Raw genomic sequence first — 72,089 nt, 5'->3', positions numbered from 1 at the left:
AAAGATTGAGTTTGTAATATGCAGGCAAATCTGAGTCAGAGTTTGTCTACATGTGTTGATCTAAAGAATATATCTAAGAGACCTTTCAGTAGTATACACCATAGAATACTGATGATTCGTCTAATAAATTTGTAGAGCTGCAACTGCACAATCAGGATTTGAAATTGGAATCTTATGGAATGCAGATGTTCAAACAACTAATCCAAGGACTTCAGCAAATATCACATTAATCAAATGAGAAACCAGTCTGCTCTGGATAACTGGATAGTCTTTCTTGTTCCACATTTTATGGGCATGCCTTACTTTTAAAGAAAAATTTTCAGTACCTGTTGGGGACCTATAAGAAAGATGGAGATAATTTTTTTAGCAAGGCCTGTTGCAGCAGGACAAGGAATGATGGTTTTAATGGAAAAGATGATAGATTTAGACTAGACACAAGGAAGTTTTTTTTGTACAGTGAGGGTGGTGAAACACTGGCATAGGTTGCCCAGAGAAGTAGTGTAAGCCCCATTCCTGGAAACATTCACAATCAGGTAGATGGAGCTCTAAACAACCTGATCTAGTTTCAGATGTCCTGGCTTAATTTAGGGGAGCTGGAGTAGCCGCCCTTTAAAGGTCCCTTCCATCCTAAAGCACTCAGTGACTCTATGATTTTGAACGCTGTGCTAGTCCGGTGAACTTACATTCTTCAGGATATGTTTCCAGTTTTAGAGTATTCAGGCAAATAAAGGATGCTTGCCAAGTGTTTGCAAATTGAGTCAAACTTCTGTTGTGTATCTTTGCTATTGCTGTTAATGGAATCAACTTTTTCAGATACAAAGTTCTTGATTTCTAGATGCTACCCAAGTAATGGATTTGTTGCAAAGGGCAATAATAAAACATTCAAAGAATTTTATCAATTTGTGGAAAAAAAAATCCTAAACAAATCCTTGCAATTCAACAGTATCACCAAAACTGAAAAAATATAAATGCCTTAAAATTTTCAAAATCTCAGTTCATTAGAGACTACAATTTTAGTGGAAATCAGCTAACTTGGAACATACTGTGGCTGTCAACTTAAACAAAAACAATGTCATCATAAATTCCAAGCAGGCAAAGGAAAACATATGGTTCAGTAAATACAATAAACCTTCATTGCTGAAATCATACACATAAACCAGATCTCCGTCTGAAGTAGTAACGAAGATTATAAAGGCAGCCCTTGAATAAGCGTCCCCCACTTTAATGAAACAAGTTTCAGTTGAAAACTAAAAGATTAAAGAACCACAACAAAAAAGTTTCTCAAAGTCATATCATGTATAACTACAACCAGTTTCCAGATGCAAGAATGCTCAGCTGTTTCTACTATGAGCTTACAATTCAAACCATGTCTTTCAGTGATCTCCAGTCACTTTGACTTTTGCGTATAGTTCTGCCTGAGTTTTAGAAGTCCAGTTACCTTTACCTGCACTGGTCAATATACAGAAATTTACAGCATCAGGACCTTATCTTTTCAAATTTATGTCTTTCAAATCTGTTGTAATCTTTTTTTATTTAACAGGCATGAAGATTAACAAAATACAATAAAGAGTGTTATAAACCTCTCAGTTTTATGATAGCAGAAGTGCCATTTGATGCGCATTTGAAATTCTGCTAGGAAAAGCAAACAAGCAAACAAACATAAAGAAACAAACTGAAAAAGCACTAGCTGAACTGAGACCTTCATATTATTTGTTTTGAAATGAAAGGGAATATGATGTGGAGTCGGTTGTGTAGAGTAAATGGGTCATGTCTACTCAAACGCAAGTTCCCAAGTCGAAGAATAGCCTTGCTAAACATTCTGTTCTCTCATGATTTGAACTTTTGAACTTTGGAATATTAGATCGCTCACTGACTCAAATTCATAGGAGTCACTGAACAGCAGATGTGATAAGTAAGAACTTATGCTTCTTGGATTAGGAAATGCAAAGGAATGGGGTACAGGAGAAGGGAGTGAGAAGAAAAAACCAAGAAAAATAAGAAAACTCTTAAGTTACAGTTACAACTCTCCAAGAGTGTTGCTAGGCATGACTAAGATGTGGTCAAGTATAAATTTAGTTTGAAAATTACAGGAACCTCCAGAGCAGTAAGGTTCTAAAAGAACCTTTTAAAAAGAGTAGTAACATCCAAAATATCCAGAAAGATTTTACAATACGTTAACTGTAGTGATTAGGGACTGGACTTAAAGGTCCAAACAGACAGTTTAATCTTCTGTGCTGCTCTTTATAGTTTACAGCATAAGGAGAACCATTCTTCATGATCAGGCATATTGTAAGAAAATTCATAGTTTATTATGTTGTGTTGTTTCACATTACTAAATTTACAAGGTACAGCATAGGAAACAGGATCTAATGAAGGCTGAAGAATGAGTATTTAAGTTAAAATTATTAGTCTTTGCCACTTAATGATAGACAGCACTACTTAAAAAGTATATGGGCATGTGTGTCTAAGAATATCTATATGTGTTTCAGTATTGCACTAAATAGTTGCTGTTTACTTTGGTAAAGATGACTATCTGCTGACACAGTATTTGATTCCCATTTACTTCATTTCCGTGAGGCATGATCCAATAGATTATTGCTGGTCTCCAAAATGTTAGCATCTCTTCTAGGAATTTTACTGTCTCCTTGCCAAGATCCCAAAATAAAGAATAGAATTCATATACTAATTCAATAGTAATGTTAACTGAGTTTGACAAATCTTCATGTCAGCCTCAACTGTGACTGGCTAAAAGCCAAGGGTTTGTCAGATAGATTTTTGGCAGTGGATGAAAAACGGAATCTATTTCTGTTACTTTTTTTTTTTTTTAAAACATCAACCATACATTTTTCACTAGTTTTTGGCACAGATTTAAACTACTAAATGACATTTTGTGGAACTGCAGAATTGCATGAAAGAAATCTTGAAAATATTTTGGCAACCATAAAAAAAAAAAAGTAAAAATCTTGCTGAATTGAAACTCTTGACTTTGGTTTACTTGTTGGTTTCCCACTTAGTTTTTCACTTTGTTGTCATGTTAGTAAGTGGTCCTTTTTTTTTTTTTTTTTTTTATTTTAGGCATTTCCAAATGATTCTGCAGGTTTATAAAAATGTCTAGGTTTTAAAATTTTGCAGTATACCCTTTCTTACTTTGCTTTAAACTCTTTGATAGTTCAAAGAGGAAATATGCTGCCTAGTCATAGGAGGTTGTTTTTTACATCAATTCCATGTTTCAGATGATAGAGGAAATGTTTTATACAGTTTCACAAATACTTAATTTTACTACTTGACGACAGGGAAGGAAAAGGATTTTGACTGTCAGAAGTGTTACATGCTCTAAAGAAAATAGCCAACTGATAACTGCCTAAAAATTGGTCAATTAAAGTTGAATGACCAATGAACAGTTATGCTGAAATATATCTCATTTTAGGACAGAGTATAAACACACAGGAACTCTGTCAGTTGAGAGATTTATTTACTATTGTAGCTGAGATAACTGGAAATTAAATCTGTCAGTAAAGTTGCTAAGCCATACAATACAAAAGCTGTTCTCACCTAATAAATTGTACAAAATGGAACTAGAATGAAGTTTGAATCTCAAAAGGGTTATTTCCTTTAGCAAAATGGTATGATGCTTGTGCTATAACTGGTTGGCCAATATCCATTTAGAGTGTGAAGGCCAAGAACTACCAGTATTGAAAACTGTCATTACTTCTGCTATTTTCTGTTCAAGTCCATACTCTTAGCAAAGAAGCAAAGCATATGATTTTCCCTGGGCATTCTAAACTCTCATTGACTAAATTGTTTTGAACAGGACTAGAGATGTCATTTTTTTTTAATTGCAGAAAATATAAATGAAGATCTTTTACTGTCTTTGAGATTGTAGTATGACATTTTTAAGAAGTAATAATTGCTTTCCTAAGTGTGTGTAATTTCAATTGCTTTATGACATTATTAGTGCTAATGATAAAACAGAATTGCTTTCCCATGTCAAATATCAAGCAATGTGAAAAGCCATTCATTTTAGAGCTATTGGAGTTTATGCTGAAATTTTTGTCAGGTCAGTTCTATTCCACAAAAGTGGTTTGGATGTAACAAATTAAGTTTTTCTAATGGAGATATGTTTAGTTGTATATTTTCATTCCAGGTCTATGTTTGACTTCATGTGCAATGATTGATTCAGCAATTTAGCACAGAACAATCACCTTTAACTTTTCTAATCAATTTTCAGGTTTCAGGTTGGTTTTGGGTTTGGTGGGTTGTTTTTTTGTTTTGGTTTTAACTGGTCAAAGATCCATTGAAGTCAGTTGAGGATTTCTCCCATTTAGTTTATAATCTTATTCTTATTTTTACTTCATCAGTGGAAATTCTAACAGTGTGGTAGTTTAAAAAATGATGGTTGAAGGTGATGAAGATGTACCAGAAAATTAATGAGATAATTCTCTCTCAAAGTTTCTAAGCCATTTTTTAAAAAACAACTAGGATTTAGACATTCCCCTGACTTGTCAGGTTGGGTGACTAAACATCACTTTGGATATAACAGCATATTTGGAGTATTTGAAATCTATAGTGAATAAAAAGGAGCTTCTTTTATTTAAAGCATGTGAAATAAGCAGTACTTAAAATTTTTGCTTGAATGGAAAGTATTAATACAATAGCTTGAATCTCAGTTTCCCTTCTGTCCTGTGGTATCTGCAACCTGAACACTCACATTAATGCTGCATAAAGACGCCTGCTTATTCTCTGCCTGGATTTTTGGAGTGGTGGGTGTTCAGTGGAAGGAAACTAGATGAGAAAGCCCCTTGATGCTAAATTCAGTCTTAAAATACAAGCTTCTAATTCAGAGCACTAGGATTCCTTAGACCTGTCATTTAAAAAATGCTTTTATTTCTGCATTGTTTCTAGGTGGCTCTGGAGACAGAACCTCTCAAAGGCTCCTCATCAAAGTGGAAGCAGCCAAGCAAACAAATTTTGAAATGACAAGGCTGTCCAGAATGTCTGTGGTCTAATGAAATCTTATGTCAAGATACTCTGCTTCATCCAGTCTTCTCCAATAAAATACCCACAGATGAGCTTTCAGTTAATGTATGTGCCTCTCAGGGGAGCTCATAAATGGGAACATCAGCTAGATTCAGCAGTAGAATATAAACAGTAAACAAAGTGTAGCATTAAAATAGTACCTTTAACTAACCTCCTTTTAGGCAGGAGTTTTCAGAGGATTTTTTTTTAAATTAATTTAGGATGACAGTAAAAAAGCTGGCTTGCCAAATTGGATTTACTGACTCTCATAGCTCTAACCATTGCTATACCACAAATAATATTTAACATGCTGAAAGTACATCCTTGTGGCCAGTGGATATTTGTTCATGTCACACAGCTTGGCTCAGTTTGACATACTTGGCAGTCACGAGTCAAGAAAGGCCAAAACTGGAGTAGCAGAAGGGTTGCAGGTCAAGACTGTCACTCACTGGCAAAGTTGTGTGGGGAAGATCGTGCAGTGCTTGCCTGCATTATGCTTGGCTCTAAACAGTGTTGTCAGTCCTTTATTTTCATGAGCACGAAACTCATCCTAAATGTAAAATACATATTATGTATGAATGTCTATATTATGTTTGATGGACACTTCCATGTAGTGTGCCAGGTACTGAAATTCTTATATATTCTCTCTCTGGAGATCACTTGCAGTGCAAGGTGCCAGTTATTACAGCTGTATTTCATGGGATATTTTTTTGTTGATGTAGCTCAAGTAGCCCATATTGTCTTTTTCATTTCTATCTGGAGCTGTGGACATTTATACTAGAATTAAGTACAATGGAATACATAAGCACAACATAGATTTCTGGTTTGTAGATATCTGATGTACCTGAAAAAAATACTGGGTTTTACTGCTTAAAAAAAGAATGCATTGAAAAGATATTCAATAAAAGGATACATCTAAAATTAGTCCACTGGGGGGAAGGGGGAAGATTTTCTTCAAAACTAGTGATTTTTGCGAAGTAAATACTAGGGTGACTGACTATATATATGCCATCAGCTATGGTGGTATCTATAGCCTGATACAGTTACTGTACCATGAAGAAATAACTCTTTTTGCCAATGATACAAAAATAAGTAGTCAATGCACCACAAAAAAACCCTGATTGGTCCTTGTTGTTTTAAGTAATTATCCTATGCCTGACTGAAGATAGAATTGGGAGTTTTGTGTGTTTATCAGTTAGAGACAATACTTATGTTGACACTGACTGACAATATTTCTGTTTAGAGGAAAATGTCCTATTGAGCTTGCCTGAAACGTTCATTGTGGTATTTATTCATATCTAATTAGCACCTCTTGGGACTAATACATCATTTTATCAACCTAATGCAACCTTAGTATGAAAAGACGTAAATTCAGTATGAAAACAGCACATACCTGGATAGTTTAATTAATCTGTCTAAACCCAACATTCCACTCTAAATTTATAATGGTCAAGCTTTAAACTCTCGCTCAACTTTTCAGAATATTAATTGGCCATTTTGATAGTGGGTGCTTTCCTTGTCATTCAGCATAGTTGCTAGAAAGCCCATTGACCTTGAAGACAGCTAAAGTAATGGAAAAAATCTGTGTTTTAACACACTTATGGAGGAAATAGTGCACCAGATTTAAGTACAAATAACATACTAAGTATAACTAATGATTTAACTGAACTAGTGTAAGTTGAAACAAGAGCAAATAAATGCTTGTGATGTATTTCATCATTTGGTTGTTTATTTAAGGTTCTTTTCATTACACTTGAACTTCGTATGTAGGTAAGAAAACTGCAAAGAAAATTGTTAGCAGTTGTGTTACAGAAATTTAGATTTTTTTTCAGAACCTGAAGATGTAATTCCAGTAAACCTCCAATGAGCTTTTATGACTATTATGCCTTTTCATCTTAAACAAGACTTTGTACAAGAGGCTCTTCTTTCTATCAACTCCATTATTGCCCAGTCCTTTTTACTTGTATTTATTGCTTCTTGTTCATATTATATCAACAGATTAAATAACTATGTAGATAGTCTTTCTTCTTCATGAATACATTTTTTCTAGGCATCTGTTTTTCTTTCTGTCTCTATTTCTTATCTGGTTTCAAATAGCTAAAATCCTGCAGACCTACTATGAGACTAGATGTTCCTCTTATAATCTTGACTATTTTTAGAACATCTTTTTGTCAATAATATGATTTGCTTTGCATAGTCTATAATTCACAACATCATCATATTCCATGAGATTCATAAAACATAGGGTTTATATGTAAAAAGAGTTGTAGGTAACATTTCTATTAGAATCAAAGACAGTCACTCCTGATTCTAGTTTACTAGAATCAAAGTGTTTCAGGCAAGCTCAATAGGACATTTTCCTCTAAACAGAAATATTGTCAGTCACTTCCAAGTCAGTTGATGCTATGTTCCCTTTCCTCAGAAGCTGTATCTATAGTAAGAAAGTAGTGCACCACAATAGTTTCAGATCTTACAGCTTTAGGGTTAAGATAATTGCTATTGTTTCAGTCAATTTTTTTTCTGAATGTCTGTTGTCTATGAACTTAATTCAGCGAACTCTGTTGGGATTATATTGGTCTCCTTCAGTTTTGTCATTAGCAAAATAAATCACTATTTCATGACCGTTCTGATAGCTGACTGGCTGTTCCAGCACTGATAATTTCCTGCTGTTTAAAACTGGTATTTTGTAATCTGTATGATACTCTAAGTCCTTTGCCCGTAATGGTGTCATTATAGGCAAACGTTATAATGCTGTCACACAGAGTCACAGAATTGTTGTAGTTGGAAGGGACCTCTGGAAATTATTTTGCCCAATCCTCCTGCTTAAAGTGGGATCAACTACAGCAGATTGCTGAGGGTCATATCCAGTTGACTTTTGAACATCTCCCATGATGGAGACTCCATGACATCTCTGGGTAAATTGTTACAGAGTGCAGTGACCCCGACAGGGGAAAGAGACAAAAGAACACTTTTCTTATGTTGAAATAAAATTTCTTGTTCACTCTCTGTTCATTGCCTCTTGTTCTTTCACTGAGTACCACTGGGAAAAGTCTAGCTCTATCTTCTTTTCTCCTTCCTCTCAGGTACACAACGATAGAGTCCCTCCTGAGTTTATCACCTTCTCAGGGATGAAGGTGAAGCTGACTGGACTGTTCTTTGGATCCTTCTTCCTGCCATCCTGAAAATAGGAATGACATTTGCCTTCATCCAGACCTCAAGAACCTATTCCTATTGCCATGACCTATGAAAGATTATTGAGTCACCTTGAGGTGACATTGACCAGCACCCTCAGCATTTGTCTGTGTGTTGCATCAGGTCCCATGGACTTGTATATGTGCAGCTTGTTTTAAGTGCTCCTGTTAACTAACCACTCCAATTGCTTATACTTCTTTTTGCTGCAACATTCCTGTAGAACCCTTCTTTTGCCCTTCACACCTTGCATTAGATTCAACACCAGATGGGCTTTGGCTTTCCTAAGCCATTCTTATATGCTCAGTTTCTCTATATTCCTGGTCTACTTCAGGTCTGGTATGCTTTCATTTTATGCCTAGATTTTATCAGGATCAGGCATCCTCTAACAGACATTCACCACAACATCATCCACACTGGTCTGCCTTCTAATCTTCACCCATAAGCTTTCAACTGGCTCATCGCTCATCCCCAAGCAGAGCTCTGTGGATTCCCACTGCTTTGTCATACCAAAGGCAAGTCTTCCTCATCACTTTCCTGGCTTGTCCTCTCTAATGAATGTCTACTGCAGTGCTCTGATTGTGTGAGCCATCCTACCATATCTCTGTGATCTCAATGATACCACAACCCTGTAACTGCCATGTGCTTCCAGTTCCTCTTGTTTGTTCCCCAAGGTTTGTGCATCAGTGTACAGGCATTTCAGAGAAGCACCTGGTTATGCTGATGTTCCAGAAAAGGTAAGAGAGCTTTCCCCATAACACTGTCCTGTAAGCATTTCCTTGGTGTTGTGACTTTGGTTGAGGTGGTCTCCCTTCACCCCTCTTTTATTGGCTGTGAGGTCTGTCTAATTATGAATGTCTGCTAATTTTAGACCGTAAACAAAATAGTATTGATCTAGCTTTAGTCTAGTTCCAACAGCACAGAGCTTTTCTAATTTTGCATTGGTCTGTCTGTTCTTAGAATCAGTAATGGTATGGCCTAAAGAGAATTGGATGTATAAATTTTCTCACTCACTGGAAAGGTCAGTGTAAATTTCTAGAAAGAGTCAATAGAAAATATAGAATACTCCATTAAAATTTAAAATAATCAATCAAAATCATCAAAATTGATGTACAATAAAACTCAAATTGAATTTTCAATATTTGAAGCTGATTTCTCAGAAGTATGATTAAGAATGCCTGAAACAAAAAAGAAGCTTATTTCAAAGCTGCTACTTCAGTGCAGCGGAGCAAGGAGGAGAAAGATTAAAGAAAAGCAGACTTTTCCATATAAAACAGTCAAACAACATTGCCATTTGTGAGACAGCCTCTTGGAGGACGAGATGTCCAGAATTTAGACATATTTAGGGGGACAGTGACTTAAGATATCCTGTGTGCTTGACAAGGTAGAGCTTAAAATAATATGGCATTTGATAAGTATCAGCCTGCAGAAGGCATATATGATAATAAACGTTGAAAAGCAAACATGTCCCTTCAGCAGTATTTCAGTGTAAGACCAGTAACTATAACATTTAACTTTCCTGCTTGGCTTCTTAGCTGAAAGCAATTGTTTTCTTAATCTGTTCTAGGTTCCTGAATATAATGTCTTAATAATATGTCCTGAATGACACCTGAAGTGTCTCTACTAACATACAGTATAGTAGCATTTTCAGCGTATGAGAGCCACAAAATACAGTGACACTGTACCTTGTTTTCTAGACAGCTATATATTGGTGCAGTTTATCAGCTCTTATTAGCACAGGATGTCTCTCATTCCAGTTTGAAAGTTCAACCTCAACCTTTCTTCTAACATTCTATAATAAGAGCAGACCTCTTGTTCCTTATTCATACTCTATCACTTGGTGTTAGTGTCTGGAGGTTTGTATGATATGTAATGTAATTTTTATAATTGCTCAGTCTGCAAAAAACCCCAAAACCATCTTTAATTCTCTCCAGCTATAATTTTAGCCACATTTTCTATAATTTAAACAGTTGTTTTTTTTTTTTTTAATTCATTTTTTTTGGAGTGCACGTAGAACAAAGCTTTGTAGTTAGGAAAAGCGTCATGCATCATAGAACATTTTGGGTTGTAAGGGATCATTAAATGTCATCTAGTCCAGCCTCCACTGCAGTGAGCAGGGACATCTTAAACTAGATCAGATTATTCAGAGCCCCATTCAAACTTGCACCAAATATGGTGCTTCTACCACGTGTCTGGGCAACCTGTGTCAATGTTTCACCACCCGCATTGTAAAAAATTGTATTCCTTATATCTAGTCTAAGTTTACCCTCTAGTTTAAAATCATTACCCCTTGTCCTATCACTACAGACACTACTAAAAGTATCATCCCCATCTTTCTTATAGGCCCCCTCTAACTACTGAAAGGCCACAATAAGGTCTTCTCAAACTCTTTTCTTCAGGCTGAACCACCCAAAGTCTCTCCTTCACAGGAGAGGTGCTCCAGCATTCTGATTATTTTTCTGACCCTCCTCTGGAGCCGCTCCAACAGGTTCAGAGCTGTACACAATACTCCAGGTGAGGTCTCACTCAAGTGGAATAGAAAGGGAGAATTGTGTCCTTTGACCTTTTTGGCCATGCTTGTTTTGAGGCAGCCCAGGATATGTTTGGCCTTTTGGGCTGTGAGTGCACATTGCCAGTTCATGTAGAGCTTTGCATCGACCGGTACCCTGAAGTTCTCCTCAGGTCTTCTTTCAATTTTGTTATTGCTCAGCCTGTATTGATATTGGGGATTGCTCTAACCCACATGCAGGACCTTGTACTTGGCCTTATTGAACCTCATGAGTTTTAATCAGGCCCACTTCTGAAGTTTGTTCAGTTCCCTCTGGATGGTATGTCATGAAGCCCATTCAGTTAGCCTGTCTGTTAATGAATATTAGATGATAGTAAAACTTCTATGGAAAAAGCAAACATTTCTTCTGGTCATGGTTAGCATTTTATTTAATTGAAATCACTACACAATAGCTGAACATGAACAAATGCTGATAGAAATAAGCAGGAAGGGACCAAATTTTTATTTCATTGTTATTGTAAGGTCATTTTCAGTTCAGTAGCCTTTCCTGGATTTGCAATCATATAACTAAAATTTGAATTTATCCCTGGAAATTTGCCTATCCTCTGATGCTTTAAGTTATGGTCTAGAAATGCTTGTCTTTTAACTGAAGAAAAAGAAGCAAAATTTAATTGCAATTTTATGCACAAAGTGCAATAATTTTCTTCCTGACTGACAGGTTCTAAAGCGTTGTCACTTGTAAAGTGTATAACTATCACTTTCAGGTAGTTTTGTTTGAGTTATGTGAGCATTGCAGTTCCTTGCAAAAGTTTCACACACATACACCAAAAAAAACTAAAGTAATTTGCCTTAAAAAAAGAAACAACATGTAGCTCTGTCACAGTGGAGAAAGGAGGATTGAACAATGTCATGCTGCTAGGCTAAATTTATTAAGTGAACCAAGGTGAGGGATAGGTGCCACAGAAAGCTTTGCACATCACATACACACATGCTTATACACACTTACCATCACCTGAGGTTTCACCTCAATTACTGATTCCAAGAGTCAGGACAGACAAGCTCTGGAGAAGATGATGCTCACTCCAGCAGATAAGAGATGAGCTCTGGGGTGGTGGTTTCTTTCCACTTCAAGCAGAGTGCTCTGTCCCTATGCAGAGTTAGGCATTAGTGTCACAGTGATCTAATCTCTAATGGTGATAGTCTTCATAGCCAAATGGCACAGGACACCATGCCATCTCTGACTATACCACAGAATCCTTTCGTTCTGTCACTGCTTGCCTGGGAGAAGAGACCAAGCCCCACATGGCTACAGCCTCCCTTCAGGCAGTTGTGGGTGGCAATAAAATCTCTGTATACCTTTCCAATCATTTCAGATGTTGTTTGCATTTCCGTTGCTTGTCCATGGTCTGTGTTAAGGCCCTTTACCAGTTTTTATTGTATTGTTGTGGGTGCTAGCTTACCAAATTCATCCTTTTTTTTTCCATTGTATGCAGCTCTTGGCCAAGGCAAGACTATGTTGCCCCTCTGTCAAAACTCAAATATTCTATCAGTGAATTCAGGAGTCATAGAACTGAGCAGTGCAAAAAGAAATATGAATCAAGCCCAACCGAACAAAGTCATTATGCTGTGCTTCCTTTCACATCAAGGACATCAAGGTGACAGTCACACCTTGCCACACATTGGCAAGTAGAAATAATGATGTGGATGACAAGGAGCAACAAAAGACATCTTATTGTACACTTCCTTGACAAGTAGCTAAAAATGTATTTGCAGCTGAATTTCTTGGTCTGTGGTGCAAAACTCCAGTATGCTTCAAGATCATGCCTGAATTTGTCATGAGACAACACAATTGCTTCTACTATAAAATAACTATATTACATCAAGTTGAATAACTGGATTACAGTGCCATTATGACACAAATTCACTTTTGGTGTCTTATGCTAGAATAAATGCCTCTGTTTCTCATGGACAATCAAAAATGTAATGCCTAACCTGCCTAATAAAACTGCTAGAGGAATAGAAACAATGATGGCATCTTCATTAACTTCAGGACAGTAAGTTTTGTTTCTAAAAATCACTATGCAAAAGCTCTGTCATCCAGTTAATTATATAACAAATTTAACATTGTGATAGACTGGCCTTTCCCTTGGAATTATTGTATAATATCTGGAGACACTGACATATTCTGGTAATTTTCTGAGTGATGTGTTGTTCTCTGGGTGCTGCTTAGGTGTGAAGTAGGAAAATCCAGATTTTTATGGACCCAAAAATCCTAGCTGTCAGCAGAAAACTTTCATATTCTTAGTGGGAGAGCCAGCCAAATGTCAGCCAAATATAGCCAACACATAGAAAAAATAGAAAGTATATAAAGAAAACTAATTTCCAGTACTGTTTCATCAGTGAAACCTTGTTTGGTACTTTCAAATATCAGAGAACAGGATGCTTTGGAATATGGAGAACAGAGGAAAATCATGTCATTTAACATTTTTTTTTCTCCTCCTCATTTTCTTTATTTCTTCAAGATTCTCATATAATTTCTGTAAAATAGAAATGTGTTTGCATTAAAAAAAAAAAAGAAAAAAAGAGAAAGTGACTACAGTAACTATTCAGTGTGTTGGATGAGTGTTTGAGACAAAATTCAAAGAAGTGCCTTCATCTTTTCCAAATGCAATTGATGCCAATTATTTTTTTTCTCATTATTCTGACATGAGTTAATATAAAAAAAGGCCAAGATTGCTATGATCCTGACATTGTTTGACCATGTTCTCAGATAAGTAAATGACCATGTATTCAATGACAGCATTTCAAATTCTTTCTGATATCTTCAAATTGGAACCAAAAATATGTTGTACCAGCATATTTTATTGCAACCTGTGTTTCTCAATGACAATAGGATACACTGGTTAATATACAGCCATGAATATGCTGTAATTCTGCAAAACCAAAAGCATAGCAAAACTTTGTTGGGAGCTGGTTATTTTAAAGAATGAAAGTTTGTGTTGATACTGTGTGAAGAATTATAATTAGATCCTTCAATTCCTTTCTAGGCTTGCTAGCTGAAAAATAAAAAAAGAATGCTGGAAATTTCTTGATTCTCTCCATCTTCAAATGTTATCAGGGACAATATTTTTTATTATTATTATTCATTTTCTTCTTATTCTTTTCTGAAGGAAAGGCAAAGTCCAAGTCATATAATAATTATGGGGAAGGAGTGGAAGGTGACTTGTGAGATTGTTCTGTTCTTTGTTCAGGTTGTACGTATACAGTTGTGGAATGGCAGGGTATATTAAGATCCTGGCACAAGTAATTCTCCTAATGCAAACCTCCTCATTGACTTTATTTAGTCAAATAATGAGACTATTTTAAAATTCAGTAAAGAAAATGGGAATCTCAGTGCATCCGGCATTAGGCTAAAACAATTGTTGGTGTGAAAGGGGAAATCAAGGAAAATTGCTTCTCTCTGTTACAAACAAGGATTTTTGTAAGTTTGTAGTACATTTCTTGTTCTTCACAGTGTGCAGTGTTCTGAAGGTTTTAGTTCTCTGTGATCCTATGTCAACCAGGATAGGATCTCATTATTACCACTTATTTTAGCATGTAGGTCACCTACGGAGAGCAGAAGCTCACTTGCAGGTGTTGTACATAATGTGTGACACAGCCACTGTTTTAAAGGGTTATTAACAGGCTAAAATGGAAAGGGCTACCTCCCTTTGATACATGAGGAACAGGGACATGGAAAAGGCAAATTGAAGCCAAAATTTCAAACATGATGCCAAACTGATGTATTTTCTAATTTCCCAGTGTGAAGTTCTGTGAGTAGAATTATTTGTAATATGGTGAGTGGCTCTCTTAAACCTACAATCTGAATTTGCAGTTCAAATTACATGTATTCTCTCAGGGAACATAGTAGTTTTCAAAGAAAATTGTATAATGTGAGTTCAGGAAAATCTATTTTAATTCTTTGTAAAACAGAGCACAAATTCAGCAAGTAGATGTACTATCAATATTCAGGTTATTGTGCATATACATGTAACACTAATTTTTTGTCATCCAGATTTGTCTTAAATAATAATAAAAAAGAACATCTTTATTGTGTTCTGTATTTCCAGAGATTAAAAACCTTTCCTGAGTGTCTAACTTTTCAAAGTTGCTAATTTGAATGGATCCATCATTCTTAATGGCTTACTTTCTGACCAGTATAGCAGTAGGAAACATAATGTATGAATATCTTTATTGATATCTTTATTGATGATCTGGATGAGGGGATTGAGTCCATCATCAGTAAATTTGCAGATGACACCAAGCTGGGAGCAGGTGTTGATCTGTTAGAAGGTAGAAGGGCTCTGCAGAGGGACCTTGACAGGCTGGACAGATGGGCAGAGTCCAACAGGATGGCATTCAACAAATCCAAGTGCCGGGTGCTCTACTTTGGCCACAACAACCCCATGCAGAGCTACAGGCTGGGGTCAGAGTGGCTGGAGAGCAGCCAGGCAGAAAGGGACCTGGGGGTACTGGTTGACAGGCGCCTGAACATGAGCCAGCAGTGTGCCCAGGTGGCCAAGAGAGCCAATGGCATCCTGGCCTGCATCAGGAATAGTGTGGCCAGCAGGAGCAGGGAGGTCATTGTACCCCTGTACACAGCACTGGTTAGGCCACACCTTGAGTACTGTGTCCAGTTCTGGGCCCCTCAGTTTAGGAAAGATGTTGAATTGCTGGAGCATGTCCAGAGAAGGGCAACGAGGCTGGTGAGAGGCCTTGAGCACAAGCCCTATGAGGAGAGGCTGAGGGAGCTGGGACTGTTTAGCCTGGAGAAGAGGAGGCTCAGGGGAGACCTCATTGCTGTCTACAACTACCTGAAGGGAGGTTGTAGCCAGGAGGGGGTTGGTCTCTTCTCCCAGGCAACCAGCACCAGAACAAGAGGACACAGTCTCAAGCTGCACCAGGGGAGGTTTAGGCTGGAGGTGAGGAGAAAGTTCTTCACAGAGAGAGTGGTTGGCCATTGGAATGGGCTGCCCAGGGAGGTGGTGGAGTCACCATCCCTGGAGGTGTTCAAGAGGGAATTGGACGTGGCACTTGGTGCCATGGTTTAGATAGTCATGAGGTTTAGGGTGACAGGTTGGACTCGATGATCTTTGAGGTCTCTTCCAGCCTTCTTGATTCTATGAATATCTACCAAATGTAGCCATAATGAAGCAATGAAAGAAAAAAGAGAGATAGACTACAATGCAAGCTTCCATATTTATCACAATGATTATCACTCATTTCAGTAGTAGGCATCAATATGCTTCACCACTTATCAGATTGCTTTTAGAAGATGTTTGGTTATTTTTTGCCTAATACCTTTTTAATTAAGTATGTAATAATAATATATCTGTATATTTTTGTTGCAGACCATAAATTAGCATTTTTGGTGTATGGTAAACACATAATTTATGTTTGCTTGGAAAGTTGGGTGGCCCTGAAGCTTTTTGCCAGTTTGAATTAAAATCTTGGAGAACAGTGGCTTTCCAATTTGAAGTGTTAAACTTTAAAATGGTTTGTGTTAGCAGTCATTAAAAGAACTCAAAATACCATGGGAGAGTCTTAGACAACACGCTTGGGTCTCTCTTCCTCAGTAGAAGTGCAGGTTTTAAAACCTACTTGCTGTGGATTTGCTCCTTCCTCCTAATTGTCCAGTGAAGGTTATAATCCCATGGTGAACTACTGTATAAAAGTACCCCAAGTGGTTTTTATCTGTTACTCCTCAAACACAATTCATGCAAAATTCAGTCCACCTCTGTAAGGAAAATATAATGCACTTGCTTTTAAGATTCTTGGTGACAAAGTTAGTGCCTTTTTGGTGTCTCTTTTGAGAATGTGACAACAAAAGGAAAAGGAACAATTATTCCAATACACAGCACAGCCTGGCATCAAAATCTGTATCCATTAAATAGGTCAATTTTCTTCTCCTAAGGATACAATGATGATGTTGACATTACAGCTAAACCTAGGAAAGCTAAGATGTAAAGAAACTCAAATGTCTTCTTCAAAAAATGCACCTAAATGCACCAAAAAATGGTACTAAATTGTACTTCCTGCTGAGAAACGGCAACTTCCTTCATATGTCAGGCTGGTGGACAATGTTTTCTTTTATTCACAGGAGTTTTTAAAGCCCTGCTTTTTCCTTGAAACTGCTTGTAAGTTGATATTTTATGTTTCGTTTTTATGTCAAGTAAACATTCTGACTTAGGTGAACAGAGGAAACTTGAGTTATCCCTCAGCTTTGAAGTCTTCATATTAACTGAGCAAACGTAGATTACAGAAATGTCATCATCCTATTTTTCCCATTGTCGGTGGTTGTCTGACAAAATGAACACAACTAAATCTTGCAGTGCCACATGGACTGCAGCAGTGTTGCCCCAAAATAAATGTAGATGTTGTCATTGTAACCATTGATTTATATTTTTATAATATGTCATCAGAATGACAGTATCATACTTTAACAGACACAATCCACTAAACTCTGCAACAGCATATTATGGAACAGCTTGCAGATCCCAAAGCTGCTTTGTATGGAAAGTTCTTGCCCTTTTGTATTGTTTGTTTTGAATAGAGTTCTTTGCTTTCGCCCAAGGATGGGTAAATCCTCTGCTTTTAGTCATTGTGAATAAGAGATGCTCATGCAAGACATAATTAACGATTTAGGTTTGTGTGAAATAAAAGCAGGAATGGATGCTCGAGAAAGAACTTTTATTTTCCTTGGGGCATTTCAGGATGACATCAGGTAACATAGCAATATAGCTGTACCGCATTCTCTTAGTAGAATTTAAAGCCTCTGCCCTCCACTTTCTTGTCTAGTGCTCCTTTGAGCTCAAAACAAGCAAACAAAACCCCCTCAACAGTTAACATGAATAGCCTCTGAGTCAGTAGGCCTGCTAAGCTTCTACTTTACTACAGCTTTGAAACAGAAAAAGACAAGAAGGTACTCTGTGAAAGGCTATATTCTTTCAGCCACTCTAGTCAGAGAACAAAGGAAACCTGCTTTTAAGTCTAATACAGGCTGAAGGAAAGAGACAATGTCGCTATTAGAATTCCCTCACTAATTGCCCAGAAAATAAGAAAAAAATAAGGATAGCCACAGTTAAGGAAAAAAAGAAAAAAAAAAGATGACAGAAATCTCATGTGGCTAATGAGGAGACAGAGAAATATTTTATAATCATGCTCACTGAAGAAATCTGCCCTTCTGACATCAACCACTGTCTCCTACATTACAAGGGAGAGTCGAGGGACAGCTTCATAGAAAGAAAATTGTTCTGCAATTGTATTTATTGAAAAAAATAAATACATTCCTGCACAACAGAGGATGTTAGACAGGACAACATTTATCATACCATGATGCTTTGTCATTTCTACTGCAATTTTAGTTCTCTCCTCATATTTGGAGGGTAAAATTCCCCCAATATTACAATATATTGCAACTTCCACCATTCTCGCAATGGCACTCGCTGAATGCAGTGGAAGAGAATTTCTGAATAAATGAGAACTCCTAAACGAGTTATATCAACATTTTGCTTTGGGGAAATGAATATAATAAGAGCAATAAAATAACTTCAGATACACTTTGGGAGGCTTATATTCAGTTTTTACACAGCAGTGGAAAACAGTCTTCTGCCCAACAACTTCCCCTATTGTCAGTCTGCAGTGATGACAGCTACTGCCATTTGAAATCCTTTCTCTTCCTAGTGTCCTGGTCTGATTGCAGTTCCCCTCCAGTCAGTAAATGTAGGCTTCTGGATTTATGTAAAGAAAAAGAAGGAAACATACAAGAATTTAATTAATCTCAATCTCAAGATTCCCCTCGAAGATAATGGAGGTCATGCAGAATATCAGGCAAGGATTGGAAGGGGCAGGTTTTACACAGTTAATATAAGCAAAGAGCTCTCCAGGCTTGTGTCATGAAGGACTGCATCATTACCTAATCAAGGAACCAATATTTGTTTATTTAAAATATCAAACACTTCTAAGGTTTGATCAAAATTCTTGCTTATGTTACAGCCCTTTGATCTTCTTTCTCTAGGGAAATGCTGTCTTCCACATTCAACATTTCAACTAATTGCACATAGTCTTTTTACTGTAACACCGATAAACATACCTCCCAAACTACAAACTGATTTCTCAGCAGCTGCATAACAAATTACCACACTAATGCAGAGAAAACTTTGTTGTGCAAGTGGCTATAAAATCTACAGGATAGCCTAGTTGCTTCAGTTGGTACTTTGGGGCATCCCTAAAACACAGTCTGCACAGAGATGGGGAAAACCTTGAAAAATTGATCAGGGGGCCAGAAAAAATGGGTTGTTAGTTCCTGCCTTTCTTTAACTCCAACATGCTATAAATGGGTGAATTCTGTTTTGTTGTAAAATTCCTGCTTTTGCCATAGTGGTTATTTAGGCTCATTATCTGAGCCTTATTGTTTGATAAAGCCAAAGCAGACAAGTTATTTACTGCTGTTTATTCTGAATACCTTATGAAACCTTTAAAAACAAATTTTTAGTGAGAAATGTGAAGTATGATCTATGCAATCTATCACTAGCTTCGCTGATCACATCATTGGGCCACAGTGTATGTGACCATGGGCGTTACATTCATGCAAACACAGACATGGTGGTGGTAAATGAGATGAAATAGAGCTATGTGATAAATTGTGCAACCCTATGACACACTAATTTATTATGTGCCTTTGTCTGCTTCACATGCCCTCTGCTCATTAATTGTTCTCTCTCTGGGCTTTCTCTGACACTTCAAACCATGGAGCAGATTCACACAGCTGCCATTACAATAAAAGAAATTGAACGTCTTTGAGAGTGCTCTTTTCCTCTTTCACTGGAGGTAGGATTTCTTCTCAAGTTACACCCAGCCAGTGCAGGGAAGAATTAGCCCTGTAGCAGCTTGCTTAGATGTAAAAATTATATGTCTCTACATGGAGTTAACATGTGAGTCCACAAGGTTACACCACGAAGTTTGAATCACCAGGAGGGGACAATTCCCAGCTTCCTAATATATTGTGGAACTTTATTCTTACAGATGGCACTACTGAGCCATATGTTTTTTAAATCATAATGTACTTAGGAATAAAAAATATTTTTAAGGACTAAGAGGACTACTGGAATAGTCAGCATTCTACAGACAGGAAAATGCAAATTATAATGGCAATCAGTACATTTTGAAAATTCTTCCAGTTACTGAAGGTTTTCTGTAACATGCCATAGTATTTAGACAATGAAAGTCATGAAACACTTGAACAGGTTGCCCAGAGAGGTGATGGATGCCCCTGGATGTTCAAGGTCGGGTTGGACAGAGCTCTGAGCAACATTTTCTGGTTAAAGATGTCTCTGCTCACTGCAGGGGGGAGGGGGTTGGATTAGATATCCCTTCCAACCAAAAGCATTTTATGATTCTATGATTGTGCATGCAATAGTTGTTACATATAAGATTTTGATACCAATTAAAAAATGACCTTTATAATGGAGTTTTGATTTTGTGGTAAGGAAACTATATTGTACTTGAATATGTGTTCTTTTGATAAGTCTATATATGTTTCTCCAAAGAAAATATGTGGTTTATGTGAATAAATGAGTGTAAATTACCAGAACAAACATTATAGTAGTTAAGAAACCATAACAATACATGTGCTTTTTGTATTTACTTCTGTAAATAGACATTTGACAGTAATTTTGCTTCAAATGTATGAGCAGATTAAGATAGGAAACAAACCTTACTCTGTAACTGCAATCTCTTTTTGATAGAACTTGCTGTTTTCTATTTTCTCATATTGCCTTTCTAAGTCCCATCTTCAAAGGTAACAAGATTAGATGTTAGATTTTCAAAACTTTTTGTTTCACCAACAAACTATGTTTCAGTGTGAACATTATTCTATCATTATTATGTTTTTCTAAACTGTATGAAGTGGGTTCCTAAAAATCTAAGACTTTCTGTCTAGAGAGCCAAAATAAGCAGAAGTTTTTAATAAATTATAAGGAATATACACTTTACATGGTAATACATTGAGTTTTATGGATAAAACTGTATAAAAGCTTTTTGCAATGTACTTAGCACCAGCCTAATAAAAATTAATTCTAATTCTTCCTTCCTGTTACTGTGAACATTCTCCCAAAATTAAATTTTGAGCTACTGGCTGGACAATAATCTTTCTAGAAAATATGATGACTTGTAGCAATAAGTGTATGTATTTTCCATTCTCATGTCCATGCTTTAGCTCTATCCCCAGGAACAGATACTGTCTGGAAAAGAGGTAGTTTAATAATACCAGTAGATACTTATTTTTTGCTTTGCCTAAGTTCTTGTGATTTTAATTGTTAAATAATAATTTATCTTAACATAACATAAACATAATAACACATGCCACACACACACTACAGTGGATGTCTACAGAGCAAGAGTTATATCTGACTCTTTCTATAGGAATTCCAGACATTTTTAAAAAGGGAATGTAATTTTGTGGCTTTTCTTCCAGTATCAAGGACTTATTGTTGCACTCCATGGCTGATCCCACATAAATAAGAAAAACCCAGCAACTGCAGATGGTCTGAGCTTCCACATAAATATCTTAGCCAGCTGAAAATTCATTACTTCATCTGGTTTCCTGGGTCTTGTGTATAACTCTGGTTCTTGCCTTTAGAATATAGTTTTAATTTCTTAAAAAAAATTAGAAAATAAATAACCACCAATATAGCAATACTGGATGGAAACCTTGTTTATTATGTAAAATAGTTGTTTTGTAATCCTTTTGGCATAAATAAGAGGTTTGCAGACCTGATGTAAAAACAATTTTGAGGAATAACAGTATTAAGTATGCCATACACATACAGGACTGTAGGGGATGAATTCTAATGTGTCCTAAAGTTCATCTGGCAAATAATTGAAAAAAAAAAATTAACTATAAGCTGAAAAATCAGGTAGCTTTAATTTCTAGCTCCATGAACCCAGTTGTAAGTGACCTTCATGATTCTAACTGAGATAAAAATCTCTCTCTTGATTTCTTTTATCCACATGTAATAACTTTTGTAGAGAAAATGTAGACAGTTGTATATTTGCTAAATAAGAAATATGTGAATAATATAATTAGTTGACTTTGACCAAGAAACTCAAGAGTTGAGGCCACCAGCTTGAATCATGACTTTGTTATACTCTTGTTTAAACAGAATGTGGTGATGAAGCAGGTCCAGAGGAGGGCATGAAAATGATCAGGGGGCTGATCATTCTATGATTCTGTGAAAGCTGGAAAGTGAGAATATTGGAAGGGTAAAAATCAAACGAGGTTCAGTTATAATTTCAATTTTTAAAGCTTTGAGTTAGGCTTACAACTCATATTATCTTATCTCCTTTGCTATGCACAGGCCTGTGAAAATGCTCTGATACCCTTAATTCTTTAGTCTCTATTATATTTATTTTAATCTTGTAAAAGTCAGAAGGAATCGAGAAAAGAGATTTAGCTTTCTTAACAATGTTGATGTGGCAGATCTGTTTGCTGTCCCAAGCAATTCAGGAATAGTGCTGTGAAAATTCAAGTTATGTTTCATGAAGATTAATGCAAAGTTATGTATCCTTGTGCTAAAATACTAAATACTGAGGGACACAACATCTAGTGAATGGACTCTGAATTGCGTGTTAAATTAATGATAGTTCTTGTCTCAAATGCACTTTGCAGTATAAAACAGCAATGATGGTACATTAACTTTGAAGGCAGTAAGATAAAGATTCTGAAACAGTGTGAAAAGTTAAACTGCACATGTATCAAAAGCAAATTTAACCATGAAGTTATGGGCCCTGAAGAAGTGTTTGGCAGTTTGAACTGCCACTTTACAAAAACCTTGTCAAAGGATTATAGCCATACATGCCTATAGGCAAGAAACAGAGGTTAAGCTCTGGTTAAAATGAGGAAACACCTGTGAAAAACTCACAGGTTTTATTATTGAAATTTGGGTGATTTGGTAATTTGGGTTTGTTGCTGCCCTAGATTCATCTCTCTGAAGGGAAAAAAAGTCTTTTGTGTAAGGATGGAGATAAAGTTGAAATAGCTTGGAAACAGACATAGGAACATCTTTAAAATGAATTTATACTGTAAAATACAATCAAAATAAACAAAATTTCAGTTTGTGAAGGTAATAGCCTACTCCTCATAAGAGTCAAACTTTCAAACAGGCCTCACATCAGCCTCAAAAATTGTTGGTGCTGCTTTTACATAGAGACTGACCTTGGACACAGTTTACAGGTGTGAATTGGCATGTTTGAAAACTTCCACGTGGGAGAAGTGGCATGCAGAGATATTATAAAATAGTTTTTAAACACATCTATTACCTTTTAATATATTTCACCTGTCTGGGAGGCTTAGGGCCACAGGTTAATACCTGCAGTAAGATAAAGTTACTGAAAGACAACTGAGCCCCTGTCTGTTCTGCAGCTTTTTCATTGTAATCTCTTCAGACCAACTGAAGTTTTGAATTGCCTTATTGACAGAAATAATCTGCTTTTAAAGTTGACTGTTGGCATTCAGTGGTGAGGCAAGTGGATAATGGAGTAGTTTTCAGTGTCAAATTAAAAAAAAAAAAAAAAAAAAAAAAACCCAAAACAATAAAACAGCTGTATCTCCCAATGACATACAGAATTCCATTGCTCTGAAGAGCCTAAATGTAATTTTTTTAAAATAGGTTTTTCAGAGTGGAAGAGTCTAACTCTAAATTTAAAATCTTTTGTATTATTGACAAGAAGTAGAAAACAATCTAAAGTCTATTTCCAGAATGTAGGAGTTGTGAGAACTGCAGAATCAAATGAAATATTTACTTTTGTTTTTAAGCTTCACATCACATGCCAACAGTTTCTGAGGCTGAAAACTTACCTGGAAGGCACATGAACAGAGGAATTTCCATGTTGAAGCTGCAAATTATTAAGAAATGAGTGAACTGTGTGAACTTCCTCAGAGTGCAGGAGGAAGTGCACAGGCCAGAGTCCTGTTGCCTTTGCTGTTGTAGCCTGTCATGTGCTACACACGTACATCTTCCTAAATTATCATAATGATACATTCTGTGTGTATGACAAATGCCAAGAATGACTAAAAGACTGGAATTTTAGCAAAAACCTCTAAATCTGGGAGACGTTGAGGAAAAGGTATGGAACTGTGGTAAACATCACTTTGCTTTCTTGTATGAAAATGAAAACCGATTACAAGTTTCTGGAAAAAAAAAAATAAAACAGCACAGCCTTTCAGACATCTTAAAGACTGCTGGCATATAACAGTCCTCTTGAGTAAGTATTCTGTCCTATAAGAAATGTATTTTATCTAGAGCACTCTATTTCCTTCTCATGCTTTGTAAAAAGCCTCTACTGATGGACATTGAGCAGCCTGTATTTGCGTTGGCTTTGCATGGTGTCGAACGCATGGTACCCCTCAATTTCCAATCCCTCTTCATACAATGTACATTTTATAGTCACACAATCAGGGTGAAAAATCAAAATATTTTTTCTAATACATCTACTCAGAAGTTGTAGCAGACACATGAAACAATAGTAGCTCTTGCTAATGGGCCAGCTGTAGTATAGATAATGCAAGACTCAAACTAATGTCTGGCTACCTAATTAACCTCCCTTCACCATCCAAATTGAAGCAAAAACTAAAGTTACCACTTATTTAAGTCAGGCGTACCCTATTAGTGTCTCTTAGTATAGGTCAGATAGGAGTGGCTAATTGTGATAAAAGCAATTTAATTGCTGCCAATCTAGTCAGATAGTTTGATCCATTCTATGAATCTAATTGCTAACTCTGTGATTTGGATACAAGCTGGGAAATTTGTTGATACCTCTGATATTGTTTACTTTCCTTGTGCATATTCCTGTGCCTGCAGAATGACTGGTTTCCAAAGCTGTCTTTCTAACTTTTCTGTAGGAAGCTACAGCCATTTTGTTTTCAATTCAGGTGCAGCCTATTAATGCTGAAGACAGGCTCTTACTCCTTTTCCTGTTTGCCTTCCTTTGTCCCCTCAGTCTTAACTATGGTAAATCTTTGAATTTGGGTTTTTCGTTGTAAAGGGCAAGCATGATATCTAACCGGTTTAGTTGCACCATCATTTCATTGCTAACAAAATGGCCTTCATGTTTCTCCAGAAGGTAAGATGCTAACTGTGAACACAGAGCTATTTCTCTTTTTTGTGCATGCATTTTACTAAGAAAATTCCTCCTGTTTTTGTGATGCTTTGATATATGTAGAAATTCCTTACAGTAAATATGCTGATGGTGAGTTATAGTTTATCTCAGCAAACAGGAAAAAGATCTATTTGTTACATTGAGGATTTTATTTTGTTGGTGTTTTTAAAAAATCAGTTACGTTTCTTTTGTGTTTTTTCTCTTTCCTATGAGTTAATCATGTATTTTTTGGTAGCTTGCCTCATCAGGTTTTGACATTAGCTAATATAGTCTGGATATCTCTTTGAAGAGCTTTTGGCACTTCAAAATCTGATAAGCAAGTCAAGTTATGAAATGAAGGCATTTGAAATAAAGCACTGTTCAGACCCTTTACTCATATTCTAGCATCATACAAGAAATAATGTTCTTGGTAAATATTTCAACATTTAAGCTTTTTGCAAGGAAAATAAGTTATGCTGTGCATTGAAGAGTATTGAAGTCTTATTTTGCTTAAGATTTATCCCAGTTCTGAAGTAGAATGTATTTCATATGACTACAGAAGAATGATAAAGAACAAAGAATTTTTTTCCAGCTGGTTTTTAGTGGTATTTTGTCCCTTATTGCATACAGCATCATATCAATTATTTTTTGTTTTAAATATATGCCAGGTACAAATTAATTTTTTGAGTAATTTATTTTATTTTATTTTGTTTTATTTTATTTTATTTTATGTTCCTCCTGAGTGAGTGCAATACTCTACAGGACTGGGTTTATTGTCACTGTCAGGTTCTAATTTAATCACATAATAAATAATTTTATCCCTAGCTAGAGCTGTTAAAATAAAACAAATATGGGAAGACGTTTTTGCCTTGATTATTCCATTAAACTTGTCTCCTGGCTTTATTGCTTAAAAATGTCTTGGAAGCAGACAGTTGAAAATGAACTTCTCCTTTTTATTTTCATTTATAATTAAAAATATGTATCCTGCCTCTGGTGGAATCTTACTTCAGCAGATCACAGTGATAGGCTACTACTCTGGAACAGATCATGTACTTGAAAATGTCAGCCATAATGGAAAAAAAGGAAACTGGAAAAAAGGAAGGTACTAAGAGGGATCTTATGCTCTTCAGGTTCTTCTACAGCTGCCAGACTTGAGGTAGGAGCATCATGCTGCTCTCAGGAATCTCAGTCATTTAGCTCCTGTTCATCAGTCATAAGCCTCCAGATAAACAGCATAATGTCGGTTCTTTTTGCCAGCCTAAGATAACAAGTTTTGTATTACTGGAGCTCGCCTGGAATATTTTTCTTTCCTTCTTCCTTAACAGACCAGAGTGTTAGAGGAGTTAGTCTAAAACTTACTAAAGTTTTGCAGCAGGGGATACCACCTGGGTGTCCCTGCTTCTTCTGGCAAAGTCTTTCTCGCTCAGCTGTTCAAGAAGTTAAAAAATGCACATTATTATTTCCTCTTATTACTTATCAGAGACAAAAAGGATTAGTAAACAGTAACTTCTGCCATGAAAATGGGAACTTAAATCTTACATTAGTTGCTGAAGCAAGTGTTCAAATCTGTATTTTAAGCAGTAGTGAGTTCCTTGGTAATTGAATCTGCAGTAATACATGAAAATGCTTTGAACAATGGCATTAAAAACTCATCTAACTTTGCAGTTGGTAGCTTTACTATCTGGTATTAGAAAGCCAGTCTGCATTGCAGTAAATAACTGATTCCAGCTGGACACTTACTGTGTGTGTCAAAAGGTAGCTTGCCTAACAGCTGAGGAGTGGGAAGCCTCAGGGAAGCTGTGCTTTCTTTTGCACTGGACTGTATTTACATAATAGTATACTGCGGCATAATGCCCTTGCCTGAAACAAAACTGTTTTGCTTTTGCAAAGGGAACTGTAAGCGGTGGATTCTCACAAAGGCCAAATCTATTTCTAATCTAAATATGTGCTTATTACAGTTTGCAAGGCCTAAAATCTTGGCCACAACTTGATATTTCAGTCTTCTAACTCTTGACTGGCGATCAGCCAACGGACTTGAACTAAAACTACAGTTGCAGTCAGACACAAAGAGACTGTTTCGGAAAAAGATGATAATATCTGCCTTGATTAGTAACAATCAGGAGACTTAAGTGAAAATTAAACCTTCAGGGATATGTTGTTTACCCATTAAAATACTGAAATGCAGAAATGTTTAGTTAAAATGCAACACTTCTTCATCTTGTTACTAATACAACTGCCTGAAAAGTATTAATAAATTATTGCTTTAAACGTTCTTATGCTTTTCACAAACTATGTAAAACAAGCATTATGAAATGATGTTGCAGAAATGCTTTATGTGCATCAGTGTAGTTTTCATGATTAGTTTGTATCTATTTCAGAAAGCATGATGCTTTACTTCCAACAATCTTGGATACCTATGAGGTCTTTCAGGCTTAGGGGTGTGTTTGTTAGCCCGACTTTACTCATTTGTCTGATGCAGACAAATAACATTGCTCTGTTTTCTTCACAGATCATCTAAAATCTGTGTTTGAGAACTGCATTTCAATTAAACAGTCTTTCCTCAATAAGACAATTCTTGTGTCTCGTATGGAGTGAATATATGAATTGATAGAGGAGATGTGCTATGAATAGATAGAGAAGATGTGCAGAGGTCTGATTGTTGTAGGCACTGACATAATGTAAGTTTTGTTTTCTTTCTAGTTTTTGATGCTATAAAAAGTTGTTTGATAATATCTCAGTAGTTTATAGTGAAACAGCATCCAGTTTCTCTGATTCAAAATTCTGCTAGGATTGAGAACAGCACATGATATCAATTTGTAGAGAGAGGTTTTAAAATGTTCTATGGTTAAACTTACTGAACTTTGGGATTGCAAGTATAAAATCTTTCCCTACCTTCAACACACACACCCCCCAAAACAGAGTATATGCCATTAACTAAAACAGATGGACAAGAAATGAACAGAATTATCAGATGTGCTTTATCCCTTTCAAACTAAAGCTTTGAATTGGCTTTCCAAACAGCTTAATGTTTTGGCTGTGTTCAGAAAATTGAAATTACATCTTGGTCTGCAAAAGGATTTCTGCCTCAAATAGAGTAATTTTTTTTCTTCCTCTTCTTTATAGGAAAGCTGTTGCATTAAACTGAAGATATGTTAGCAGCTACAGCTGTAAAAGTAGCAGAAAGCTCTTTGGCTAACCTTGTTTATGTTAAGAACCAGAGTGCATATGTGAAATAGTTAAAACTCTGTGTGGCTAGAGTAACTATTGTAATTTGTAATTTTTGCATAAAGATATGGTTTGGGTGCAGGTGTGATAGTGTAGACAGTGCAGTATGTTCAGTAGTTTTTTATCTATCTCCTGTATTTATATAGTAATTTTTCTAATGGGCCAAATGATTCCTACCCTGTACTTGGGGGGTAATATTCAGTAGGCTAACCACTTCCATCAAGTTAGAGAAACAAGATGCTTTTAGTGATTTTACAGTGTGTGCACATAACCTGCTTTTCTGTTAATTGGGGACAGGAAAGGTAATCAGAATTCAAATTTGCTGAAACTCACTGTTGGGACTTGCAGTTAAAAGCCCTAAAACTTCCATACACATACTGTTCTACCTTTAAAATGGTTCACAAGTTTAATCACCAACTAGAATTGATTTTGCAGCTCAAATGGGAGCGACACATGGCTGCAACTTCTTGTCAGATCTCCCTGTGAACAAATCCACTGTAGCTGTAAGTTTTAACAGACTGGAAAATACCTCAATATGTCTGAAGTAAGTCTCTGGTTCTTTGTCCTAAGGACACTGACTTACATGCACAGGATTCAAACAGTTTAATGGTAAATAAACTGACATGGTTAGCTCAGTTCCTCAGTCTTTATGATAGATGGCAATAACAAAATTGCCAGTTGTGTTGATCTGATTATAGCAACAAAGTAGATTTCCTGAAACATCTTGTCCTGTGCTTGTTTACTGTACTTAACTATTATTTTAAGAGGATGAACCTAATTGAAAAACATACAGACTTTCAGGAAAGTACAACTCACTTGAAATATATTAAACTTCATTGTCTAATGCCAGTAAGCTTTAGGTCATTTGAGGTCATTATTAATTGGTCCTTGGGTAGTTTACAGAAACAGTTGGAGGCATAAATGGTATCATTTTTCAATAACCTGATAGCATTTGTCTAACATTATTTTTTTTCATCCTTTTCCCCCCAAAAGAACAAAAGAGAATACTATTTGGTCAAGCCCTGATAAATCAATAACTTAATGCAGTTAGTTACACTTATTTAGTGCAGTTAATATTAAGAGCTTGTAGGAGTTTCTTTGTATTTACTTCTTTATTCCCCCATCAGCCATTGAAGAACATTCTCATTTTCCACATGAAAGCCTCAGGAGCAATTTCACAGCACAGAGCCAACAAACTGAACACCACAAGATTAACTGACTATACTACCTTACATTGCTAGTTTGCCTCTGCCTGTAGGATTTAAATTTGCACTACCCTTCTGAACAACCAAAACCAATTTAACTACATCCCAAATGCTTCATAGAGGAAATCTGTTCAATTTCTTCCTTTCCTAGATTGCATGGTCAATGTCATTTCTCCTAAATTAAATGTCATTTGGTTGTATTAGGATAATCAAGACAACTTCAGATTTTAATAAGAGGTTATTTTAGACTAAAACTACTGAGATGGGTTAAAAAAAAAAAAAACACAGCAACCCAACAACTGCAAAGTCTCAAAGCACAGGGAATGGAGGTATTGGAATTATAAACACATAATCACATCCAAACCACCTACATTTTTCAGCCCTGCTAAAATAAAAGCTGAATTGGAAATTTTGAAATCACCAATTTAAATGCAAAATGAAATATTGAATTATATTTCATGTCAAACTGTGGTTCTTTTATTAGGACCCTATGAGAAGGCTTTCAGTTTTAACAAACCTTATTTTCAGTGTAATCAAATACTCTAAGTGTAAACAATGCATGAAAACATTGGGAAACCCCTGGCAGGATTTGTGTGTTAGTGACTGTGTGGTTACTTTCATCAGATAGTGCAGGTAATTTTTTTTTTTTCTCTAAAGAATCTTTTAGTAGTTAGCACAACTGATCAAAGATTAGAGCAGTTGCTCAACCTTTTGTCAAACAGCAGCCGGACTCTTAATAACCTTTTTAAAACATTTGCCCTCATGTCACCATTTCTTAGTCCTGCTTTTAGTGGGGAATAAATTATTTTAAATTCAGCAGTATTGCACTCATTATTTAAAATCACATTTTGTTATTTGAGCAGCACTGAAAAATTCCGTTCTTCAGTGGCCATTTTATTTGTTTCCATTTTTTTGCATAAATTTATCAATCATCTTGAGCTATATATTTTTCTCACCTGCATGCCAAGGCTTCTTTACATAAACAATTCTGACTTCTAGCATCACATTAGTATTTTTGTTTCTGCTGTGCTACTTTGATATTGACAGGAATCAGTTCAAAAGAGTGCTATGAAGACTTCTTTAGGGAACTGTGATACTCAGACTCTGGGAATTGGGCCAGGAGGAATCAACTGGTGAAATATTCAAAGAGGAAAAGTGTACTGCCTTGTTTAAATCCACATACACCAGAGAAATACAGCTAGAGAGACTGGGCCTAGGCTTTGTGGTTGTGGTCACCAAATCCTCTGTTTTGTATGTCCTTAAGATGTGAATGATGTTTGTATTAGATTATACCCCCAGGGTGATAAACAGTGAGGTATTGTTGTTTCAAGGCAAGACTTGGAAAATTTTGTTGTACATTTATGTATCTGCTATAATGGAAGTAGGGCATGGATGAGACAACTCGTGTGTGTACAACAGATGTAAGCAGAGATTGCTTCAGGTCGCTTGGCTTGTGGAAGCCCCACGTGCTGAAGAAGTCAGAAGTCCAAAGGGCACTCCTGAGTATAAAAAATACTAAAACACATTGAAAGGCCAATTGACAATAAAGCATATTGCCAGAATTGTAATGGTTATCCTATATAATTCAGGATTCACATTTCAATGAAGTATACCTGAATGATATCTTAGAAAGGATATAGTGGTAATCAAAGGATCAAGCAGTAATAATCCTACAGCAATGTTTTAACTGACTAAACAGCTTGCTGTAGCTAAACTTATTAGTAGCCTGATAAGCGTGTAGGTAACTAATTGTAAGTACTTAATTATGAAATGTAAATATTAGAATTTGTCTCATGGTTATCTTTTTAAACTGAGGGGATTTCTTTCATCAGCCTGGGACTAAGCAGAAGGAAAAAAAACCCTCTGTAATCCACTATCTGTATTTGTGTGTGATTTTATCTGATTTAATATTATACTAAACAGTAATACTTCATGTGCTGAAACCTAGTTGCTTAGAAATATGTTCTTCAAAAGCTATAGCAAATGCACATCACAATTGCCCACTTAGACTCTCTTTTGTCTGTTTTTGCAGTCCACTTATATCTGGCATGCTCCTGGTTGTGTCCTCTGTTTAAAATAGGAAATAGCCATACTTGGCTGCAGGTCAAGAAGAAAGATTTGGTTTTGCTTTGCTTTATTATTTTATTTCAGTTGTGATTTCTTCTCTTATCTAACAAAAGTCTTGGTATATGCAGAAACCATGATAATGAAAAGACTTTAATTAATGTTATCAGTTATCATTTTGGTTTTGTTAAACGTGACTACTCCTGACAGCATTAGTTTCCTCTGTCATTTTCCGTGGTACTCAATGTCTCCAAATATCTCTCAGTCCCTATCCACAGGCATTCCAGTTCTTGCAGGTTTTGGTTTTAAAAAACTAATACAAATCTTCTTGAAGCAAAACCCTGAAAAAAATCAGTTTGTTTGGCTGATACTTTTTGCCCCGCTTGTTGTGATTTTTGCTCTTATTGACTCAGTTGCATCTCTGAGATTTCCATGCTATCTGGATTGCTGTTCTGGCATCTGGAGAGAGCTATATGATAGTAGCATTTGAGTCATAGCCTGTCTATCTTTTTTTTTTTTTTTTTTTTTTTTTTTTTTAACCAAAGATATTATCAGCTAAAATCAGTCTTCTGGCCATTTAGCCTTTTCATATGCTTGACAAAACAACTTCTTCTCATAGTCTAAGGAGATTTACAAGCAACAGTAAAACAACAGAAATTGAAAAGAATGGAAGCAGTGTTCCTCTTTAGCAGACAGAGTTGGGGTCAAAGATTCTTGGCTGTTATCACTGATGATGTTAGAACAGTGCACCAGTGTTCCAGTCTGCTGTCCAGTTGGCTACCTTCCCTACATCAGTTTTTCTTCACTGTACCTCCACCATCATGCATGAGTATGTGTAATGGTGCAGGTTAAGGGATATGAATGAAGTTTCTGTTTACTTTTACTTCCATAGCAGTATGAACTGCATGGGCAGGGGCAGGAAATGGAAAGAATCAGTTCACTGGAGTACAGTATATAAGCACAGACATGTGAGCAAAAAGGTGAACACCATATCATTTTGACAAAGATGATGCTTGGATGGGAAGATTTAAGCAAAACTAGGTCAGGAGTAAAGGAGATACAGCAAAAGAGCTGAGGCAATGCAGTGAGAATTCAAATTCTTACAGATAAAAAAAAATGGTTTAAGGTTAATATAGGTTATTAAATAAACTTGTTGGGATTTTAAATGGGACTCTGTTATTCAAGACTTTACTGAAGTTTAATACCAATATTATTTATATATACCTAGATAGATATCTGTTTTTTCAATAATTAAGCATGATACCAAATACTGCAAATGCGAAATGCAGCATGTTGAGTCACTTTGCAGTGATGTATCTAAGGAGCAAGTCAACGGAGAATGTGCTTTCAGGAGTGGACTGTGCAGTTTGTTTTCCACAGGAGATTCTTATTTGTGGTTCAAAAGTGCTTAGAGGACTTTAGTCTTTCGACCTAGTGAAGTGGAATAGAAATTGGCCATTAGAGATGTCATCAGAGTTCCTAAAGCATAGCCATTAAATACTAAAACTTCTTCATGAAATATGGAGTAATCTACCATAGATGTTTCCTTATCTGATAAGTCTGCATGGTTATTCATTACAACCATTAAAATGAATTTGGAGTAAATTTAAAATGCTATTTTCTTCTCAAGAATGTGTAAGTGGTTTTATATTTTGTAGAAGAATGTTAACAAATACGTCTATTAAAAAAATTCAAACCAACAACAGCAGAGAGTAGTGACCAACATAGGCTCTTTATTATTTATCTTCAGTTCAGCTGTGCAACCCACAACAACCTCTTACGTAATTTTACTTTTGAACTTGACCTCTCAGTTCTTGGTTTCTACAAAGAATATATTTTTAATAATTCACTGAAGATGCAGGACTTAACTGTTGCCCTTCTAATGATATCTACACAAAGCTCTTGTCTTCCTCTATCATATTTTTCCAATAAATCAATGCATACCTCTGTAGATTTTTATTTTTTTGCTGAGATTTATGTCCCAAACAAGAACATATTGGTTCTGTCAGTTGCTGAATGATATAGAACTCACAGAATTTCCTTCATTTCCTTCTGGCTTCAGCCTGTGTGAGTATTGGATACATTTGCAGATGTTAGAAAGCGAAGAGTCTAGATCCTCAATGAGGAGGTCTCCCTTCTACTCTGTTTGCATAAGTCCATATGGATAGTATTTATTTTTTTCTGAACTGTCTCCAACTACCTTTAGCAAACACATGCATGTGCAATACATAAGCTATAAAGAGAAATGAAGTATCTGAATGCTGTACATAGCCTTTTAAAAATTGTTCATGTTTTCAGTTTGCATACAGACTTTCTATAAAATTACTCTTGAGCTCTATGGAAAAAAATAAGTCCAGGTAGATGCTGGAAAAAAGCACTGGTCAGTAGTGTACTCTGCTTCTTGCAACTCAAGGTCCAGCAGAGTGTAAGTTTATAAATGTTAGTGAGTTTTGTAAAAGTGTAATAAAAAATAGTTGACTGGTGTAAGACAATGAAAGTATTGGTCACTTTCTCAGACTTCTGTAAAGCTTAAAGCTTTGAAGGATTTTGGGGCTTGTATTGTTAAAGCATTCATGATTTTTATATCAGCACATCACCTCCCTGTTTTATTCAGGCAGGATATTTAGCTGAGGTTGTTCTGCACAGCATTACAACCAAGTACCTGTTGTCCATTGCTTATATGGGTTGGCCTCTGTAGTAATACCAGCTCTGGGCAATCTGCAACATTACTTGGCCTATGCTCACCATGCATCAGGGTCTCTAATTCTGCCAGTTTCTAATGGTTTGGTGCTTGATGTCAAACAGTGAGTAAAGACAGTGTTGGGAAGTGCATGATTTCTGTTTGAGCTATGTAGTCAGAGACTAACAGAATTTATTTATTTATTTATTTATTTATTTATTTATTTATTTATTTAGGTGTGAATTATTTGCATCAAATCAAAAAGGGTGAATTATGCCTTACTAACCTGATTGCTTTTGATGATGAAATAGTAGCCCCCATAGGAAAAAAAAAGTCAATGTCATTTACCTTAACATTAGGAAGGATTTTACACGCTCTTGTGGTATCATGGCATCCAAATTGGTAATAAATGGATCAGATGAGCAGACTCTAAGGGAAAAATGGCAAAATCTGACTAGACCCTGTAGCTTAAAAATGGCAATCTTATTTGGCAGTTGGCTAGCATGGTATTCCTCCAAGGCTGATACTGGGCCTGGATTCTTTCATCAACATCCCAGGTGATGGAACAAAAGCTGAAATCTGGGTTACACAGACTGATATGCTAGAGGGCAGGGTGTCATGGCTATAAGATACAATTTTAAGTATGTATATGTCTGCTTATGTGAAAATTTATTTCTAAGCTATCCTGCATTTTTGTTTTGTGGGGTTTGATTTTTTTTTTTTTCTTGAATGAAATGGCAAAGGAAAGGGATCAAGTGGTAATTAATTCAACATCAAAGTGTTTGAGCCCAAGCTTTTAATTTTAGTTAAAATATAGCCCTTATTTAATTTTGGTTTTTTGGTTGTTGTTGCTGTCTACCACCACCATCCCCACACCCCCTGATTTTGGTCACTCAGCTGAAGAAGCTATTATTCTTCTGCTTTTAATCACTATTGTAGACCAAACTTGTTTGATGCTAAATCGCTAAGTCCATTGCCATTTCTTCCCAAGAGAAGACTTATATTTCAATGGTTAGTATGTTCAAAGGTTAAAGCTTTCCTGTCCTGAGGAAAGAGTACCATTTCTAGCACTTGCTGTATTTCAAAGTGCTGTTTCAGATCTATCTGATCACTGAAATTTGGTGGCATTCTATGACAAGGTTACAGAATTGGTGGATGTCATCTACCTGGACTTGTGCAACACATTTGTCATTGTCTTGTACAACATCCTTGTCTCTACATTGTATTTGATGAATGGTCCAACTTGGAGTTACAATGTCTTGATATCCAAGTAGAGACTGGTGAGGTCCCTCAGGGGTTGGTTGGCATAGACTGAGTGGGACTTTGTGCACCTTTGGCAAGTTTGCTGACAGCATCCAATTGTGTGGTGTCATTGACACACTGGAGGGAAGAGTTGCCATCCAGGGGGACCTTGATAGGCATGAGAGGTGGGCCCACACAAACCTCTTGAAGATCCACAAGGCCAAGTTCAAGGTACTACACCAGGGTTAGGGCAATCCCAAGCACAAATACAGGCTGGGCAGAGAACGGATTGAAAACAGCACTCAGAAGAAGGACTTAGGGGTGTTGGTTGATGAGAAACTCAACATGACCTGGCAATCATAGAACTGTTGACGCTTGGAGAGAACTTTGAGATCAGGTCCAACCATTTGCCTGGAGCTCACAATCTCACAATTACTGCTAAGCCACTCTCACTATCCAATGTCCCTAACTGCCACATCCATGCATCTTGTAAATATCTCTAGGGATGGTGACTCCACCACTTCCCTGGGCAGCCTATTCTAAACCTTGATAACCTTTTCTGTGAAGAAAGTTTTCCTGATATCCAACTCGAACCTCCCTTGGTGCAACTTGCTGTTTCCTTTTGTCCTGTCACTTGTTGCATTGAGGAGTGACTGCCCACCCCCACCTTGCTCCAGCCTCCTTTGAGGCAGTTGTAGAGGGAGATGAGGTCTCCCCTCAGCCTCCTCTTCTGAGGGCTAAACTGTCCCAGTTCTCAGCCGTTCCTCATAAGACTTGTGTTCAAGGCCCTTCACCACCTTGGTTGTTCTTTTTCATACTCACTCCAGCACTTCAATGTCCTTGTTGTAGTGAGAGGCTCAAAACTGAGTTGTGGCCTCACCAATGCTGAGTAAAGGTTGACTGGCCACACTGTTCCTGATACAGTACAGGATGCCATTTGCCTTCTTGGCTGCCTGGGCAGACTGCTAGCTCATATTCAGCCATCTGTCAATCAACACCCACAGGTGTTGAACCTCACAGAGGTGTCTGATTTTGATTTGTTTTAAAATGCTGAAACTATGTGGCATGTCCATGGAGTCTACAGAAGGTCTATATATTGTATTCTGGAGAGGCTCCCTACAGCCAAACTTCAAGAACAGGGATGAGGAACTCATATATGAGTCATATAGAGATTATATAAATGCAGCTGTGTTTGAGTTCCAGGGATGTATCAGTTAGCAAGGAAGCACATCTACTTTTGAGGGAGACACAGGGACATGTGAATGTTTAGTGCTTCTGTGGTTTGCCAAGAATGTAAATATTTTTATACGGTGATATACAAGAATAGATCATTCCCTGCATTCTTCCCCCATGAATTTTACACAAGAATGTACAGCTTTTAAACACTGATGCCACATACTGAAATGAACCCTGGTTTCCATGTTTCAAGTGCTGCTGCTGATGTGAGATGTTGCCAAGTATTTTTCACTGAGAAGTGTCCTGTGTTGGTGTTGAAGATTAGACTGCTGATGTGTAAATGAGACTTACCCAATTGCTTTTCCTTTTCTAATCCTAAAGCATTATACCCACATGTTCCTTCCTCCTGAGAGTTCATCACATGCTGATATATTGTTATATTCATCTCCAAGTGTTTTATGGCTTTAAAGGGTGGGTTGTAAAGTATTGAAACACGAGTGTACTGCCTGCTGCTCTGGGGGATGAGAAAGTTGGGGTGTTGCTATACTTCTATCATTGTAAATCCAGCATAAAAAGCACATTCTGAAGGGAGTGAAGGCAGCTGAAAGTAAGGGAAGCATAGAATCAGTTTAATAAATCATTTCATTGCCTGATATATTCTTTATGACAATGCAAAATAGTCACATAATGTAGGAGTCATGGCCTCTTAAAATATTTTATCTTAGTGTTTTGACTTCTGCGAATCTGTTCTCCCTGTTCCTAAAAATAAGACTAGAAGTTGATCACATCCATTTAGTACAGATTTATATCCTCTGTCCTTGCAGAAGTATCAGGTGGCTTCCCAAAAGCTTCTTTTGCAAAGCACACTTACTACAGGTTCATTGATGGTGAGATGATGAGTTAATTGTGTGATGTAATCTCATCTCATTGTTTGCACTTGCTCAGTTGCGTCAGAAGAATATAGCTAAACATCTATATTAAGTAAAATACATGTTCCATGTAAGAAATTGCTCTCCTTGCCCTAGGGACTTTAGAGTACTGAATGAAAAAGATCAACTCTCTGATGTACATGGGAGGAGTGGTATGTGGCTCTTTATTTAGATGCCATAGAAAATAGGGGGGAAATTTGGAGACCACTGCACTATAAATGAACTTCTTTTCAGAAATTTACTGGAAGCAGCTATTTACTGAAAATATCAGCTGGAGCCCTGTTTCTTTTGTTTGTGATGGTGGTTTTTTGCTTGTTTTTTTTGGAGTTTTTTGTTTGTTTGTTTTAAGACAGGAATATGGGAAGTAATAAACTAAAGCCCTCTGGGAGTTCTATATGCCTAAAAGATAGAGGATGAAATAGTTATTATTTTTAAGCTATACATTCAGATTAATCATTAAAAATAAAATGAGAAAGAAATAATGGCATTTCATACAGGAAGAAATGAAGACTTTTAGTCCTAAAAGTCTCTGTAATGAATCATTCAAATGGAATTAATATGCAGTAGGATTAAAGGACTATAATACGACTATGCTACAGACTACCACAACAAGAAAGGCTGGGAAATAAGAAATAAGATATCTATTTATGGATAATAACACTGTGATGATGGCTGATAACTTCTCCATAATACTAATTTAAAATCTTTTGAGTGACTGTGGAAATAATAGCTGTTGCAAACTATTACTTCTTGAATCATATCAAGAACAGCTTAAGCACAAATCTGACTGGAGCAAAGCTAACGCAAATGCAAACCTGAGTAAATAACTAATAGTTGGTACATGAACATCACCATAATCTGGGAATTCAACCAATTACTCCCAAAGAGACAAACATAATTTCAGCAGCTTTGCTTCTAAAAAGAAACTGACATGGGGAAATGGATTGGATCAACCTTAATACAGAGGTAAAGATGCTCATAAAATAAACCAAGAATATTGATATTTTCATTTTATGCACTTATTACAGTTCCACAAAGTGGGACAGAGTGGAATCTTTAAGAAGCATTAGGTTATTATTATGGGTTTGTAGCATAACAGTTCTGCAGCCAACTGTGATTAAGAAATTAAGTGCAGTATTTTGGGGTATAAGTCAGTGAAGACTTTCTGCTTGCTGATTCTCTTTACTGTAGTTACTCAATCAGTAACTTCCAGTGGCATCTCCTACCTTGACAAATAGTAGTGTAAACTTTACAGAGCAGTTAATAAAGTCTAAGTATACCTTAAAGCTGGTGCCTGATTTCAGGGATTTGGTTGAGAACACGAAATATGTCAAAGAAGTTCCTAGGCTGGAGAAAAAAATGCTGGTATTGCAGATGCCAGACCAGATGAAGCAAAGGAAAATGGGGAGGAAAATGAGTAATAAATGAAAAGGCAGCAGAAGCAGCCAGTTTGGTCACTGGTTGGAAGACGGAGTATAAGGTTTTCTCCTTATACTCTGCATAAAGTATTTGTCAGGAAACAATTGCAGTGAAGAAAATAGGAAAGTCCTTGCTAAATCCCCTAGATTTTGCTATTAAAGGAATTTGTGAAGGTTTGGGAGAGAAGAAAGAAGTAAATAATTTGATCAGAATGGCAGAACACTTTTCCTTGTGTAAACAAACAGTACAGATTATGTTTTCTAGTACTCTTCCCAAGACATCTGTTATTGAACACTGCTGGAAACAGCATATGAGCTCTGGCCTGTTACAACAGGCTTATTATGTTATTGAAAAATTCACCATAAAATGTCTTGTTAGGAAACAGGACATGTCATGTTAACCCTGAATCTTAAGGCACAACAGGAAAACGTTGAAACAGTACTGGTGAGTTTATAGAAAAACACTTGAAGCACTGATGTTTGCTATACAATTTTTGTGTTTTCTTTTTACTGCAGTAACTTGCAGGTAAATAGATAGTTATCTTTCTTTTTACTAATCACAAAATCAGTAACATTTTCCCCAAGTATGTTGGCTTTATTTCAAATTTATTTTAAAGAAAGTACTTTGCAAAAGCAAGTAGCCATGTTTAATCACATTTTCTGGCTGTGAGAAAGTGAGCCATGAATTAATTCAGTGAACTATACAATATTCCTTGTTGTGAAGTTCAGATAAAATCATGGCCAGAACAGGTTTACTCACTTAGCTGCCCTTCCTCTTGCCTACTCTGAGTATTTCACAGCTGACTCTGAACACAGCTTCTAACAGTCCTATTTGAAGTATAATGGAGACTTATTTGGGCTGTTTAATGATACAACACAACATGGAAGGGATGCTCTTCAGAAAAGATTCATGCCAGTGGCTTGCACCATGTGAGCACAGGTGTTCAGCAATGCGGCAGTAAGACGTTCACCACCATAGCTCTGAGTTCTGTCTAACAGATCCCCTCCAAATGTGTGAGCTCCTGCAGCTTGTCCATTATGTTCCTCTTTGGCAGAAAGGTGATTGCTGCTGTGCTGGCACTCATGACTGAGCCTTTTATGGTGAGTTTGCCATTCTTACACTGGCATGCATATCTGAAATCAGCATGGGGTGTATCAGACCTGGGGAGGCTTTATTTTTATTTAGTGTGGGTTTTTTTGTTTGGTTGGTTTTGTGGGGTTTTTGGTTTGTTGTTTTGTTTTGTTCTCCAGTAGTATTACTTTTTTTTTTTTTTTTTTGGTGGATGGTATTTTCATCCCCACTCCCCTTATGTAATCAATTGAAACACAGATTTCAGTATATGATACTGCAGGAGGTCTGGAAGTCCATTTCTACCTTCTTTAAGCAGTGAGTCATTTTATTTCAGTGATGTGTTTTGGTGCATACCTGTAGCAGCAGTGTGTGAAAGAGGGTGTTTTTGTTTGCTGGGGATGGAGTGAAGGTGGTGTTGCCTTTCTGAAGGGAGTGGGATTTGAGTAGTATAAAAGTTTTGTGTTATGTTTTCTATATCATCAGTTGTCATGTGGCAGATTAGAAAATGCTGGAAAATAGGATGGCTGGTTTTGTATGTAGAACACAGACACTGAAGGCACCTCTGCTGATGAAAAGTGATTTTGCCTATATCTTGAATCTTCATACTTCTTTCAGTAGGAGTGACATTCGAGGAGAAAAAAAAAATCAAATTTTCAGACATGCTGAATATCTAACGTCAGCTAACTTCAAATTATCTTGGGGCTGCTCAAAAATGCTGGATGTTAAGACTGATGAACTATAGGGTAGCAGCTGAGACAAGCTGTCTTGGAATCTTTGCATTATCTTTACTTACATGTCCCAAAGTCTGTAAATACACCTGTTTCAATAGACTAATTACATATACCAGTACTCCATTTCACTACTTAAACGTTTTTAATCCTTTTTGTAAAAAATTCCTTTACTGAGATTTTCAGATGACCACTTTAATTCATAGACTTATAGAATCATAGAATTGTCAGGGCTGGAAGTGACCTCAAGGATCTTCTAGTTCCAACCCCCCTGCCATGGCCAGGGACACCTCACACTAGATCAGGTTGCTCAGAGCCACATCCAGCCTGGCCTTAAAAACCTCCAGGGATGAGGCTTCTACCACCTCCCTGGGCAACCTGTTCTAGTGTCTCACCACCCTAACATCCTTCTTCCTAACATCCAATCTGAATCTACCCATTTCTATTTTTTTTCTGTTCCCTCTAGTACTATCACTACCTGACATCCTAAAATGTCCCTCCCCAGCTTTCTTGTAGGCCCCCTTAAGATACTGGAAGACCACAATAAGGTCTTCTCAGAGCCTTCTCTTCTCCAGACTGAACAGCCCCAACTCTTTCAGTCTGTCCTCACAGGAGAGGTGCTCCAGCCCTCTGATCATCCTCGTGGCCCTAGAATTCTTACATGAAGTTCAGCTCATGGCACAAGTAACCTACTTAGTAACTGCAGAAAGACCATCAGCATCCACACTTCAACCTCTATAGTTGCTGTAACTAATACCCTACAGTATCTTTAATAGTAGGTGCAGATATTGTAGATGTATTTTATGTATGCATAGTAAACAGAAAATCCATATAAAAGGAAACATGCAGAGCATCTTCTATTCTGCATTTCCTGTTCCCTAAATTTGGTGCAGACTTTTGAATCAAGTCATTGATACCATTTTAGGAAAAATGCCCCTAAAATTTCTGGCAAGGAACAACTGGCAATGTTGACTTGTCATACAAAATGAACTGATAACTGATATATTGTCCAAGCCTGCAAGAGCTGTTGGCTTAAAGCAGCAGCTCTGCAAGAGGTGTGAAGTATGCTTTTTATCATGATGTTCTCTCTTAGTCAAAGTACTAAGGATAAATGTTGGAGTGTTTATGCAAATTTTTGGTGTTGATCAGACATCCATTGCTCTTTCAAATCTGTTTTCAGGAACAATTATAGGAATGGCTATTTTATTCTACATGTGTTGACATAAATCTTTGTAATGTGTATTAAATACAGAGCTGGAGTTTAACGCAGCAGACTTCCTTCTTGTTTTATAAAAGTTTGGATATTTAATCAGAAAGGAGCAACACTGGTTTTGATCACATATCATGAACAGTGTAAAAGCCATTAAAAAAAGTCCTCAAGTGTAAGCTGTTTGCCTCAGTTTACCTGTATTTAATACCTGTGAGTCACCTTGTTTGTTTCCCCATGTTGAAATTCAGGTAACCACACCTGCAGATATTTCTCTTTTCTGTAACCTTTCAGTGTTATTGATTTCTGTACCAGTGAAAAATAATCATCCTTGATACACCAGCCAATATGGCACAAAAGGGAGGTGATAAAAGTCTAAGGCAAAAATGTGTTCTCTGCAAACTGATGTGTCTTGTAGGTAAAAGTATTTAAGTGTATATAGTATCAGTTGTAACCTCTGTTAGAGAAACACATCTTGCAGATATGAAAACCTGCTCTTGTTATTTTACTGGCCAAGTGCTTGCTTCTTTTGTATTATTTACAGCCTTAAAAGTAGAATCTGAACCTCTAAACATGTCCAGAGAGTTGCTACACAACTCCTTTTATACAGGCAACTGTTGTGTCTACACAGTTGCTAAGTGTAATATCCAGATCTTACTTTGGAATTGGAATTTAAGTACATGTGGAATTATAGGAGGGGATATACCACTTCTATAAAATCAATGTAATAAAAATAAAATCCCTAATATTTACTTGAGATATTTTTACAATAAATAGTGTGCCAGAACCCGGAAATACATTGCTACAGTGTTAACTTCTGACAATTCAAATTCACCTCTTCCTTTCAGATACATACTGCATCCTGAAACAAGAAGTTTCTGATTGAAATCATATTTTTCTTTGATAAAAAACAGAAAGGAACACAAAGCAGAAATGCAGCTGGAGAAAACATGAGCGTCAATAAACCTTAGGACAAATATTTAGTCAGTCTAAAATGACATACTTAAATATGTATTTAGACACCCATGAAAAAGACCACCCCTTTATGTTGAAATGAAATATAGGCACACATATCTTTCATGAAGAAGAGAATGTGCAGGCAGAGCATTATTTTTGCAATGTTTGCTAGGAAATAAAGCATAAACTCTGTAACAATCAGCCTGTCGCCCCTATCTATAATGATGCTGTGTTGAAGGCTTTTCCAAAGGCAAAGGGAGTTGTGATGAATGTCAGAACATTTTATTATTGATGGATCAATTTGATAGACAACGAGAAATGTAGGCGAGGAAAATTAAGTTAATGAAAAGCTGCTTATGTATCATCTAAGACTGAAGTATAGTTGTGGCAAGTAGAAAAAGACAGTGAAAAAACTGTGGCCGGATAGTGCAAACAAAGTGATTAAGGGCCCAGATTTACCTCTAGATAGGACAGAGTGAAAGGAAAAGTTAGAAAGTTATAGTTCAGGAATAAGATGGATGAGAAGGCACATGGCAGAAGTTTGTGCAAACCAGTGGTATGACTGATGACACTGTGTGCTCGTGTTTGTGTTTCCCAATGTTAAAAGAACATGCTTTAAAAATAAATACAAGTGTTTAAAAATTTATACTTTTTCTGCATGGTAGATAATGAGCTCATGAAACTTGCTGCCACAATGTATAATTAAATTGAAGAGCTTAATGGGTTTGGGTTTTGGTTGGTTTGTCTATACTTTAAAAAACAAAAAACCAAAACCCAACTTTTTTTAATGCAGATTTTCCTCTTAACGTAGATGGGGGTGGAATTACAGCAGGAATAAAACAATTAATTCTGCCTGATCGGTTTGAAAAAGAAACTGCTTTTCTGATCAGTCGTGGAACAATGTGTAACAGTGGAAGGACTGTGAACTAACATGGTAGCTCAGAAAGCTGAGCAGTAGACATGTTAATTTTTTTCTTTTTTGGTGTTTGATTGTTAGTTTTTCTTTGATTTTTTTTTTTTTTCCTTGACACCTTTAGTTACCCTTCTTTTTTCCACATTAAGGAAATGGAACAAGAAAGGAATCACTTGAGCTCAGTGTCTGAGAGACACTAAACAGTCAGGAACTGGCATATGACCAGGATTCCCATTATTTCTGGGCTAACATCTGTAGTCTTTGTTTCAGACTTCTCTCTGATGAGTTTTGCAGCCACTCTGTTAGTGACCTTAACAGCTCATGCTATGCAGAGAGGGGCAGTATTGTTCAGCAGTGCAACAATCCTCACTGCACCATGATATCATAGAATCAGTCAGAGTTGGAAGGGACCACAAGGATCACCCAGTTCCAACCCTCCTGCCATGGGCAGGGACACCTCACACTACATCAGGCTGGCCAGAGCCTCATCCAGTCTGGCTTTAAACACCTTCATGGATGGGGCCTCAACCACCTCCCTGGGCAACCCATTCCAGGCTCTCACCACCCTCATGGTGAAGAACTGCTTCCTTACACCCAGTCTGAATCTACCCACTTCCAGCTTTGTTCCATTTCCCCTAGTCCTGTCATTACCTGATGTCCTAAAACGTCCCTCCCCAGCTATCTTTTAGGCCCCCTTAAGATACTGGAAGGCCACAATAAGGTCACCTCAAAGGGTTCTCATCATGGTTACAAACCATTTGCCTGTGGCAGAGTTTTGTTTCAAGAACAGCATGCATACTCTCAAGGAGTTAGGGATGGAGTAGGCATTCAAAAATAAAGACATGAGAACTTGGTGAAACTGTGCAATTAAGTGGGAAATGCTACATCTGCCTTGCACCGTGGCAATCCTTAGGTAGGACAAGAGAAAACCTAATGTCAAAACTTTTGTATGCACAGTTTTATTTATATGTATGTGTGTATATATATATAATCTCTATGCTATATAGCAGTGCAGGAGGTGATATGTAGCAAGGATGTATAAAACCAGTGTTTTCATCTGTGAAGGAAGGCAGAAGCATAGAGCCAGCCTTAGCACTCAGTAGTGGGGCTTTGGGAGAAGGCTGTCACTCCATAGCTGTAAAACAAGTGTCATTTTATCCCAGCAATTTTGGTGGATGCATTGTCACAGAACCTGTAAAAGGCAGTGGGCAAATGTATGGATGTGGCCACTATAGCTGCAAGCAAGAGTTTAAATTGTTTTAAAGTGCTTAAAACCTTTCAATTTGTGTCATGTTTGTGAGTTTCCTGTTGAAGGGAGTGGCACGTGGAGATTTTTCATATTCAGGAGCACATTTGCAAGCATGGAAAAAGAAAACCAAACTTGCAATTGAAAAAGGCAAGGCTGTTTATATGTTTTGGACTATGAGAAAAGAGCTTGAATTGGACTGTCCTTTATAGTTTCAATGAAAATATAAATATTTTGCTATGCTCAGCTTGTTGAGGTCAGTACAGTTTTAAGTGGGTTAGGTACTGGACTACATATAGGCATGTGTAATAAGTTCTTTGCACATAACTTTCTAAATGATATTAAGAAAAATATCAAGGAAAGAATCATCAACATATGGAATTACTCATTACAAGACTGTTTAGTAGAGATTATGAGAAACACAAGTATGTTCACTAAGTACTAGAAATGTTGTTTACAGTGGTCTTTACTTCATTACTACTGCTTCATTGAGCATTAATATTGAGCATTAATTTGCACTGCATCAAGTGAATTTTCAGCAATTTGGAGGTAGTATTAAACTTCCCATATGCAGGACCAGGAAGAAGAAAATTTTGACTACTTCATATCCATAACTGATGTGATATGTATGACTAAAAGTATGAAATTACAGGCATACATTTCAGACAGTGCTGGAGTAGAAATAGCTTCCTCTGCCTTACACCTGCTTATAAGTACTGTGAAATTATGGTTATGCACAAGTAAGGAACTTCAGATTAATTCTTTATCTTCATCATAGAATCATAGAGTGTACTGATTGGAAAGGACCTCTAGAGGTCTTCTAGTCCAACCCTCGTGCAGTAAATGGTGACATCTTCCACTCAATGAAGCTGCTCAGAGCCACAGCAAGCCTACCCTTGAAAGTCTTCAGGGATGGGGCCTCCACCATCTCCCTGGGCAGCCTGTCCAGTGTTCCATCACCCTCACAGAAGAAATTCTTCCTAATGTCCAGTCTAAATCTGCCCTTCTCTAGTTTAAACCCATTGCCCCTTCTCCTGTTGCTACATGCCCACATAAACAGTCCCTGCCCGGCTTTCCCGTGGGCTGTCTTCAGGTACTGGAAGGTTGCTATAAAGGCTCCTTGGAGACTTCTCTTCCAGGCTGAACAACCTCTGCTCTCAGCCTGCCTTCAAAGGAAAGTTGCTCTAGCCTTCTCTTCGTTTTCTGTGACCCTCCTCTGGACTCTTTCCAACGGGTTTGTGTGCTTGTGCTGGGGACTGCAGAGCTGGACACAGTACTCCAGGTGAGGTCTCACCAGAACAGAGTAGAGTGGCAGAAACACCTCTCTAAATCTGCTGGCTATGCATCTTTTGCACATCCTAGGATGCAACTGGCATTCTGGGCTGCAAGTATGCATTGTTTGCTCATGTCCAGCTTCTTGTCTGCCAGGATTAGGCTGAATGCTTTCATTTTGCCTTCTTTGTTTCCTTGAAACTTGCAATAAGAGACTTCTCCCCTTGAGAGTATTTTTTCCCCCTCTTGGGGTGGACTTAATGGAAAATTCCTTCAAGCATTTCCTGGGATGAGACCTTCTGATGGCAAGTCAAAGTGTTTGTCTAGAACACCAGGCATGGTATGGCCAAAAAACTGTAGCCCATCACTCACTCTGTCTCTGCTAGAGCTGGATTAGTTACTGCTTCAGGAGACATGGGTATAAGGAAGAGAAGGAGGGGCTGCCTGTCCTCCCCACTGCTCCTCACTGCACCCACTTCTTCAATAATAACAGGAAAGAGACTCTCTGTCCTATTTCCACCCCTTCCTTTTTCAAGCCACAGCAGTCCAGCCTCACTCATGGGCTGTTGTGCAGAGACGCCTTGAGCCAGCTCTGTCCTGGAAGATTTATGATCGTGTTTTTAAACTCCAGTTTCTCTTGATCTACTACACTCTCAATCAGAGCTCAAGAATTTAGAGCAAAAGAGGAATATGTATACTGTGCTTCTTGCACAACATCTAGAATCTTTCTGTATGTCTTTGTTTACCAGTGCAGGTATTTTTCTTACGAAACAGACTTAATTGACAAGGGAGAGATTCTGTTTGTTTAGCTCTTGCCCTTCTGGACAGTAAATTAGAGTCTGATTGCATGCTAATAAACTCCTGTCACGGTGCCAGGAAAGATGTAATTTTTTTACTACCAAGTCTAGAGTTCAGAGCTTATAATATCTCATAATGCTCCATGGTCAGCTGTTTCCATCTTTCCTGGAGACAGTGGTTTACTGAGTTGCTCATAGTGGTCAGTTGGGCAGTTTGTCCAACAGGAGCAGCAGGATCTACATAATAACTTGAGGTTGAAATGGAGTCAGCTCAATGTTATGTCAGCTGAGAAGAAAGGAAAAAGCAAACTGGAGTTAGCATCCTGCGCTCCATGACTTCCATGTCATGCTGCCTAAGGGAGTCTTGAACATATGGATTCAAATCTGACTTGTTACTGCAAATTCATCTCAGATATATTAAAATAGAAACTGAGGTTATTTTTCATTTTTGCAATATCTACCTCAACAATGCAGGAAAATACTAATTTGAAATTGGAGATCAGACCAGTTTCTTTGGACTGTAGTAGAATTCCTCTTCCCTGTCCATGTGTAACTAAGTTGCAGCGATGGGGTGAAGTAACAGATTCAGAATCAATATTATTAGCTAAGCAGTGGACTGGCTTTTTTATAAGCATGAGCAGGGATCACTCTCACCCTCCTGGTACCTGTACAAATGTTTTCTTCTGCCTTTCGTCTTTGCTTTTCTCTGTGAACCCTCTGTCTCATTGGTTTTAACTTTGCTTGAGTTGTAGTCTTGTCCTGTGGATTTCCCAGTGCTTTACACTATACTGCAGTTAGCACCATCTTTGGAAGATTACTTCTGTGTGCTGGTATTCAGGACCATCTTCCTCTTCCTTATCCTAACTGGTACCACTTCTCCAGTGAAAAGAAGTGCATGCAGGAACTCTCCCACAGATAGAAATTCTAATGCAACTGCCTGTACTGTCCTCATCTTCAAGTGCTAGTTAGATATGTTCTTCTTCTTGAAATACAACCTAGAAAATTGGTGGTTTGTGGCAAAACTGATAAAATTGTCCCCAGAGATAAAAGGATTTAACAGAGGATATCCTTTTTTCTTTCTCCTGCTATGATTACAGCTGCATTTGTCTGATAGTTTTTGATTCCTAATAGGATGATGCAGCATGACCAAACTGTGCTTTTACATCATGCACTATGTGAAAAGTCTTTTGGAGCAGAGAGGTGCTTTCCCAGCAGCCAGCGAGCACCCAGTTCAAAGCTGAACAAGCATCTTCATGTAGAGAGAGCACTTAGTAGCCCAAACAGAATGGAAATTTTAATGCTGTATTTAGCTGAAGCCATGAGGGAATGTTTTAGCAGAGATTATCACTAACTAAATTAAAGATTGATAATTTAATTTTGCTTCCAAAGAAAGATAATGGGAGTATCATCCTTTCTTTCTGCCTTTGGTTGGGAAAAATGCTCTTAACAGAAGTTATGTTCTGGCACTGGAAAGAAGTGTGTCTCATAGTATTCCTTTCATTTTGCTCATTAGAGAACACTAGTGCACAGAAGTGACAGCTATACCATTAGGGCATGTTCAGGACTAAAATTAGATAAATGTGTCTTCATATTAACACTGCCTTTTCTGTAATCTCACATAAGGACTGCACTCAGCAGAATGTCTTGTGCCACTTAACTGTACAGTGTGTATCAGGAGGAGCCTCATAACAGTATGATCAGGATTTTTTTACTGCTGTCAGATTACAAAGAAGCATTTTTAAAAGCAGGTGTCCATGCAGTGTGTGTTCCTGTAATAATTTACCATAGATGGCTGTGTGGCATTTATTACCTCAAAAACCAATCTGCTAGAGCAGCGAATGTCATTATGCCCATTTCACAGGTAATGAATCTAGACTTTGATATAGTACAGTTCAGCTTCAGAAGTCAGTGGCTGATCCATCACATGGCAGGTTTATGGAGAAGCTGGCTATACCCAAAGATAATCCTCCCTTCCAAAATGAGAGCTTCGTAAGCATCAGTTCTTAATGTGTTATTGTTATTCAGTGTGGCAAAAAAGGCTCCTTGAGTTGTCACATACCAGGTCACAAATGAAATTAAGAACTTTTTTTCCCCTCTTAGAAGCAATGTAGTATTCTCCTTCATATTGCACTAATGTACAGATGCGGACACTAGCCTGCATTTAAAGAGTGAATCACAGCCTGATTTAGCATGACTTCTGTGGGTATAGTAAAATAAAATCAACTTCCTGAGATGTATGAGTGTGAGAATTTAAGGGGGTTTGATTCATTTGCTTTAGGTTTGTGCCTGTAAAGAAAAGCTGGAAGACCTGAATTTTAAGTGCTGTAAAAACAAAAGGGAAATTCAGCAAAAAAGAACTAATTAGCTTTATGGCTTATTTACATATTCAAGTGCTTGAGGTTAGCAAGAGTCTTGAATCTTTTTTTAGAAGATAAACAGTACAGCAAAGAGTTTCAGATATGGATTGTATACCAAGATTCAGGAACCTGCTCACATTCAGCCTGACAAATCCCCATGAGATGACAAATGGGACAGTCGTGCCTTCTCCCATGTCCTGTATGACTTACAGCTTTATACATCAAGCAAGCAAAATCTTGTGATGCATTCACTGATCTGCCAGCAGTCACAGCAAATCATAGCATGGATGTCATTGAAGAGCCTGGACAAGAGCTATACTGCTTGTTCAGCAGTAATTGCAGTTTCCAAGTGGTTTTCAGAAGTACACACAAATAAAGCACATTGTCTGTGTTATCTGTGGATAATTGTATCATCACAGTATGAACCCCTCATTTAAAAAGTATTCCATTTATATTTGTTATTTTAGTCCTTTTTTAAAAAGAAGAAAAAATCACTCTCACATCAGTCATTCTGATTTTGTCAAATTTAAGTATCAGAACATACAGCTTTTGGCGGTCAGCAGGTTAAAAGGTTGCATTTGGGCCATGTGAAGGTCAGGAAGGCAAGCAACCATCCTTTAGCTTAAACTGGGTGCTAAGGTGCAGAAATGCCTATTGAAATCAAAGGGATATACACTGAGCACAACAAAACTCTACTAATATAGTCACTTCTGGGAAACTTCATCTTTGTAGCTATTTTTCTGTCCTCTTCAGACCCTAACAGTGTAGCAGCAGAGTGGAGTGAAATAATTACAACACCTGCTGGGGTGGAAAAACTATTTCTAACAGACTGTTTCTTTTAGCTTGCTCGGTTTAAGATAGACTACAACTTTCACCAGATCAGAAAGGCTTACTAACCTCTGTTTTATGGGGAGGCTTGTGAAAATAAAACAAAACTAATGCCTGACACTTCAGTAAATTCTTATATAAAACACAGAGTGGCCTAAAATAGCAAGAAAATTATTTCTTCTGCTGACTGCAAGGCCAACCAGAGTGGGCGGTTAATATCACTCACTCTGCTGAACATCAACCATTTTGTCTTATCAGAGAATCATGGAATGTGTACTGGGTTGGAAGGAATCTTTTAAAGGTGATCTCATCCAGCACCCATTATGATACAGCTTGTGCTCCAAGACTTTTTTCACACTTGTTTTCTTGTCTGAACCCTAACTGAAGGACTTCACTTCACTTAGCATTTGAAACTAATCTGTCTTAATTTTCTAAACTTTCTCATCCAGATTCAATGATGGAACAGAATATTTTGACAACTCTGAGTTTTCTTCTATTACAGCAACAGGAAAATAAACATTTCAGTCTTACTTTTGCTGTTTGGGTACTATAGTTGAAAGGTAAATGACTTCAACATTACTTCTAGTTCTTGAACTAGATCGCCTAGAGTATCTCCAGTTGCTTAGCTGGTAGGTTGTGGGATTTTTTTCCCCCTCCATGTGTCAGAGTATTTTTGATTGTAAGAGACTGTCTTTGCGTTCCACAGGTACATTCCAGTCAACAAGAGGTACCAGGCAATGGCAAGGAACACTTCACTAGATTTACCTTCTAGGTACTGGCACCCACTGGGCAGCTATATTATGTTCTAAAGAGTAGAAATCTCCATTTCAAAGTTTGTGGTTTGTTTCCACCACTCCCCCCTTCTCCCCCTCCAGAATTATTTAGTACCATCACAATTGCAGTCAGTGAAGGTTTTCTAATCTGATTTCGGTCCAGGCTCTGTAGAGTTCTCAGTAGTACAGGGTTAGTATTGCAAGGATAATTGGGCATAGTTAGACTAGCTTTTATGTCCTCTCATATGGGAACATTAGGACCAAAATGTGCAAGCATAGCAATGCTGATTGCTGGCCCTGCTAGGAAAACATGTGTTATGTATATGTGCTTCACAGACTCATACAATAGGATACACATGGAGTACATCATCTTAAAGCACCAGAGCTTCAAGTAATTACATCAGAATAATTGCTTCATCTTAAGCTGCATCCAGATGCAGAGCCCACAGTCTTGGCCAGGAATTCACTCTTTCACTAGAGACTAGTGAGAAGAAGAAAATATTTGCAGTACAAATGTTGCCACAGTTAGCCACGTTTTTCTCACTTGAAACAAGATTGCTGTAATCTGTTTTGTGTGTGGCTGCAGCCTGAGATCATTTAGAAATGGAGACTAACACAGAATGTCACAAGTATCTCAGTATGTGCTTCCACAGAGAGATCTGATTAGTGGTACTTGGGTTCTACTGTTGTTGCCAGGAACTTTTTGAGTAAAGTTCTTGGTCTTAATTTCCCTGGATCCAGTTGTTGCTATTACAAGTAGTGAGGAGTACCCCTCCGTGAGGTATTGAGTCTCTGCTTTGCACTACCTTACCAGTGTGGTTGCTATCTATATATGGTCAGTGATGATGGTGAAATTATCTGCACTACTTCCTACTGAGTTGTCTTTGCCTAGTGTGTTCTGCTGCTCTTTTTTAACTCTTTCCCTTATCTCTAAGAGCTCCAGGATGATCTGCATTTTGCTAGTTCTTTTCCCCAAATGACAAAATCTGGCCAACTTTAACAAAAACACAGGCTTATGGTTTAAAAAAGAAAAGAAAAAAAAATGGTTTTACAAAGGAGATATATTGCATAGCAGTAGGGGGAGGGATTATTAATACTGCTCTGAAATACTGCAAGACAGTGTGCAGTTTTCTTCTTTTATGAAATTTGAAGCAAACGGCAATCTGTCAGAGGGCAGAGGTGGCAGATGTTGGTTCTGCTCAGAAGTAAAAGTCTAAAGAATGGGTAGCCTCATAGAGGAAGTATTTAGCTTCACAATAATTATCAGTACCACTAGACTCTGATTAAGCAGTTTTCTTGAAACGTTTGTCTTGTCTTACAAAAAAGCAGGTCCCTCATTCCTTTCTGAGGGATGTAATGACTTGCCTATCTGTAATACAGAACAGGTAAAAAGAAAGTAGAAATGTCTCTCCAGGTATTCCTTCAAAGCTCCGTAAGGGTGCCAGGAAAGATTGTATCTTGATTACTTCATGATGACTTTTTTTTTTTTTTTTTTTGATCCATATGTTAGGAAATGTTGCATTCATCATCATAATTTTCCCTATTTTTTGGTTCTCCCTCTTTACACCATCTTTATATGCTCTATTATATTGCCTCATCACATTTCTCTTTCTGTGGTTTAATTTGAACAGAAGTTTATAACAAAGCAGAAGATACATGCTGTCACTAACTGTGCAAAGAAATAGTTAATCCTGATAAATCTATCTGTTTACTGGAAACCTTCTGCTTTATTGATATTTATTTTTCTATAACAGTGTCAAGGCATCTTGGCCTCCTGATGGGGAATTAGGTAATATTTAATTGCCATTGTTTTGATGTGAATTATATTTAATGCTAATTGAACTATAAAAGTTGAGCGTATCATTGAATGTATATGATCTGTGATACATAGCTTGTTTATACAAAATTAGGGAGGTATTATTAAATCCTTGATCACCTTTGTGTCATTATCAATTATATCCATACTTATTAGGATGTCAGAATGGGTTTTATGAATAAGTGTAAGGTAGAGTTGAGAGGTTATGTTTCTGAGTCATTAATTTAAACTTGCATTATGTTCAGTAGTGGTTAGAAAATTGGTCTGTGATGGTGCATTTCTTCCGAAACAGCTTAAGATGAGAAGCTGTGATTAGTTTAATAATAAAAAGTGTTGTTGTTTTTTTTAATCTCTTAATTGAGAATAAAATTTTCAATAGTATTTGCTATGAAAATGATGAATATAAACGAGACATCATATGTACAACTCGAGACATTTTCACATTTATGAATGTCAGGAAAATATAAAGAATAGAATTCACATCAAAAGCAACAGGCAGAAGCCCATTTTTTTTACTTCCATGTTTTCAAAAGATATGCAGCTGCCAATGTTTGTGCATTCTCTCTGATCATTTATGCCAGTAAAGAAGAGACTGGCAAGATCAAAAGCTGAAGAGTAAAGTCCTACTAAGCTCTTTTAAGGTCACCTGCCTGAGAGTCAGGGTTCACTGAGGACTGAAAGATAAGCAATTTCATCTCTCTGTCTTTATATGAGGAAAATCCTCTGGCAACTCACATGATCCTTCAGTCCTGAACTGTCCCTTTTAAAATGAAAATGAAATCCTTACTGAAATTCAGCCATAATTAAATTAAGAGATTGCTCCTGTCTGCTGTCCTACGCCAGTCTAATCAGAGAAAACAGGGCGATCCTTTAATTAATTTTACTGTGAGGCAAAATGTGTTTGTTTGAATGTTGCCCCATGGCAAAAGCTTAGCAGGCACGTAGGTTCCTGTCCTACCACTTGTCAGTTTTATTTCCTCTGCTAGGAGTTGATGTTTGGACCAAGTCATTGTCTCTGCCATATGTCAGCGAAGCAGCATCCTCCGCCTGGGAGTATTCATCTGTGTGTATTGAATTTTGCCCATTTTTTACACTGAGCAAATGCCTGCAGTTAGGGACTGGAAAAAACTCCACTGGAAAAGATTTGTAAAACGTCTCTGATTCACAGCTTCTTTGCAACTGTTGCAAAAATGTTAGTTTGGAAGCCATTGCATGGAATTCTCAATCCAGACAATTAATGCGAAGAATACTGATGTTACTAAATGGTTCACTAAAACTCCTTGACACTCTAAGGCAAGGCAACACTATTGTTTCAATCTGTTCTTAATGATAATTGAAATATTAATCTTGACCTCACTGTACCAAGCATTTTAAATCATCATGTTTTCCCAGAATTAAAGCAAATGAAAGAGAGAGAAACTATTAAATGCTTGGTCACTTCCAATAAGTAGTCTTATCAACTATATTCAACAATTTATTATTATCTGTCAAGATCAGTTTTATGAATATGGAGTCTTTCTGGTGTTTATATGCACATGCATATTAAAATATATGAAAAATTGCAATGCATGAATGGTAGCTGATTTCCAATATTTACAATTCAATATTTCTGTAATGGTGTGGCTGATACAAAGAGTTAACTGTCAGAAGAAAGGTAATGCTTTGGAACCAATAGTCCTTAGAATGTACAGCTAATACCGTTTTAAAACAGCCAGATTGATTCCTATATGTAAGTTCAAATTAAAGCATTGAATTCTTGCTGAAACAATTTCTTCTATGATATGACATTAGCAGGGCCCAGCAAATCTGGAGATGATCTGTTTAAAACATCTAAAGTGACAGTTACTTCCAAACGTGGTTTTGTTCACATTCTATAGAATTCAGGTGACGTTGTGAAAGTTAAATTCTTCTCCTATGGAGAAATACAGTATAATTAAATTAATGAAATGGATGAGTGAACAGGGATTATATACAGTGCTGATGACTTTGTTTACACCTAACCTGAACCATATTTCACTTCTCTAACAGTGTATTCCTGACATGCTTTTTTGAAATAGTATTTGTAAAAATTAAGGCAATAAAAATATTATATAGGAACTTTCTCATGTGGTTTGACTGCATCTAATGCAAATGTGTTTTTGCAGCAGTCTCTTATGCAAGTGTAGGCTGAACTAACATTTTCCACCAGTGCTCTTAGAACACAGACATCTAAAGCAAATTGTTGTGGCCTTCTCTTTAGTACTGTGAATGACTGTTTACTCATCAATATATTCCTTATCTTTTGGGAAATTGCTCTTAGCCACAACAACAAAAATATTCTTAAAAATGTCATAATGTTGTTCAAGTGCATTGAATACAAATCCCTAACCTGAAACGTAGTTATCAGAGGTGAGTGCTTTCCAAAGAAGTTAGTGTCTTATCCCATCTTTTAGGTCTACATTTTTGTTAGGTTGGAGATAACTAAGCTGGAAATTCAAGACATGTTGACAAGATTTCTTCTTTATATACATGCTCTTCTAGAAATGGACTAGATTAGTTTGGGTTTGTGTGTTTCTGTTTGCTTTGTTTTGTTTTGTTTTTTTTTTTCACTTTAAGGGGTTATATTTTCACTGTGTAGGAATGATTGCTTAGGTGATAACCAGGAGAAAAACATTGCCTTATTTTCAACTGCTGCAGCCACTGGATGAGGCTTCTACAAATTAAACTTTCCACTTTAAGAAATTAAAAATGGGGAAAGAACAGCATACTTGCTGCCATCTTCTATATTTTGTGAGAAGTGTGTAACACCAAAACACAGGGTCTATTTTGAAAAACAAAAAACCAAACACAGCCCCCCCCCACCCCCCCCACCCCCCCATACCACCACCCACAAGTAAACAAAAAACCCTCCAAAAAAACAAGACCAAAAAAACCCACTACCAACCCTGGTCCAGGGGAGACTAACTTTCAATTGTCCTAGTACATAACAAGTTATTAATAAGCACAAGCTCTGCATGAATGCATGTATTTTGAAAATGTACTTCTTGATGGCATCTGCACGGGAGACGTAAGATACCCCAGCATGCTATTAGGACTTTGAATTTGTTTGTGTCTTTGATGTACTGCATCATTTAAAGTAGTGCACTGCGTTGGGGAAAAGTGCTTTTAAGAATTTAGCAATTTGTACAATTTACTCATATGCCTTCAATGCCTCAAGAACCCGTAGGAGCTAAATGGCACCTTTATAACAGGAAGATGTGCAACCTATTTTTTTCTGTTTTGTTTATGAATCTGTGAACAACTCTGGTGCAGAGTTTTCTTTTTCTCTTCTGTTATACATTAAGACAATGAGTTCTTTCACCATATCTATGATTGAATTGTCAGATAGCTCTAGGGTTTGAATAGCTTTCCATTTTCTGATTTACTTTTTCCATTGATATTTTCAACGATTGTCTTTCCTTATCATGGCTGTTTCTTGGTTACCAAAGAATTTAAGGAAAAGCAAGCCATTCTATTTTCTCATTTTTACCTCTCTGGTAACATTTTTTTCTTCAATCCCTTCAATATATTGAAAAGAAAAAAGATCTTGTTAAATGTGTACTTTGCAGGCCACCTTTCACTTACAAACTGGTTGCCTGCTTGCTTTACAAGAAGAGCTCCTACTCCAGAGGTAACAGCCTCCTTGGGAGATGCATTAAGTTCTTACCTTCTGCCATACTCAAACTAGTCTAGTCTTGGTAACTGCACTTTATGATTACCTCATCTATCTCGTGACATTTCATGTCAGATCTGAAAGTACAGCTATTGTAAGTTTCTAGCTCACTGACATTAACCTCAGAGCTGAAGATGACAGACTGGGTAACCCCTTATGTATGTTGGAGTTCTTGTTAACTGGTTTTCTGTCCATGCAGGGACGTAGTTCATTTTCCTTAGTAGCAGAAGACAGAAATTTAATATTCCTGAGTGATTACAGCTAGTGAGATAAGGCACAAAAGACTGTTTTAAAGTGACATTGTCAAGAGCATTTTAGTACTTTAAAAATATGTTCGTAGAAGGATATATACATAAAAGAATGAAAAGACAAAGTTAGAAGCAATCAATTATAAAGATGATGAAAAATCTCAAGCACACGCTGCATTTCAACTAATCTATCAAGTATTCGAAAACTTAATTCACAGTCAACAATAATAGACTGTGATGTGTAGAATATACCAAAAAATGCTTATTATACAGGCAAATCAAAGTGGGGTTTTGACAGTTATGATAAAGGAAGATAGTGGTTAACATTTCCTCTGAAGCTGCTTAAAAATAGTTTACTCCAATTGGAAAATGGAAGACAGAGACATTAAAAAAATAAAATAATATATTGAAAAGGATTATGCCTTTCTGTAATCCTATTTAAATATTGCCTGAGTAATCTGCACATTTACATATCTTTTAGCAAGAAAAGTGCTATTGAAATTCATTTAATCCATGATCTATTTTAGAGTTTAGTATTCCAAACCCAAAAGCATTGGCTATTATATTTGAGGAATTTATATTACTCATTATAAAGAGGGGTCTTGGGTTTTGTGGTTTTTTTTTTTTTCCCTTTTTGCCCCCTCCCCCTCCTTTTTTTCCCCCATAATTAGAGTTTTGAATTTATTTTCTATCCATTACAAGTTTAAAGCAGTTTTTTGAACACTGAATGTTAGGCAATGTTTATGAATTATTTGCAACAAGTAGATTATTGATTATTGTGCACTCTGACTCTACTTTTCAAGTGGTTTATAGGTCAGCCAAGAACACAGAGTATGTTGTTTCCCCTCTCTAGCAGAGGAAGACGAGTACTTCAGAAAAGTACTGGTGGATTATAGTTGAGTGCCTGTTAACAAAGACTATAAAGTTACTATTGATTTATATAACTTCCTGGAAATGTTAATGAATGTATATATAGAAGTGGCTGAAATATAAAATAATGATGAACTTTCAGGCATATATATGAATATTTTTATTTCTACTCTGTATCTGTTCAGAAATTGTGTGCAGTCAAGTAGGAAGGCACCGGTGGACCCTTGGACAAGGGTCTACTTGTACAACTACATTATGTCAACCTTTATAAAAGCTTAATTCAAAGACAGAAAATCAATAATATTTTAATATCTATTCAGCAGTGCTATTGACTAATTTTTTTTTTCCAACACTTATTCTTCTTCAACTTGGATGGTGCTGAGGAATGGCTCTAGTCTAATCTACAAGAATAGATTTAAAATTTCTAGTCAACTTCTCAATTTACTGTCAGTACCTTCTTCCCCTGGTGTAGTGAAAAGTCTTCTTGGCAGTTTCTAAATGATTTAAATCAACTTAAGCAGTGTGCAGTTATAAAATGTGCACTTATATGAAACCAAAAACAAATGGAGAAGCCAGTGAAGGTTTGTTCACTAGCCACTTTAGACAGAGGTCATCTCAATTAATTATGCTACCTCTTACAATAATCAGTATGGTTATATATCTCCTGAAGCTGTGTTAAGTAAAAAGGGCATCGAATTTCCATTTAGACAAAAATCCCCCTTATAAAGTAGATGTATATAGCTCGATTGATCGATTTCCAAATGGCTTTTCAAAAGATCTTTAAAGATCTTCTGTCAGTTTGCACACTCAGGATGGGTTTAATCTAAGGATTAGAGAGCTCTTTACTTTAAAAATAAACAAAACATTGTCTTTTAAAATATGGGTGTCTTGCTCTTCTATTACAGTGCCAGTTACTAGGTGTTTTTGTTGTTTTTCTCTTTGGCTGCATGGAAACAAAAGGTCATGAGTGATTTTTATTTTTTTTAAACTCAGTTATCCTTCTTATGTAGTTAATCATCCTTAAGACCTCTCACAAGCTTTCTGACATTGTCTGTGGAATATGCTTGGTGCAGAATCCAGGTAATTTCTGATCTTCAAGGAGCAAGCTTAGAAACCCCTCAGTATAATAAAGCAGCACGATTTTAAAGCCACATAGTACTCAAATGGTGGTGTATGTGACCTACAGGTAATTAATACTGCCACAATATTCCTGCACTGCATATTAAAAGGAAATATTAAATATTTCAAAGGTGACTAATCTAGCATGGTAAACTTATATAGGGCTGCTAGCTACTGTGGATGTCTGTCAGGAGCTGTGAGAACCCCTGCGATCCATATTTGAAACTTCATTTCATCACATTATACACATTCTCGCAGCTCTATTTCAGCACAGTGAAATTTGATGAATTTGCTTCCATAAACTGGCTTGCCATTCAAATCAGTAACATCATGGACAATATCACCTTCTGGTTAGATGTTCACCTAATTGTTACTCTTACGTTGCTCTTATTTTAGCTGATTTTATGGGAGAGTTAGCAACAGCAACGATAAAAATGCAGCATCTCATTCTTGCAACGACAAAACATTGTACCAGACAAGGCAGTGTTGCTCCAGAATGATGACAAGAGGCCCTTAATCACCAACCTCATCCATGCTGCTACAGAGAGGGAAGGAAGGGAGTTGGAGAGCCCATCATACAAAGATGTAAAGATAGGCAGTAGTAACTGATGAACCAAGCAAATTTGTGCTTAAAAGGCAGCACACATTTAACATTACAGTGATGAAAGTACCAAGATGTGATGGATTGTCTGCCACCAGCATCAAAATTGAATCTTTTCCTGCAAATGCTCTGGCTTGAACAGGAAGTCCTGCATCTTGTGTAATGCATTTGAAATCTTTTCAATTTGATCTAAGGTCCCTGTATGATGTCATTTGCTGCTGCATTTTGCTAAATTTTTCACTTTTGAGTCATTTCCTTTTGGAGCAGCCATGTTTTTATTATCACATAGGGAAGTCAGTGACTATTTTCTGGTCTTTAGTTTGTAAGAGTTAGCTATTAATTTCCCTTTCATTGTTTAATGCTTCAAATAATTTAAGTATTTTAAAAATGGAATACATTATTTAGAATGTATTACATTCACCAACATGCCATAATTTTCACCCAACAACTTCTCTTACTGCTGAGATATAATATCTTCAATTTAATAACTAATTCTAGCTTCATGAAATTTGATGAGTGAAATATTGTTTAATTAAAATTATTCTCCTGTCTTGACTCTACCATACCAAAGTTCAGCCTCATGTTTGCCACAGCAGGCACTGCATAGGTCTCTGTCGTCAATGCAGCTATCAGCTGTGCTCTATGAAGTTCATGGTGATCTTTACATGAATTGAATTTCACGAGCACTAAATGCTAATATTGAATTATTTTTGAAGTCTCTGAATTTCTGTATCATTTTGTTGATATCAGATTTGCATATTCTTCAAGCAAAGGGAGAATGTGTTCAAATTCTCTTGAATGAAGTATTGCTGTTATTCATTAAAAGTTATTGATCAGTGGTGAAAATCTAATGACCAAGTGAAATATTTGTCACAAAGTTATGCTTCTAATGTAGTATTTGATGGTGCAAATAAGTTGGAGACAAAACTTAGAGCACCCTCTTTAAAATTTCTTAACATCTTTTTTCTTCCAATATTAAAAAGGAAGAAATCTCTTTGTCTTTCTAACTTTTTTTTTTTTATCTTGCCATCTCATGACTTATAGCAGTCTGAATAGATTTTAAGCATACTGCGTAAGAAAGAAGAAATTGCTAGCCAGCAGAGATCATGTAGACTGATTTTGAGCCTGAAGTGAATTTGACAGCTGAGTTATTGTAGACAGTGCTGTAATAACAACATTACCACCACGACTGGATACATACATGGAATATTCTTTACACAGGAACTAATTTGCAATTCAGAAAACTCATCTTGAACTTTAAACACCAGGGAAATGGATTACAGCTTCACAGTGATATGCTGGAGCAGGTTTTCAATGATTCGGGCAACCTCTTGTTCAGCCTGCTTTAAGACTTAAAGGAGGCTCTTTCTGAAGAGGTCACCCCTCCCTTTGATATTCTAGAAATCACCCTTACCTGTGATTACCTGAGGAGATGCTTTTTGCCTTAAAATGTAGCTCACTAAACTAAATGGAGCAAATGCACTGTCTTACGAATGTTCCCAAGGCAGACGGCCAAGCTACCTTCTAAAAGTCATCTTTCTCTCTCCTGCGTATACTTGCACATTTGGGCACCACAGTGCAAATTACACACATTGAAATCAGTGTGTGTGTCAAGAAAATGGACTGAATTTGATAGTCATTCTTTTAAGACTGCCATCTTGTCCCTTGGCTCACCTCAGAACCTCTCTATCCCTGGTTCTGAAAGTATATTTCTGTGACTGAACATCTGGTATGTTTTTTTCAGTCCTTCAGTTCATAGAATAAGGAATTTTAGCACAGGCTAAGCAGGTCATTGAAATGACCACTTGTTGCAGGGAGCCCCTTCTATCATCTTTAATTACAGCTACACTATAGCTATAATATTCCTGAATTCAGATGATGTGAAGATGTTTCACACATTCCCTTCCCTAGAATATAAAGTGCCTTTTTCATGGTGAAGCATTACAAGAGAGAGCAATTATGTGAGATTTGCTCTCATCAATTGTATAGCAACATCTCTAAGATCAATGGATATGATAATAGTGCTTTGGCGCAAAAAGAAGTGCACACTGCTTTTTCCTTTTTATTCTTTTCCTTTTCCTTTCTTTTTTTCCCCTGTTTTCTTTTTCCCACCTTTTTTTTTTTTTTTTTTTTTTTTAAGTAGTCCTTCTCTATTTGCAGAATTAATTTCACAAAACTCAATTCTTTCTATCGTTTAGGGCTGTGTGGGTGTGGAAATGCAACCTTTTTGAACAGTCTGTGTACTTTCTTATAAGTCACTTCATTATCTTGGGATTTGTGTGAAACTCATGGTGAGACCTTGGGAACACTCTTGGCAATGAAGTGAATATCACTTTTGTTTTGATAACTTTGTTATACTTGCTGCATGTGTTGCATAAGTCTTATGCTCTAGATTCTAGAGTGATGATGAAAATAAATTAATGAGGTCTAGCTAGACTACAGTCCTAACATGCACTTTAAGGATGGGGAAAAAAAAGTAGACTACCCACCCTTCTAAATGATAATGGTAAAGGATGGGGGGAAAAAAAGTAGACTACCTACCCTTCTAAATAGTAAGCATGGGGTCAGGAATTTGTAGGAAAACATTTTGTGCTTAGATAATTACAAGCAGGATTCCAATGCTTATACACAAAGTAGCTGAATCTAAATTACTTCTGATATCTGATCTTTTTGAATGCTTGATTTCAGGAATGATATATTGCTAACATACAATATTTAGTATTACTGTATAACAGGGAAGAACAGCGTACTGACATGTGCAGAGCTGTAGGCTCCTTCATGATTTGCAGGAGTGATGTTTGTTATGCCACTACAGTTTTTGATTTATCATGAAAACCACCCTGAGTTTAAAGCCTTTCTAAGGGACCTTGATGATATGATTCACCTTCTGAGCCACCATGTATAAATGAAAGAAATGAAGGTGTTGGGTCAAAGTTCTGTGCTTAATGGATGAGTATTTGAGTGTGTTTTATACTGCAGCAACTTAGGTAGAAGAAATAGTAAAAAAAAAAAAACAAACAAAACAAACAACAGTGATCCTCAGTTTGCATCTAACTCACACTGTAGCAAGCCATTTGTCAGGTGCGTACTTTTGTTGGGAACAATACAAGTAAAAAAGCAGCAAATAAAACAATATCTGGCAATGTTTAGGCTTTTTACAAATGTCAAATATTGGCTTAATGTGGTCCAATTTACTCTAGAATTACTATAGAGGATTTCTCCCATGGGTGAAGGGTTTAGGCTTGATTTTAGAAAGAAGTTCTTCACAGAAAGAGATTGCTCATTGGAATGGGCTGCCCAGGGAAGTGGTGGGGTCGACGTCCCTGGAGGTGCTTAAGACTGGATGAGGCATTTAGTGCCATGGTCTAGTTGATTAGTGAGGGTTGGGTGATTGGTTTGACTTGATGATCTTGGAGGTCTCTTCCAACAAAAACAAACAAACAAACAAATGGCTATCATCAACTTAGGCAATATAGGATCCATTTGTTTCTGAGGTAACACTAAATCATTATATTATTCTATGCACATACATTCTGAACTCAATTCATATCATTATTCTTCCCTTTTTTTCCCCTACTCTGGAATGACTTTCCAATAAAAGGCAGTGGTAAATTCCAGCCAAAACAACTTCCTGTCATTAAAAAAAAAAAGGAAAAAAAGTAAAAAAGGGGATTTCAGCATGCTCTGAGCTCATTTCAGGTTTTGCTGAGTTTATTGGAGTTATACTGTAATCACTGCAGAGGTGATATGCTTAGGAGCATTAGCACACAGGCAGATTACAATCTCTCGTGCATGGTTTTGCTGCAGTTATATGCAATTAGACTTAAATAGCAAATTTCACTACAAATCAGTCACTACCCAATCGTATTTTTGTAAGTGGTCTTCAATTGAGAGCTATTGATTTTTCTCCTAAATTGTGCTTTTTTCCCTAATTCGTCCATGGAAGTCTATTCAGAGAAAAATAAATGATAAAATTATACATATTGAAAGAAACATTATTTTAAGATGCTGCTGAAAAGCAGATTAAAATATTTATCTTGGGGTTAGCAGTATGGTGTTCAGGACTCTCATGGGTTTAGTTAAGTACTTGAGATAACTGATCCATACATTTAAATTCCCTACTGCTTATTCTAATAAATCAAATCTGTAAAAACACACTTGTGAAAATAGTGACCTACTTCGTATCACAATTATCTGCATTCAAATTGAATCAGAGAAAGCAAATCTAAATTCACTTGGGGGGCTGTTATAGCTGGAAGTATTTGATAAGTCACTGGATCAGTAAGAATATTGTGGTTGAAATGATCATCCATAATTAAGAAAATCAGCTTTGGGAGACTCAGAATGTGTCAAGAAGGACCCTTTCCTTTTCTCAGGCCCCTAAATAGTGGTTTTCCTGATTCCTGTGTAATGCATGATCAGTTTTGAGTGATACTGTGCACAATTAATTGGATTTGGCTGGCAATATGTTTAAAACTTTTTAAGAATAATTATTTTAAGTAATATGTTTTAGGAATTTATTCAACTTATACTCTGCAGTCAGAATTGTTTGTCAGACAAATATATTTGAAGTTTTCAGTAGAGATGAGCCAAATTACCACATTCAAGCAAGGAGTGTTGCAAATCCTAATGTGTATATTTATTAATATGAAGGTTAAATAGTCACACTGCTTTTGGTGGCAGCATTCACATATTCATGGTTATGCCTACAGGGCAGTATCATAAAACTATGACCACATTGTTGTTAGGCAAGGGGACCAGCTTCAGATTCAGTAACAACAAAATACAGAAATCTGTGCCACAAGATGTTAGTCCCCTTGTGATAGAGTTTGTGTAGGCACAGGATTCAGATTTTAATTCTTTGGTGTCCATTAAACTGAAAAGCAGAAACTTTTGTCTTTTTTTAGCCATCTCAGAGTAAAACCACAGGATGTGGGATGGCAGAGAATTAAGAACTTCAAATCTGACCCAAAAAGTTAAACATTAAGGACTTGGTTTTGTCTTTGTCTGAAGTTAGTACAAAAATACATTTGAGTATGGAATGCATAAATACATCCTTTTCCTAATGTCATTACTGGATAACATAGGTGTAGTTATTCCCTGTGGTGGGCTTACCCTGGTTTGATACCAGGTGAGCACCAAAGCCACTGTATTATCCCCTCTCCTCAGCTGGACAAGGGAGAGGAAATGCAACAAAAATCTTGTGGGTCGATACTAGAACAGGGAGAGATCATTCACTAATTACCATCACAGGCAAAACAGACTCGATCTGGGTAAAAGCTGAATTTATGATCAATCAAATTAGAGCAGGATAATGAGAATAAAAACTAAAGTTTAAAACTCCTTCCTCCCACCCCTGCCTTCTTCCCAGGCTTAACTTCACTCCTGGTTTCTCTGTTGCCCAGTGGTGCACAGTGACAGAGCATGGGGGTTGTGACCAGTTCCATCACACATTGTTTTTGATGGTCCTTGCTTCTCAGGGGCCAGGACACTTCACATTCTTCCTGTGTTCCAACATGGGGTCCCTCTCATGGGAGACAGTCCTCAGTGAACTTCTCCTACATGAGTCCTTCTCACTGGCTGTACTTCTTCATGAACTACTCCAGTGTGGGTCCTTGCCACAGGATGCAGTCCTTCACAGGAACAAATTGCTCCAGTGTGTCTCCTGTAGGTTCACACGTCCTGTCAGCAGACCTGCTCTATCATGGGCTCATCTCTGAATGAGTCCACAGGTCCTTCCAGGAGCCTGTTCCACCACAGACTTCCCACAGGGTGATGGCCTCCCTCAGACATCTACCTGCTGTAATGTGGGGTCTTCCATGGGGTGTACGTCTGCTCAACTGTTAACTTCCACAAGCAAGGCAGCCTGACTCACTGTGGTCTTCATCATGTGCTGCAGGGGAATTTCTATTCTGGTGTCTGGAGCCCCTCCTTCACTAACCTTGGTGTCTGCAGGATTGTTTCTCTCACATGTTTTCCCTCTTCTCTCCAGCTGTAATTGCTCTTGCACAACAACTTTTTTTCCCTTCTAAAATGTCTTGCCACCAAGGTGCTACCACTGTCACTGATAAGCTACTAATGAGTCCACCTTGGAGCCAGCTGGCCCTGGCTGTATTGGACACAGGAGAATCTTCTAGCACCCTCTCAGAAAAGCTACCTCTGTAGCCCCTTTTCTACCAAAACCTTGCCCTGCAAACCAAATAGATTCCCACAGTGCAGTTTCATACTGTGTCAAGATATGTAGATGTGACTCTTAAAGGGATAGATGCTTCACTAACTGTTTCTGGTTGCATGACATCAATTATCAGTGGGATTGGTAAATCCCATGAGACCAGACTGGTAGGTCTAGAGAGAGAGCACAGTCTGTGGCACTGCTGCAGTCATTAGAAACATCTGACAAGGTTAGACTACACAGGCAGTCTGTCATTGCTGTGCAAGCATCAACAGAATAATTAACGAGGCTGGAGGACAAAGCATACCTGAAGGGTATTCAAGGGATTGTTAGAGGAAGAACAATTGTAACATCCATTTGCTTCTTGTCTGCTCAATACTGGAAAACAGCCTTCAAAGAAGGCTGCAAGTTTTTCCTATTAGACCACTAATCAATGCAAAAGGCACACTTTAAAAGGTGGAGATCCTAAGGATCATAATAGGGGGGAAAAAAAGCCCTGATCTTGAAAGAAGCAATGGAAAAGTCTATTCTCAATGTAGCAGCAAAGAGTATGAACATATTGCAAACAACCAAAAACTACAGAACTTGCCTGGAATTATTGACATTCCTACTTATTTATGTAAACTACATTAGTGTAAATTATTTGGAGACAGGGCACATGAAAACTTTTGGAATTAAGTTTAGTTTTGCAAGTGAATAATTTTACTGTTCAATGTTAAGATATAAATTTACTGGCCTTCACTGATTGCTAGGAAATTGGGATGTCATTATTATTGGGAAGGGTGTCCTAAGCACAGAGAATTGTATGTGTTAAAGTTGTTCAATAACTAAAGATGGTTACATGCTTTATTTTGCATAGAAGTATGCTGTTGATGTCTGAAACAGCTATGGTATCTGCTAAATTTTCCACTGCTCCTTTTAGTTTTAAAAGTCTAAAATATTCCACCTTTGACATGCTTTAAATTTAAATTCAGCAGATAGAAGCATGTAGACATATGATGAGTGGATCTGAATTCAGACCATGATAACTCAGGCTTTGAGCATGGAATTTTTTCCCTTCCCACTCAATGCAGCTGGGATATTAATTTCTTGTTTGCCAAAAATGTCAGAAAGCCTGCAAGAGGAATATTGTTTGCTTTCATAGTACCTCCTTTTGTTGTAAGTCAGGTCCTCACTGCTGGAGGTAACTGCAGAAATCAAAGATCCTCCATCTCTACCCCATCGTTAGTTCTTTAATTCAAATGGATTTTATAACTTTAAATTAAATGGAACTGTAATAGGTGAAGATAAATTAGCTGAAGAGTGGCCTAGATAAATCTAAGGCAGATTTTTCAGAGTGAGAGATCAAGCTGCTGCTTCTCTGGTTGTGCTGATTGTGGTCAGTGTTATAAGTGTCAGAAGCTTCTTGAGGAATAAGCTGCCACCTTGGAAACTGATGAACTGTTTGGGGGAAAGTGGGGCCTCATCAACGAATGGAATTCAGCAGAAGTTTCAGGTTCTTGCATTGAGCAACATAGTCTTAGTGGAAGGTGTCCCTGCCCATGGCAGAAGGTTGGAACATAGCAATCTTTAAGGTCCCTTCCAACCCAAACCATTCTATGACTCTTGGTTGGTGTATGAAGTATTTCTCTTCTGTCATACATACAGTGCTAGGTTGACCTTAGGCAACTCTTCAGACTTGGATTTTTCTTCAGTAAGGTCAACACTCAAGAACTGGTACAAGAATCAAAAGTGTATAAGTTGTGATCAGTGAAGACTGTCCTGATTGGCAGAGTGGTGTTGAAAGAGCAGGGCATTAATGACTTTATTATCCAAGTTTCTAAATTACAGTGGTCCTTCTGCCCTGACTCCATGTGGCAGCCAGTCTCTCATGACAAAGAATCACATCCCAGTCCTCTCAATGTCTGTCAGTGAGCCCAAAGTGGCAGTCTTTGTACAAGAACTAGAAACAAGTATCACTGTTTTCTTAGCAAGAAATACAGTCATGCATAGCTTCCTAAAAAGGTGCTAACATGCAAAAAAGGGCAGGTCTAAGCGTGATTTTTCTTCCCCATTTTTTTATGTGTTTTAAAAATCCTTTTAACAGCTCTATGCTGAGTAAGTCATAGGGAGAACAATGTGCCTGTTCCCAGCTGTTTGCTACTGCTCCTCTGTAGTTTGAGAAATGGGTAGAAGGAGCTTGTGGCAGGAATATTGACAGTATCAATCATAGGGCTGTTGTGAAACTAAGAAGGTCTATCCTTGAGTGTTTATGTTAATTCTTCTCCTCTGTATTACATTGTCATGGAGTTGTTGGCTAGAATTCTTATGCTGCTCAGAAAAAGTACTGAGTGTTTTTGTTCATTCTACTTCTCCATATTGAATTGTCATGGATTGGTTGGCTGGAATTCTTATGTTGCTCAAAAAAAAAAATCCATCAGAAATTACCTCTTTTACTTTGGGTATGATCAGAGAAAGTTACAGTAATGCTTTCTGTTACAGATATTGATCAGAGTGGACATTAGTGCTCATTAAAAGGAACAGTTCAGTATAAAAAGCAGAGCTTGGAAAAAAAATTGCCTAGGGGTAGCTCTCTTAATGGACTAATTCCCACAGACTCATACCCACTGGCACTGTCTTTTTTTGTCGTGCTCATCCACAGCAGTGATGAGAAAAGTCCTCTCTTGCCTATAGCTTTACTAAAAGAAAGGCACCATTTGAGAGAGCCATATGAGTGGAATGAGCCCTACAAATGAGTATTGAGCATAGGTAGGCAATCATGAGCTTCAAGCCATGACTGTCGAATGTAAAAATGGCAATCGCAGGATTCAATCCATGCATGTGGTGAATGTGACCTTACATATAACGATATTTTATGCATCAGTGCATAGCTCCATTTTAAGCTACAATTTGAGTGTACTTGAAAATCCCAGGATGGGGGCTGTGTATGGTATATAACCATGTCCACATGTGCAGTTGCCTCTGTGAATGTGGTGAAGAAAAGCAGTTAAAATACAGTCTAGACAGCTAGCAAAATTGATTTAATCTGTGTTCTGATAGTCAAGAAGAGGCCTATTCAATTCTAGAATTTCCAATAGATTATTAAACTTGATCCATCTAAAGAAAAAAAAATAATAAAACTTGGAAATTCCTGGGCTTGCTGTGTTCTCATTCCTAAATGCTTTTCTGTCACTGGCACCCAGAGAGATTCAAAGGTGTTTAGAGACATCTTTTCTCATTCTTCCTGTTTATAAATATTAGGATATCTAAAAAGGAAACCAAAATCCTTCAGCTCAGGAAATGCAAAGCATTAACTCAACATTTTTTTCAGTGGTACTTATTGCTGTAATGTTTATATGCCTCATCTATTACCATAGATCCTCAAAACTTGTATACAGAATGTTCTTACCAAGGATTCACAGAGAAGTAAAATTAATGTATCTCTAAGTGAAGCAGAATGTCTATACTAAAGCTGAGGGGAAAAAAGCTGCCTTTTTTTTTTTTTTTAAAGAACTGTCCTTTTGTCTTGTACACAAAAATCCATTTTTTCTTTCCACAGTGTATGATTGTACATGGAAAGGAAGCCTGAAACTGGCTCAGACCACAGTATTAAATTGTAATTATATTTTTGGCCTATGCTCTTTGTTGGGGTCTGTGTGTGGGTAGAGGAGAGCTGGCAAGGGTTTGCCATCATGACTTGAAATCATGCTTCAATTCATTGCTGATATGCATCCTTTTGTTTCTTACGAGTTTAATCACTGGGGTTTTGTTGTTCACTTAACCTAATGTTAGCACTTGTCCCACTGTGGCCATGTACAGGATACATCACTGTTTTCAAACTCGGATGCTTAGAGCTATTCTGACTTCTGCCACTTTTAACAACTCTACAAGAACATAAAATATTTTAAAAGATATCATTCCAATGGTGGTACAGTATGGCACAAATCTGTAAGATGGTTCTTGAAAACTAAGGTATTGTTACAGTATATCATTATCTGGACATTTGTCACGGAACAGGTTTTCATAATAAGCTTCAAAGAAGGTGGAAGCCCAGATCTAAGCTTCAGGGGTTTCAGAAGCACTTCTATAACAGGAGCTTTATATTCTCTGCACTTTGACCAGTAATCTCCACACGACTATTAAGGCTGAAATAAAGCTGGTTTCTCTATCTGACAATGTGAGATGAAACTAAAAAAAAGACTGAATTTTAAATCTTTTATTCTATTTTACGTCATTTAAATCCCTATTGCTTCCATGAATTTTCCTTAATCTATCTGTTACAATGTACTGAAATTAGAGGTGGGGCATAATTATCTGTGAAACACTGAATCCCTTTCACAAGGTTTATTAAAGATAAAAGGCTATCAAAACTGAAACAGGTTAAGCAGATCATGAGAATGCTGGACCAGCAAACCACTTTGTAGTTTGGATTCCAAATGAAATGTCACTAAAATAGCCTTTTCCACAGCATTAGAATCAAGAAGGCTGGAAGAGACCTCAATCATCGAGTCCAACCTGTCACCCTAAACCTCATGACTATCTAAACCATGGCACCAAGTGCCACGTCCAATCCCCTCTTGAACACCTCCAGGGATGGTGACTCCACCACCTCCCTGGGCAGCACATTCCAATGGCCAACCACTCTCTCTGTGAAGAACTTTCTCCTCACCTCCAGCCTAAACCTCCCCTGGTGCAGCTTGAGACTGTGTCCTCTTGTTCTGGTGCTGGTTGCCTGGGAGAAGAGACCAACCCCCTCCTGGCTACAACCTCCCTTCAGGTAGTTGTAGACAGCAATGAGGTCTGCCCTGAGCCTCCTCTTCTCCAGGCTAAACAGTCCCAGCTCCCTCAGCCTCTCCTCATAGGGCTTGTGCTCAAGGCCTCTCCCCAGCCTCGTTGCCCTTCTCTGGACATGCTCCAGCAATTCAACATCTTTCCTAAACTGAGGGGCCCAGAACTGGACACAGCACTCAGGGTGTGGCCTGACCAGTGCTGTGTACAGGGGTACAATGACCTCCCTGCTCCTGCTGGCCACACTATTCCTGGCTCTCTTGGCCACCTGGGCACACTGCTGGCTCATGTTCAGGCGCCTGTCAACCAGTACCCCCAGGTCCCTTTCCACCTGGCTGCTCTCCAGCCACTCTGACCCCAGCCTGTAGCTCTGCATGGGGTTGTTGTGGCCAAAGTGCAGCACCTGGCACTTGGATTTGTTGAATGCCATCCTGTTGGACTCTGCCCATCTGTCCAGCCTGTCAAGGTCCCTCTGCAGAGCCCTTCTACCTTCTAACAGATCAACACCTGCTCCCAGCTTGCTGTCATCTGCAAATTTACTGATGATGGACTCAATCCCCTCATCCAGATCATCAATAAAGATATTGAACAGGATGGGGCCCAGCACTGATCCCTGGGGGACACCACTAGTGACAGGCTGCCAGCTGGATGTGGCACCATTCACCACCACTCTCTGGGCTCTGCCCTCCAGCCAGTTCCTAACCCAGCGCAGAGTGCTGCTGTCCAAGCCACAGGCTGACAGCTTGGCCAGGAGTTTGCTGTGGGGGACAGTGTCAAAGGCCTTGCTGAAGTCCAGGTAGACTACATCCACAGCCTTTCCTACGTCCACCAGGCTGTCACCTGATCATAGAAGGAGATCAGGTTGGTGAGGCAGGACCTGCCCTTCCTAAATCCATGTTGGCTGGGCCTGATTCCTTGGCCATCCTTCAGGTGCGCAGTGATTGCCCCCAAGACAATCTGCTCCATGATTTTCCCTGGCACTGAGGTCAGGCTGACAGGCCTGGAGTTCCCAGGTTCTTCTGTCCGTCCCTTCTTGTGGATGGGTGTCACATTGGCCAGTTTCCAGTCTTCTGGGACCTCTCCAGTGAGCCAGGACTGGTGGAAAATGATGGAGAGAGGCTTGGCCAGGTCATCTGCCAGCTCTTTCAGCACCCTAGGATGAATCCCATCAGGTCCCATGGACTTGTGAATATCCAAGTGACTCAACAACTCTCGAATTACAACATGAACCAAGTCTATAGTTGTTCCCAGAACGCAGGCTGAATGAAGAGTCTATTCATAATGCAGTTAACTTCTACATTTCATGGGTTTACAAGTTTTTGAGCATTTGCCCATTGTGCCTCTAGGAGCTTTAAATCCCGTCCTTGAATGCCTGATATTTCCAGACAGCCTGAGTAAATAACAAACAGACAGTATGTTTCACCTGTCTAACAGGTGTGTGAACAAACTGATATGTTTTGAAGCACTAGACTGGCAAAAAGATGATACATTTTTACATCTGAATCTTTTTGGCTTTTTTTTTTTTTTTTACAGGTAAGACTTACAGAAAGATTTGTGTGAGTGTTATGTAACATTCACAGCTATTTATGTGATCATATTTTCTATATGTGTGTGTGTGTTTGTTGATGCAAGTAGGGGGATGAATATCTTGTCATTAATTTCTTTTCCAGCATATTCAATGCCTATAATAGGGTAAATTTCCTCTTTTTTAATTTTTTTTCCAAGAAAGGCTACCTTCATCTAGTTATTATATAAGTGCAAGGAAGTGACTCTGGGGCACAGGCAAGTCCCATTGCAAGTGCTGGCTCTTTCATTCTTCCTTCTGTC

Source organism: Indicator indicator, chromosome 10, assembly GCF_027791375.1.
Source record: "Indicator indicator isolate 239-I01 chromosome 10, UM_Iind_1.1, whole genome shotgun sequence".
Classification (NCBI taxonomy): domain Eukaryota; kingdom Metazoa; phylum Chordata; class Aves; order Piciformes; family Indicatoridae; genus Indicator; species Indicator indicator.
This window is presented reverse-complemented; position numbering follows the sequence as displayed.